Source organism: Lactuca serriola, chromosome 1 (genome assembly GCF_051521515.1).
Source record: "Lactuca serriola cultivar US96UC23 chromosome 1, Lser_US96UC23_V15, whole genome shotgun sequence".
NCBI lineage: Eukaryota > Viridiplantae > Streptophyta > Magnoliopsida > Asterales > Asteraceae > Lactuca > Lactuca serriola.
In genome coordinates, this window is record NC_136408.1 from 12,246,302 (window position 1) to 12,318,390 (window position 72,089).

Genomic DNA, 72,089 nt, shown 5'->3' on the forward strand with positions numbered 1-72,089 from the left:
GTGTCCGATTTATATCTTTGAAAAGAATATTGAAGGTCTTAAGATATCGTCCACATAAAATTGAGAGCCTCAACCACCTTACGATCCTCTATAGCAATATCCACTCTTAAATATCTTCTATATACACGAAAGCCTTCTACTTTTCATAAAAAAAACATATATTACCTCATCCACTAAATTATATCAAGACTTCCAATTTTTATAGAAAATAAATTCCCATTTGAACCATTGTTAGAAGCCTCAGAGCTGTATCCGAAGTACCACGCAAACACACAGCAGGAGAAGTGGAATGGCGATTATGGAGAAGTGTTTCCAAATGGGTACTCCCAGAGCCTGCGTTCTACAACACTCTCATCGTCGCTTTACTTCCATGGATAAACCCTCTTTCACCAACATCTTGAAGCCTCCGATGAAAGCTTCGGCTATAACATCTTCGTCTTCTGCTCATTCTTTCAACCTCAGATCCCGCATCATCTGCAAAGCTGCTGTAAATCAAGGTCTAGATCTCTCTTTGGAAATTTCTATTTTGTTTGTGGGTATAAAATATCGGGAAAATAGATATCATATATGTATGGTTTGGTATATTCCTTTTTGTATTAACAAGCATTCACTGAAAACACCATTTTTGATTTTGGATTTTGTAGTTCAAGTGGTGACAGACGGCACTTGGAATGAAATGGTGGAAGCAGCAGAGATGCCGGTGTTGGTGGAGTTTTGGGCACCGTGGTGTGGGCCATGCCGGATGATTGCTCCGGTGGTGGATGAACTTGCAAAGGAATACGCAGGCAAAGCTTTGTGCTATAAGATAAACACCGACGACTGCCCAAACATAGCATCAAAATATGGAATCAGAAGCATCCCAACTGTGCTCTTCTTCAAGAATGGAGAGAAGAAAGAGAGTGTCATTGGTGCTGTCCCTAAATCCACTCTTTGTGCCACTTTAGACAAGTATGTTGAGTAATAACGCTTGCCTTCAAGGCTTCATAAGGGGCTTAAATTTTATGCAATTTTTGTTACATTTCACAAAAATATTGTGTACAAGAAATTGTAAAAATATTTTTCATGTTAATACTATATCCTTCATTTTAAATTGTCGGGGACTTTCTAAAGAAAAGATTAGTGATAATCAATAACTTGAATATAGAATTACTTTGCTTAAGTAATATTTCTGGTAACTACTCAGGGATACCAAAGGGCCTCTACCCGAGTGGTAGGGTATCAGGTGTTGTTCTCCTTTTTGAGGTCGAAGGATCAAGTCTCTCGTCTCGTCTGAGACATAGGTAGATTTTAGGATTAGTTTAGGATTAAATTAGATTTGTTGTTCCAAAAAAAAAAAACTATTCGAGGATAATCTAATTTAACACAATTTCAAGTTTAGGTTCTTCGTAATTAAGTCACGGATCCAATTATCATGCAATTCAACAAGATTTTAAATATGAAGAACCTCAATACTTACTTTGAAATCCAATCTTTACCAGTATTTTTGTAGATGGTGATGTTGTCTTCTATTCTTGTTATATGATTCTTAATCGTGATGGAAAGATTACGATACAAAGTATCAGTGTTCTAAGGGAGAATAGAGAATTTATATCGATGATTTTAGTGTTAGCAGGAATTTAGTGTAATTGAATTAACACGAGTGTCAGGTGAGTATCTGAACTATTTTCTAATACAAGTTAGGAGGTGCAAAGATAAAGTGCACACTTATATATAAAGCAAATTTTATTCCAAACATGAAGAAATATGAGGGTTAATAGGCAACGCCCCTATGGGTCCAAGGGCAGAACCCCTAGCAATGATCTCTTGAATATAGTAAAAAAACATGCTAATTAAAATTGAAGTTCATATAGAACCGGGAATTAAATGGAAAATATATTGATATTCAAGAGAAGTTATAAAACAAACAAGTTTGAGTAAGTTCGAAGACAGATCAAGTTGCTTGCCAACTAAGTAGTTAACAGGCAGCTTGGAGCAAAATTTTCTATCTAGGTAGTTTTGGTAGACAACTTAGTTATTTGACAATTTTCTAGAAATCGGTTTCCAATAATTTATTCCACAATTCTTATTAATCGTATCCATGTTTTGAATACTTGAGTATATGTACTTATATTTCGCCATTTTTTGGACTCTCCTACAAAATCTAACAATCATTACTCTTTTAGAAATATAACAAATGTTGTATGCGTAAAACACAAAGTGTCTCCACAAATTATCCGTAACTGTATTTTCAAAAACACAAACTGTGACATCCCTGTTTTCATGGCCAGAAAAGACCGATTTGTTTATGCTTTATTTTTAAAATCAGAGTATACTTGTATAGAAATGTGTTGCGGAATTTTGTTCCCAAAAAACAGGATAAGTATGTTATCAAAACATTTTTTCGAAGAAATGTATTTTATTCATTTTAAAACTTTGGGATGTCAACGTCAATACAGAAACATAAACATAAACAGAACTTACATTCATTTATACTAGTGATCTGCATCTCTTTAATCTCTCAGTGTAGTATAGCTTTATATCGACACCTGTGATACAAATAAACAGAGTGGGTCAGGTTGAGAAACCTGGTGAGTACATGATCCTCACAACAGGACGATCCATACCCTAAAATTCACCTCTTCACCTAATCCACACTCCTGGATCTAAAAGTTACCTCTTTACCTAATCCATATTCCCGAATCGGATATGTCCGATTCATACTCCCGGATCGCAAATTTACCTTCTTACCTAATCCATACTCCTGGATCGGGTATATATGATCCTTACTCCCGGATCTAAAATTTATCTCTTTACCTAATCCATACTCCTGGATCAGTTTGTCTGATCCATGCTCCCGGATCTAAAACAAGTAACTATGTCCTAACCATACTCTCGAACTAAGGACAACTGACTAAGTCTAATCCGTACTGTCAGATAGACGACAAGTTTTTTTTAAGTTATTCCCTCCGTGTATATCTTATTGGTACTCACAAGGAGATACTACCCAATATCCCTCTTAATTTATTTAGGTCTACTATGTATCCTAAATCATCATATGTTTATCAAATATGCTCTTAACACGTATTTCAAGCAGTATCAAAACCAACTATTTCATCTACCCATGTTCTACCCAACATATTTGTAGATATAAAATACATATACAGTTCAGATCTGAAAAGTTTAGATCTGAAAATAAATTACATATACGGTTCAGATCTGAAGGAAAAGGTCTAGATCTGATGTAACAACGTAAATTTTCAAAATAATTTTTTTCATTTTCAAAACATTCATTTACTCACAAAATAACATCAAACATATTGTATCAAATGTATTTATCACAAAAACATCTCCCTAGAATCCAAAACATAAACTCCCCAAGTGTGTACGAATCATGTCGGCGCCTTCCCGCGCTCATCACTTGTACCTAAAACACATCACACAAGAACTGTAAGCATAAATGCTTAGTGAGTTCCTCAAAATACCACATACAACACATACGCCACTCGAGGCTATAATACGACCCTCTGGTCGATGTATCTCAGCGGGACCCCCCAGTCCTGTAGATCGTTGGACCCTCTGGTCCGGTCATAGCTCGTTGGGCCCTTCGGCCCGGTCTGTATCATCGGACCCTTCGGTCCGGTCTATAACATCATACAACATACACATAACACATAGCACATAATCTCATACATAGCACATAAGACCCTCTGGTCTACATAAATATACCACTCTAGGTAACGTATGGTGAGAAGACTCACTTCGCGGTTTTGATAAGTATCTGTCTTGGAAGAAATGTGATTTAGCCTCTGCCTAATCACACAATGTAAATACTCTCATAAATACAACTGTACTCAACCCTAAGAGTCAACAAGGTCAACGGTCAAACTTTGACCCGACTCGTCGAGTGCACTAGGGCAACTCGGTGAGTCCACACGTGTCCACTGACTCTCTTAATCCCTCTCTTGGCACGTCGAGTTCTTCCCCTGACTCGACGAGTTCCACCTGGCATGAATCGAGGGGCCACCCCGACTCAACTCGCCGAGTCTCAAGAACAACTCGGCAAGTTCCACTTGAACTCAGTTCCCCCCTGACTCTCCCTGAATCACTGAGTTATACCCCAACTCAGCAAGTCCACTCACTGAGTGATTAACGGGCAATATTCATACTACTCGTCGAGTCTGTTCTTCGAACTCGGCGAGTTCATGCCATGCACAAACTCTATACAGCTCCCGAGGTCAGATATGTTCCATACAATCATAGATCTGGCCTCCCCAAGCATGATAATCACGTAAAGTTCAGACCTTGACACACATATAACATAGAAATGGTCCAAAATGGTGATTTAGCCCCAAAAATGACATTCTAAGCTCATGACTTCCAAAATGGATCATAAAGCTACAAGGGTTAAGGTCTCTGGACCTCTTTGAGTCCAGATCCAAAGCACAAACTCGCAAAGGGGACTAAATACTCTACATACTCTTCTTCTAAAGGGTTTAAAAACCCTAACTCTATGAATCAACACCCAACACTGGAGAAGGTCCGAAGGAATACCTTAATATGAAGCCTTTGATCTCTGAAGACACTAGATTTGCACTTCCTTCAGCCTACTTTTACCTTGGACACCTTCTCCTTCAAATTTCACCAACAAATGATCAACAATGGACTTTCTTCTCCTCACAAGCGATCTAGGACTCTCTCTAGGGTGTGGTAGCCGCAATGGACAGACATAATGGCCTTTAAATAGGTCCCAAACCCTGGAAATTAGGGTTTCATATTTCATGCTCCGGCTCCCAAGTCAACTCTGACCCTTTCCGATGCTGCCACTGGACCTGCACCAGTGGCACCTCTTTATTCCTCAGAACCTTTATCTTCCGATCCCTGATCGCCACTGGTATCTCAACATAATTCAGGCTCACATCCATCTGAATATCTTCTAATGGCACAACTGCCGACTTGTCGGCTATACACTTTCGCAGCTGCGACACGTGGAAAGTGTCATGAATCTAACCCAACTGTGCTGGCAACTCCAAACGATAGGCTACCCTGCCTACCCTTGCGATCACCCTAATAGGAACAATATATCGGGGCCCCAACTTGCCCCTCTTCCTGAATCAGATCACTCCTTTCCAAGGAGAGACCTTCAGGAGCACGAAGTCGCCGACCTGAAACTCAAGCTCGGACCGGCATCTGTCCGCATAGCTCTTCTGATGACTCTGAGCGGTCAACAACCTCTGTCTGACCTGTTGGATCTGCTTTGTCGTCTGAAGCACAATCTCGGTACTACCCATCACATGCTGCCCTACCTCTCCCCAACAAATAGGGGTCTGACACCTCCTCCCATACAACAGCTCAAAGGGCGGCATGCCAATGCTTGAATGATGGTTGTTGTTATAAGAAAACTCCGCCAAGGGAAAATACGTGTCCCAACTCCCTCCGAAATCCAATACACATGCCCGAAGCATATCCTCGAGCGTCTGAATCGTCCGCTCACTCTGCTCGTCCGTCTGTGGGTGGTATGCAATACTGAAATGCAACCTCGTACCCAACTCCTCGTGAAACTTCTTCCAGAATCTGGAAGTGAAACGTACATCTCGATCTGAGACAATCGATATCAGCACTCCATGCCGCGATACCACCTCTCTCACGTACATCTCCGCCAACTTCTCCGCGGAAGAGCTCTCAATGATGGCCAGGAAGTGAGCACTCTTCGTCAACCTATCCACAATCTCCCAAATTGTATCAACGCCCCTCGCAGTCCTCGGCAATTTGGTGATGAAGTCCATGGTAATATGTTCCCATTTCCACTCGGGAATCTCTAATGGCTGCAGCTTACCATGTGGACGCTGATGCTCCGCCTTAACCCTGCGACAGGTCAAGCATCTCTCTACAAACCATGTGACATCCCTCTTCATACAGGTCCACCAATAATCCTTTTTCAGGTGCAAATACATCTTAGTGGCCCCGAGATGGATCGAGAATCTCGATCGATGGGCCTCCTCCATCAAAATGGTACGCGTTCCGCTCACGGACGGTACCCAAATCCGACCCTGAAATGTCATAAGCCCCCGGCTATCGGTAACGAACTCCGATACCAGCCCAACAACTCGCTCTCTCTTCTGGCTCTCGGTCTGCACAGCCTCAGCCTGGGCCCCACGAATAGCATCCAATACCAGGGTCATCACCGTTAATCTCAAACAAACATCTCGCATTGGGGCGCTCTCCGCCCTACGGCTTAGTGCATCGGCTACAACATTAGCCTTGTCCGGGTGGTACAGGATCTCACAATCATAATCCTTGACCACGTCCAACCACCTCCTCTGGCGCATATTCAGGTTGGGCTGATCCATCAGATACTTCAAGCTCTTATGGTCCGTGTATATCGTACACCGAACCCCGTACAGATAATGTCGCTAGATCTTGAGAGCGAACACTACCGCTCCCAGCTCCAAATCATTAGTGGGATATCTTGACTCATGAGGCTTAAGCTGCCTCGATGCATATGCTATCACATGCCCCCTCTGCATAAGCACCGCTCCCAATCCGGATATCGATGCATCATAATATACCACAAAATCCTCCATCCCTTCCGGAAGGGCTAACACTGGGGCTTCGCATAACTTCTTGCGAAGTGTCTCAAACGAGGTCTGCTGCTCCGGACCCCAAGAAAATGCAACACCCTTCCGGTTCAACTTGGTGAGTGGCACGACAATCTTGGAGAAATCCTTAATAAATCTCCGATAATAGCCGGCCAAACCCAGAAAACTCCTGATCTCGGTGGGTGACCTCGGCACCTCCCACCTCATAACCGCCTCAATCTTGGCCAGATCGACCAATATTCCCTTCTAGTTAACAAGATGCCCCAAAAACTGAACCTCTCACAGCCAGAACTCACATTTGGAGAACTTGGCATACAACCTCTCCGATCTCAGAACTCCGAGGATCTCCCTCAAATGCTCCTCATGCTACTCTCTGGATTTCAAATACACCAATATGTCGTCGATGAACACGATCACCGAGCGATCCAACATCGGTCTGCACACCCTATTCATGAGATCCATGAACATCGTCGGTGCGTTGATGAGTCCGAAAGGCATCACCATGAACTCGTAATGCCCATAACGAGTCTGGAATGTTGTCTTCGGGACGTCCTCCTCCCGCACCCTCACCTGATGATATCCAGACCTCAAATCGATCTTGGAGAACCAAGATGCTCCCTGCAACTGATCGAACAGATCATCGATCCTCGGCAATGGGTAACGATTCTTGACTGTTAGCTTATTCAACTCACGATAATCAATGCACATCCGGTGCGAACCGTCCTTCTTCTTGACAAAAATAATGGGTGCCCCCCATGGCGAACTGCTCGGCCTGATAAACCCATTCCCCAGCAGCTCCTGAAGCTGTGAGGATAACTCCTGCATCTCCAAAGGCGCAAGGCGATAAGGCGCCCTGGCGATAGGCGCAGCTCCCGGAACCAAATCAATACCGAACTCTACCTGCCTCTCCGGAGGCACACCCGGCAACTCCCCTGGAAACACATCCAGAAACTCACACACTATCGGGACCTCATTCACTGACTCCGGTCCCCTCTGAACCAACCCTCGCATCCATCACATATGCCACAAATCCTCTACAGCCCTGCTGTAGACTCTGCCTCGCTCTGGCGGCCGAACAAAATGTTGACCCCGTACGTGTACCCTCACCGTACACCGTAAGAACTCCCCCACTAGGGTCTCGAATCGTCACCAATTGGTGCTCGCAGTCTATTACAGCTCCATATCGACTCAATCAATTCATACACGTCCCCCATCACGATCGGGACTAAATCTATCGGATACTCCACACCGAAGATCTCAAGGACACATCCTCGAATCACATCCGAAGCATACAGTGCTCGCTCATCAGCTATGGAAACTCATAGAGGTCGGTCCAACGCCTCTTGACGGGTACTAATATGTTGACTAAATGCTATGGAAACAATCGACCGACTCGCACCCGAGTCCAATAATACCAAAGCAGGCACAGAACTCACAAGAAAAGTACCTACGCATATCATCATATAAGCATAAAACTCAACTCAAATAAAAGATGAAAAGAGAATACATACTAGCCACAACATCAGGCGTCGCGCGGACCTCCTCCGCGGTCAACTGAAATGCTCTCCCACGAGCCTTCAGGGACTCGGCCTTCACTGGCTGAACCTCGGTAGTCCTAGCAGCAGGCGCAGATCCCTGCGCTGATCCCTGAAGAAGCTGCGGGCACTCGGTATTCCGATGGCCGGTCTGGTTGCAATGAAAGCAAACCAAAAATCCCTTGGGGCAATCCCTCGCGATATGCCCCTCCTTCCCACACTTGTTGCATACGCCTGCCCTGCACGACCCCTCGTGGCTCTTACTGCACTTCCCACAAGTTCGGCCCTTCGCGCCTACAGATCTCGAATCAGCGGGTCTAGCCCGCTTGGCTGTCGGCTGAGACTGAGTCGGTCGCCGATCCACCCTCTGTGACTCGGCCTCCTCCCTGGCCTGAGTCTCCAACTCAATCTCCCTCTTCCGGGCATTTGCCTGAAGCTCAGCAAATGTCCGGTATGTTGAGTTCGCCACAAACTCCTGAATATCTCTCCTCAGAACACCCAGATAACGGCTCATGCGAGCCTGCTCAGAAGACACCTGCTCAGGGCAAAACATCGCCCTCTCATGAAACTTCCTGGTGATCATTGTCACAGAATCAGTACCCTGCTTGAGGGTCAAGAGATCATGGATCAACCGTTCCCTCTCCACCGGGGGAACATACTCATCTCTGAACATAGTGGTGAACCTCTCCCAGGTCACCTCGGAAATCTCGGCCAAAGTGAAGTTCGCAGTCACGAACTTCGACCAATCCTTCGCTCCCAGGCGGAGCTGGTTTAAGGCGAACCGAACCCTCAAGTGCTCTGGACAAGAACGCGTATAGAAATATCCCTCGATGTCGGAGATCCACCTCATAGCGGCAATCGGGTCCTACGTCCCGTCGAACTCTGGTGGCTTCGTGTTGCTGAACTCCAGGAACAACAACGAGTCACCCCCTGAGGTCTGGCAGCAGCAACAGCAGCAGTAGCTGCAGCTGCAGCAGCCTCAACCAGTGCCGCATACCGCTCATCAAAAGTCTCAATCAACGTGGTCTTGATGTCCCCAAACATCTCAGGAATTTCAGCCTGGATGGCAGCGGCCACCTCCTCATGAATCAACCGACGAATCTCCTCGTCGCTGACACCACTGCTCTCAAGTGTGTGTCGTGTCCCAACCATGATGTCTCTGAAATACAACAAAATTTATCAGAGACTCGATCGAGCATACACATACTCAATGACGCAACCCTACTTGTCCTCCGTTGTCCAAAAGATTCTTACTTGGAATGCTCACTGATCCGGTGTCTTCAGTAGTATGGGCCCAATACTACTGACCACACCGCATCAGCATTCACTCCAAGTCCTCCTCCTTGGATCTTGGATTACAATTACTCTATTCTCATGAGCTCCTAACTGCTATCTACTCGCTCTCAAAGCATCTCAGCAGCAGAAATCTCCTAGGCTAAGGCATCAAAAATCAGGCCACTCTAGTCCTAATATGTATACCTAGCCTACTCTAGCATGCATAATGTAACATAACAAATCTCATAACACATAATGTAAGGGTACTTTTGGGGATTCACAGTTCGGGTGCTGGCTGATCGTACACACGGCTCTGCTCTGTTTGTCTCAAAACTCTTTTTACTCTTTTCAAAAAATTTAATTCATTATAAAAATTTCCTCAAATCCTCAGTTTGAGTTCAGATACGCCTGAAGATGCATCCAAATCCCTCAAACCAAGGCTCTGATACCAACTTGTAACAACGTAAAATATTAAAATAATTTTTTTCATTTTCAAAACATTGATTTACTCACTAAATAACATCAAACATATTGTATCAAATGTATTTATCACAAAAACATCTCCCCATAATCCAAAACATAAACTCCCCAAGTGTGTACGAATCATGTCGGCGCCTTCCCGCGCTCATCACTGGTACCTGAAACACATCACACAGCAACTATAAGCATAAATGCTTAGTGAGTTCCCCAAAATACCACATACAACACATACGCCACTCGAGCCTATAATACGACCCTCTGGTCGATGTGTCTCAGCGGGACCCCTCAGTACCGTAGATCGTTGGACCCTCTGGTCTGGTCATAGCTCGTTGGGCCCTTCGGCCCGGTCTGTATCGTCGAACCCTTCGGTCTGGTCTATAACATCATACAACATACACATAACACATAGAACATAATCTCATACATAGCACATAAGACCCTCTGGTCTACACAAATATACCACTCTAGGTAACGTATAGTGAGAAGACTCACCTCGCGGTCTCGATAAGTATCTGTCTCGGAAGAAATGTGATCTAGCCTCCGCCTAACCACACAAAGTAAATACTCTCATAAATACAACTGTACTCAGCCCTAAGAGTCAACAAGGTCAACGGTCAAACTTTGACCCGACTCGTCGAATGCACTAGGGCAACTCGGCGAGTCCACACGTGTCCACTGACTCTCTTAATCCCTATCTTGGCACGTCGAGTTCTTCCCCTGACTCGACGAGTTCCACCTGGCATGAATCGAGGGGCCACCTCGACTCAACTCGCCGAGTCTCAAGAACAACTCAGCGAGTTCCACTTGAACTCAGTTCCCCCTGACTCTCCCTGACTCACTGAGTTATACCCCAACTCAGCAAGTCCACTCACTGAGTGATTAACGGGCAATCTTCATACTACTCGTCGAGTCTGTTCTTCGGACTCGGCGAGTTCATGCCATACACAAACTCTATACAACTCCTGAGGTCAGATCTGTTCCATACAATCATAGATCTGGCCTCCCCAAACATGATAATCACGTAAAGTTCGGACCTTGACACACATATAACATAGAAATGGTCCAAAATGGTGATTTAGCCCCAAAAATGACATTCTAAGCTCATGACTTCCAAAATGGCTCATAAAGCTCCAAGGGTTAAGGTCTCTGGACCTCTTTGAGTCCAGATCCAAAGCACAAACTCGCAAAGGGGACTAAATACTCTACATACTCTTCTTCTAAAGGGTTTAAAAACCCTAACTCTATGAATCAACAGCCAACACTGGAGAAGGTCCGAAGGAATACCTTAATATGAAGCCTTTGATCTCTGGAGACACTAGATTTGCACTTCCTTCAGCCTTCTTTTGCCTTGGACACCTTCTCCTTCAAATTTCACCAACAAATGATTAACAAAGGACTCTTTTCTCCTCACAAGCGATCTAGGACTCTCTCTGGGGTGTGGTAGCCGCAATGGACGGCCATAATGGCCTTTAAATAGGTCCCAAACCCTGGAAATTAGGGTTTTATTAAACAGCGTGGACTCGCCGAGTCCACCCTTGGACTCGCCGAGTCCAGACGCGAACCCACGTGCACAACCGCGATCCTACTCGGCGAGTTTAGATGCCAACTCGCCGAGTCTCCTCACAACACCCAAAAATAAAAAGAATAAAATAATAACTGGGAATCCGGATGTTATATCTAAAAAACAAAATACATCTACAGCCTAGATCTGAAGAAAAAGGTTCAGATCTGAAAACAAAATACATCTATGGTTTAGATTTGAAAAACAAAATACACCTACAGCCTAGATCTCAAGAAAAAGTTTGGATCTGAAAACAAAATACATCTATGGTTTAGATCTGAAAATCAAAGAAATTTAAATCTTTCATCTAACACAGATCTCAAGTAAACATATAATATGCACACATAAACTCTTTAACAAGTAAACATATTAATTCTTTAACAGATAAGGTGATGATTCATCCGAGACTTCGTTTCTCAAAATAATCTTCTTTGACAAAACCAGGAGGTTTTCTTGTAAACCGTGCTCTGCACGGGCATAATTTCGAACCGAAAAACTCTTTTTCTCGGAGACTCCGGGCTCTCCGAGGCTTCCTTCGGGGGCTAGGGGGTTTTCCTAGGCTTTTGTGGGGTTTAGGGGGCTAGAGAGAGAAAGTGGTGAGAGAAAGATATGAGGAAATGAGCAAAAATCTCGGCAGCCCTCGCATGCCTTTTATAGGCGGAGCCTAGCAGGTACGTTGGGCGTACCGAAGCTCTACACGGGGGATACTGCTCGGTTCGTACAACACGTGTTGGTCTTTGGATGGATCATCATGGTAGGCTCCGGACCGCATAAGAAGTCAAACCGTTGAGCGTACCTTCGGTTTACGCGGGGCGTACTTGGTACGCGAGACGTCTGAAGTCTACGCGGGGTGTAGCCTCGCATCCAGCTTCACAATTTGCAACTCCAACTTCTAAAATTCATAACTATCGCATACGAGCTCCGTTTTCGACGTTCTTTATATCCACGCGTAGGTGAGACCGTAATCTACAAATTTCGTTTAGATCGCTAGGGCTAAAAAGTCCTATATCATAAATTCACTATTTACGTCACGCAGTGTCGTGTCGGTTCTGTCTCGAAACTTCGACAGACCATAAATTCTTCGTTACAACTCGGATTTTGACGTTCTTTATATGTACGGAACTATTGTGACATATAATACAACTTAGTTAAGATTATTTTTTCTAAATATCCTTCTATCAAAAATTTGTTTTCGCCGCTTATTGTGTCTTAACTGACTAGCCCGGATCTGCGGGCGTTACACAGACATATGGAAGAAATATCAATATGAAAAATGAACTTAAATGATGTGGGAGATATCCAACTCTTTGTTACCAAACCCTTATATTTCTCGCACACATAAAACCAGGGGGAGCTAGTAAGGGGGCTTGTGGGTGTTCTGCCTCCCTAACTCCATTGGGAGTACTGTATTTACCTATTAAAACCACCATCACATATATGTTTTATTTCTTTCACTTGGTAATATTTGTAATAAATGTATTGGATATTAATGTTTTGTTATACATCTGCACCAATTATTTAATGTTTTTTTTACAACTATTTTTCTTTTAATTATAATTTGTTCTTCTTATTTATTATATATTATTAAATTATCAAATTAAAAGGCTTGCGTTTACCATAAATACCAAAAACATAGTCAAATAGTTTATAACGAAATAATATTATATAAGTCTCTTTAAAACTACCTACAGAAAATAAATTACCATATAAAAATATATATTTCGAATTATATATATATATATATATATATATATATATATATATATATATATATATATATATAGGCTTAGGTTATTCTATTTAAACTAAGTATTGTGTTATTGTATGCATAATTGTGGGCCAGTCATTTTACTTAATTTTGGATAGTGAATAATACATATTATTAAATTAAATATAATTAAAAAATACCAACTAATTTCATTCTAAGGGTATTTTAGTCAATTAACATAAATTTAAAAAGGAAAAGTACATATTTTAAGGAAAATAGATTCTATTAATTTTAAAAATCTAATTGTATGGATGATAATTCTCCTAATTCGAAAATTCTGACGGAATATGTTTATCAATATATTGAAAAATAACAAATATGATTGAACCATACAAGAATTACACATTCTGACATAATATATATTTTGATTTAATGAACTTCTTGAAGGATAAGAAAATTTTGGATACTAGTTAAAAAAAATTTCATTACATTCTTAGAAAAGAAAAAAAAAATTACATACTATTCTATGCGAATGTTACTCTTATTAATTACACAAAAAACACAATATATGAATCATCCTACCAGAATATACTATTACGTATATTTTTTTCATTATATTGTGTATTACTCTGGTAGAATAATACATTCTTTTTGGAAGATTGGTGGTCATTGTTCATCTTCATCCCTTACAATGTTCATCTTCAAGATTCTATTCTCACAGAATGTTGTAAGTTTCATATGTATCATGTTTTGCTTTGACATCTCTCGTTTCGTACCTACAAAAATAATGGTATTCAACACTTGATCATTATAAACCAACAATATAAGATAAAATTCAAGCATAAAGAAGCAAACCAAAATAAAGTCACGCAAAACCCATTAAAGAGAAATGGATTCGTGATTCCATTCCAACAGAAAACCATTGTACCTTACATTCGTTTCTATCAGATTATCGTTAATCTATGCCTTGGAGCTTGTAAATGTAAGCAATTTTGCACAGGTTTCGTTCAATGTTATCATTTAATACTGTATTTTTGAATCATCCAACAGAAGATTGTATGATCATCCTACCGTTTTAGAGTGGAGTCATCATTTTGTTATAACCACATACATGGGAAACAGATAAATTATCAGGACAAAATAGATCACCAACTTATAAAATATATATACAAAATTAGGGATTTAAAAATCCTAATGTAATGAAGAAGAAGAAGAAGGAAGGAAGAGGATACCACATCTCGGATAGAACTTTAACCCTCCATTTATGCTTGTGCATGATGGGTTGGACCTGTTTGGCGATTTTCTTAAGGAATCTCCTCCAACCTTCCAAAGATTTGTCAATTTGTAAACCCAAAAAGTCCATATAACTTCAAAACTAATTAAAATTTAGATTTTTAGAGGAAAATTTGATCTAGGGTTTCCTGTGAAACCAAAATCGACATACCTACTATTGTGGACAAAGGGACTCATGGTGATATCTACGTTGCCACATCAATCGACGGGAGAAAGGCCAGGTCTTCAACTGAAATTGTGATTTGGGGCTGTCCGAAGCAAGAACGGGTGAAAATCAAAGAAAAATGAAGCGAAAATGAAGATCAGGATCAGGAGGTTGCGCGACCTGCGTGCTGTTGCGCGGGTGGGTTGCGCGGCCAGGTGTGATGAAGCGACATTGGCCCAAGACTTAACTGCAAGGTCTGCGCGACCCGCGTGCTACACTGCGCGACCCGTGCACTGTGCTGGGCAATTTGGGCTATTTTTGGCTATTATTGGACCAAGTGTTGACCAAAGGTTTTAATGAGTTGACCTTTTGACTTTTATTGACCAACATTGACCGAAATTGACCCTTTTTGACCCATAGATTAAAATGTTCAGCTTCCCTTCTTCCTCATTTAATTATCTTGATCTCCCACTCCATTCCTCTCATATAACCTTCCAGCAACCACCTCGCTAGAAAATTCAAGATTGTCGAAATTCTACCGGTCGTAATTTCACGAAATCACCACCACAGACATCTCCCGTCATCCAATCCTCCGATTTAGGTCATTTTTGCCTTTACCTTAAGCATTGAGGACAATGCTTGTTCTTAAGCTTGGGGTGGGGCATTTCATTTTCCTTTTATTTTTTCATGCATTTTTAATTAGGTTGCATAACATTTTAGTTTTAAGCTAATTTTCATTCATTTTTTAATTTTTTTTTAAATCCAAAAAGATTTTATTTTTTTTTCTTTTTCACCTTTTATATTTTTGCATAACATTTAGCTTAGGCATTAGCATTCATGCATTTTTGTTGTCTGTTTATTCCCACCTCTCTTGGATGTCATGGAACAGGTTCATAGTTATTGTATCATTATTGGTCCAGGATCTTGTTGCTATCTCACCCATCGAACCGGGACCACTAGCTGCAGTTTGGGATTTCATACTTGGGATCAGATGCTGGTAGCTTAAAGGGGTAAGTGATTATGGACAGGTAGTTTTCATGAAGAATTATGCATACAATACTAACAACTGTAGGATATACTATAGCAATGGGTGTTCTTAGCCTTGCGGTCACTACCGCGGAGAGGATCACACTTGATCATGTTTGAACTGTTAGGATGAAGCATTGGTGCTTGTCCCCGAGTAGAATCCATATCCGGTCTCTTTACATCACCATATCTTTTTGCGATTTTCTTAGAATTTAGAGAGTCTTTTAGTCCACATTTGGACATTTTCATTATCTTTGAAAAACCACAAGTTTGAAAAGGAGCTTACATTACATCTTTATGCTCCACACATGGTCATTTTCACACTTAGGCCATTCGGATTATATCATTACCCTTTCGGTTCCACCTACACACCTTTGGGAACCAAATTTTGAGTCAAAGGGTTTTATTAACAAAAAAAAAAAAACAAACAAACAAACAAAAACAAATGAAGCATGCAAATTTTCAGTCGCAACTATCTTAGATAGGTGGCCGGTTCAATTATTGAACAAATTTCCCAACATCTTGGTCACCCGACGTTTGATATTCATTTATTTAGGTATGTTTTATTGTATATAGATCGAGTTGTTTTTCGCAAATTGGTGATGTTAGGGAGACTATCGAGTCAGATACTACGGGAGGTTTGGGCCAACACCAAGTGAGCTGATTCCTACAACGGTGCCCGAGCGATTAAACCTAGTTACACATGAGAGAAACTGGCAGACGTGAGATCAGAGTGTACATTTAAAGAAGAGCTCCACCCGAGCCCATCCAGTTGCTTTCTCCCTACTACAGATATTCTTCATTGTATGCATGTTCCATTGAGGCTGCGACTGCTCATCCCTCCTTACTCACCTAAAGGAGTTGTCCTGGCTATGGTTTATGGTACCATTGTCATCGGATGAAAAATTCGTGAGGTAATAGCAAGATCAATTTTGACCATGTTGACTAACGGTGATCAGGTTCTGCGGCTCTATCCATTCTTTTTATTTTCTCTAGGATAGTTCATCCCAAGTTCATTTTAGTCTTGTCTTACTTGAGGACAAGTAAAGTTTAAGCTTGGGGTGATTTGATAGTTAGTTTTGTTTACTTCTTTTTATAGTTTATTTTAGCATATTTCATTCTTAATTTAGATAATTTCCATGCATATTTTCCCTTTTGTTATTTCATGACTACTTCGGGTACTTTCGAATCTTGTGAGCATAATTGCAGGTTTTTGGGTCTAGCGGAGCGGGAGTGTTCGGGACGTATGGGAAGCGATGAGATTTGGTAGACAAAAAGGATGTTAGGCTTGGTGATTGTGGAGATGATGCATGGAGCATGCTTGATGATTATTAGAAGGCTTGGAGAGAAATAAACATTTAAATTTGCAAGATGCGGGAGTGTATTCAAGCATGCATAGATTATTAATCGGGCGAGTTTACGAGCTATGAATCATTGGGAGAAGCCAAATTGGGCTTAAATTGAAGAAAACTTGAAGAAAAATGGGCTAGGAGCTGATTGGGCTCGCACTGGGCCAAGTGGGCTAAGCTATGGAGGCCCAAAACCTCAAAGATGCTACATTCAGGGACCACCCGCGCAACCCACCCGCGCAGCAGCACGCGGGTCGCGCAACCTCCTGCAGGGGCAGTTTCGGAAATTCTTCTTTTGAGCTATTTGAGGAAGGTTGGTGCCCATCTTTTGGAGACTCTTGGACATCCGATTTTTGAAGATTCTCTCTGGAGTTTTGGAGACTTTTGAAGGCCAAGAACCCTTGAAGAACATCATATTTTTACCTCTTGATTCTTGCTTAATGTTTGGTACAAATTTCTCTAACTTTGTTTCTTTGGGTTTAGCCATGCTTGGCTAAACTAATCTTGGTTGACTTTTGGTTAATCCTTTGAACTTTTGTTGAATGTTGAAGAATCCATGAACATGTTCTTAAATCTTTATGGGAATGTTTTGTGTTTTAACATCTTATCACTACTTGTATGTTTTAGTTCATGAGTTTAAATGTGTTTGTGGTGATTAGTTGGCTAATTTCTTGATTAAGTAAAGGATCCTCAAATTAGCAAGCAACAAATGATTTTTGTGTTGTTTTTGCTTCACACAATCATAAAAACATTTCCTCCAACATGGTGGTGAAAGCATTTGACCCCTCTTGGATTTGGTGACTTTTTGGTTCTTAATGCTAGTTGACTTTCACTAATTACATGCTATTTGGAATTAGTGACTTTGACTAAGGAAATTGTTATGAGCTTCTCTAGCCATTTCAACAATTAAGAAAAGTCTAGGTAATCTCAAACTCCTTGGATTACTATAGCCAAATTAAGGATTTAAATCAAAGTATTGCACCATTGGATTCTAATGATATGTTCATCAAAAGTCAAAGTGAGGAAACTTTAAGTCAACCATCTCTCCCTTATTGATTTTACATCAAACTCTTATTTTTGTTGCATTTGTCTATTTAAATCATAGTTAATTCTAGTTTGTTTCAAGTATTTCAAAACACCAAAACCCCCCATTTTATTTTTATTGTCATTTTACAAGTATTTTTACAAAGAGATTTTTCATAGAGTTATAAATTGAACCAATCTCCGTGGATTCGATCCCTTTACCACTATACACTATTTTAGTGTGTAATATTTAGGGTTATTATTTGTGTTGGCCTCGACAACCACCAAATTTTTGGCGCCGTTGCCGGGGATTGGTTTTGATTTAATCAGTTTGTTTCTCTATGCCTACATCTCATTGTGCAGGTACTCTAATTTAAAACCCCGAAATTAAAAAAAAAGTATGATTTGGAAATGAACACTCCTTGCACCGAAGAGCAACTTTCTGAGCTAGCTCAGTTAGTTATGATGATTGAAAGTGACCAGAGTGTGCAGTTCACACCTCTTCTTTGTGATTTTTGTGCCCAAAATGGACAACATTCCGACACGTGTTCATATTTACAAGGAGAATGGGAAGAAGTGCAAGATAAGGGAAGCTACTACTGGTTAAACCAATGGAGTTATGATCAGCCTCAACATGATCAATGGTGGGACAACAACCAAGTTTGGGGAAATAACCATTACCAAAACCCATACCAAACATGGGGAAATAGCCAATACCAACCAACTCCACTGTTCCAAGAACCCTATCCTTACCCTCCTCAACAAACTGAAACACCAAGCATGTCCTTAGAGGACATTGTGAAAAGCATTGCCAATTCTACCCAAATTTTCCAGGAAACAACTCAAGTTAGCCTCAAAAGCTTAGAGCAACAAATAACACAAATTTCTCAATCATTGAGTATGGTGGAATCTCAACATAAATTACCATCTGAAGAGAGCCCATGTCATAACGCATGTTGCATTCCTTTGAAAGATGAGAAAACTTTTGATGGCCCAAGAGTGTTATATGAAGAAGAGGAAGAAGAAGTAGAAGTGGAAGAGGTTGTTAAAGAAGAAGAAGAAATTGAAAAAGCTGACAATGAAACTATAGAGGAAGTGATATGGGTTAATGAAAGAGAGTTTGAGCCACCCACTACCATTGAGAAACTAACTCCATTGGTAGACCAACCACAAGAGCCAGAAGCGATAAATTTGTCGGACTCTTCAAATGATACGTATCACAAGAAAGAAGACGCCCAACCGGTCACCTACTCAAAAACCATGTCCAAGAGTTTAGAAAAGAAGGAAGAGTTGGTCACCTTAATGAACAAGTACAAGAAAGAATATGATTGGATGATTGCTATTATCAAAGGTCTGAGTCCGGTATGGTTCTCCCGTAAAAAGAAAGTCAAATACAAGAAAAGAGTCTCAATGGAGGTGTGGAAATTAAAAAATGTAGACATGGGGAAAATTTGCAAGGTTAATGGACATCGATTGAAGCCATTCAATGAAGGTTTTGATTCAAATGTCCAAGATGTCATCCATTTGGACGCCCCAAAGTGTTAAAGTGAAGTTTGGAGGCGTCTCGCCAAAGACGTTAAAGAATGGCATTTTTGGAACGCATTGTGTTTTCGTGTTTTTAATTTCAATAAATGAGTTTTGAAGATGCTTTTGGGATTCAAAAGAGTTGTTTTTTGAATAAATCAAGAGTTTCTAGGTGTTTGGGGCTGTCCGAAGCAAGAACGGGTGAAAATCAAAGAAAAATGAAGCGAAAATGAAGATCAGGATCAGGAGGTTGCGCGACCCGCGTGCTGTTGCGCGGGTGGGTTGCGCGGCCAGGTGTGATGAAGCGACATTGGCCCAAGACTTAACTGCAAGGTCTGCGCGACCCGCGTGCTACACTGCGCGACCCGCGCACTGTGCTGGGCAATTTGGGCTATTTTTGGCTATTATTGGACCAAGTGTTGACCAAAGGTTTTAATGAGTTGACCTTTTGACTTTTATTGACCAACATTGACCGAAATTGACCCTTTTTGACCCATAGATTAAAATGTTCAGCTTCCCTTCTTCCTCATTTAATTATCTTGATCTCCCACTCCATTCCTCTCATATAACCTTCCAGCAACCACCTCGCTAGAAAATTCAAGATTGTCGAAATTCTACCGGTCGTAATTTCACGAAATCACCACCACAGACATCTCCCGTCATCCAATCCTCCGATTTAGGTCATTTTTGCCTTTACCTTAAGCATTGAGGACAATGCTTGTTCTTAAGCTTGGGGTGGGGCATTTCATTTTCCTTTTATTTTTTCATGCATTTTTAATTAGGTTGCATAACATTTTAGTTTTAAGCTAATTTTCATTCATTTTTTAATTTTTTTTTAAATCCAAAAAGATTTTATTTTTTTTTCTTTTTCACCTTTTATATTTTTGCATAACATTTAGCTTAGGCATTAGCATTCATGCATTTTTGTTGTCTGTTTATTCCCACCTCTCTTGGATGTCATGGAACAGGTTCATAGTTATTGTATCATTATTGGTCCAGGATCTTGTTGCTATCTCACCCATCGAACCGGGACCACTAGCTGCAGTTTGGGATTTCATACTTGGGATCAGATGCTGGTAGCTTAAAGGGGTAAGTGATTATGGACAGGTAGTTTTCATGAAGAATTATGCATACAATACTAACAACTGTAGGATATACTATAGCAATGGGTGTTCTTAGCCTTGCGGTCACTACCGCGGAGAGGATCACACTTGATCATGTTTGAACTGTTAGGATGAAGCATTGGTGCTTGTCCCCGAGTAGAATCCATATCCGGTCTCTTTACATCACCATATCTTTTTGCGATTTTCTTAGAATTTAGAGAGTCTTTTAGTCCACATTTGGACATTTTCATTATCTTTGAAAAACCACAAGTTTGAAAAGGAGCTTACATTACATCTTTATGCTCCACACATGGTCATTTTCACACTTAGGCCATTCGGATTATATCATTACCCTTTCGGTTCCACCTACACACCTTTGGGAACCAAATTTTGAGTCAAAGGGTTTTATTAACAAAAAAAAAAAACAAACAAACAAACAAAAACAAATGAAGCATGCAAATTTTCAGTCGCAACTATCTTAGATAGGTGGCCGGTTCAATTATTGAACAAATTTCCCAACATCTTGGTCACCCGACGTTTGATATTCATTTATTTAGGTATGTTTTATTGTATATAGATCGAGTTGTTTTTCGCAAATTGGTGATGTTAGGGAGACTATCGAGTCAGATACTACGGGAGGTTTGGGCCAACACCAAGTGAGCTGATTCCTACAACGGTGCCCGAGCGATTAAACCTAGTTACACATGAGAGAAACTGGCAGACGTGAGATCAGAGTGTACATTTAAAGAAGAGCTCCACCCGAGCCCATCCAGTTGCTTTCTCCCTACTACAGATATTCTTCATTGTATGCATGTTCCATTGAGGCTGCGACTGCTCATCCCTCCTTACTCACCTAAAGGAGTTGTCCTGGCTATGGTTTATGGTACCATTGTCATCGGATGAAAAATTCGTGAGGTAATAGCAAGATCAATTTTGACCATGTTGACTAACGGTGATCAGGTTCTGCGGCTCTATCCATTCTTTTTATTTTCTCTAGGATAGTTCATCCCAAGTTCATTTTAGTCTTGTCTTACTTGAGGACAAGTAAAGTTTAAGCTTGGGGTGATTTGATAGTTAGTTTTGTTTACTTCTTTTTATAGTTTATTTTAGCATATTTCATTCTTAATTTAGATAATTTCCATGCATATTTTCCCTTTTGTTATTTCATGACTACTTCGGGTACTTTCGAATCTTGTGAGCATAATTGCAGGTTTTTGGGTCTAGCGGAGCGGGAGTGTTCGGGACGTATGGGAAGCGATGAGATTTGGTAGACAAAAAGGATGTTAGGCTTGGTGATTGTGGAGATGATGCATGGAGCATGCTTGATGATTATTAGAAGGCTTGGAGAGAAATAAACATTTAAATTTGCAAGATGCGGGAGTGTATTCAAGCATGCATAGATTATTAATCGGGCGAGTTTACGAGCTATGAATCATTGGGAGAAGCCAAATTGGGCTTAAATTGAAGAAAACTTGAAGAAAAATGGGCTAGGAGCTGATTGGGCTCGCACTGGGCCAAGTGGGCTAAGCTATGGAGGCCCAAAACCTCAAAGATGCTACATTCAGGGACCACCCGCGCAACCCACCCGCGCAGCAGCACGCGGGTCGCGCAACCTCCTGCAGGGGCAGTTTCGGAAATTCTTCTTTTGAGCTATTTGAGGAAGGTTGGTGCCCATCTTTTGGAGACTCTTGGACATCCGATTTTTGAAGATTCTCTCTGGAGTTTTGGAGACTTTTGAAGGCCAAGAACCCTTGAAGAACATCATATTTTTACCTCTTGATTCTTGCTTAATGTTTGGTACAAATTTCTCTAACTTTGTTTCTTTGGGTTTAGCCATGCTTGGCTAAACTAATCTTGGTTGACTTTTGGTTAATCCTTTGAACTTTTGTTGAATGTTGAAGAATCCATGAACATGTTCTTAAATCTTTATGGGAATGTTTTGTGTTTTAACATCTTATCACTACTTGTATGTTTTAGTTCATGAGTTTAAATGTGTTTGTGGTGATTAGTTGGCTAATTTCTTGATTAAGTAAAGGATCCTCAAATTAGCAAGCAACAAATGATTTTTGTGTTGTTTTTGCTTCACACAATCATAAAAACATTTCCTCCAACATGGTGGTGAAAGCATTTGACCCCTCTTGGATTTGGTGACTTTTTGGTTCTTAATGCTAGTTGACTTTCACTAATTACATGCTATTTGGAATTAGTGACTTTGACTAAGGAAATTGTTATGAGCTTCTCTAGCCATTTCAACAATTAAGAAAAGTCTAGGTAATCTCAAACTCCTTGGATTACTATAGCCAAATTAAGGATTTAAATCAAAGTATTGCACCATTGGATTCTAATGATATGTTCATCAAAAGTCAAAGTGAGGAAACTTTAAGTCAACCATCTCTCCCTTATTGATTTTACATCAAACTCTTATTTTTGTTGCATTTGTCTATTTAAATCATAGTTAATTCTAGTTTGTTTCAAGTATTTCAAAACACCAAAACCCCCCATTTTATTTTTATTGTCATTTTACAAGTATTTTTACAAAGAGATTTTTCATAGAGTTATAAATTGAACCAATCTCCGTGGATTCGATCCCTTTACCACTATACACTATTTTAGTGTGTAATATTTAGGGTTATTATTTGTGTTGGCCTCGACAACCACCAAATATATATATATATATATATATATATATATATATATATATATATATATATATATATATATATGTATGTATGTATAAGCCCCTCTATTCTATAATTTTGGCTCCATCCCATAGGTTATTAGGGTTTCGTGATTGGGGAGGTGAAGGCGAATGGCCTTCTCGCAACACATAATATCAGCATGGTGGGGCTTAACCAATCCATGCCGATTATCACATCAAAACTCCTAATATTTATTGGCATCAAATCTATTTGAAATGAGTGGTTGTTTAGTGTTAATGTGCACCCTACATAAACATATTTGGTTGCTTTGGTTTTCCCATTAGCCATAGGAGGATTTCGTCTGATATTAGGCGGATGAAGCGAGGAGGACGATTAAATTGGTTAGGGATGTGGATTCTAATAGGGTTAATAAGAAATGGATCCCTAAAATAAAGGGATTATATATAGAATTGATTTACTAAATTACTAAATTACCCTCATAATTTATTTATTTATTTAATTTTGATTGGCTCATATTTATGCATACAATAACACAATACTTACTTTAAACACCTGAACCTAGCTCTCTCTCTCTCTCTCTCTCTATATATATATATATATATATATATATATATATATATATATATATATATATATATATATATGTATGTATGTATAAGCCCCTCTATTCTATAATTTTGGCTCCATCCCATAGGTTATTAGGGTTTCGTGATTGGGGAGGTGAAGGCGAATGGCCTTCTCGCAACACATAATATCAGCATGGTGGGGCTTAACCAATCCATGCCGATTATCACATCAAAACTCCTAATATTTATTGGCATCAAATCTATTTGAAATGAGTGGTTGTTTAGTGTTAATGTGCACCCTACATAAACATATTTGGTTGCTTTGGTTTTCCCATTAGCCATCTCCACCATGAAGGCTTCGTTGAGCTTATGGGGTTGTTGATCTAGTAAGTGTTTGAATTTGTTACTAACAAAGTTTCGCTCGGCTTCGTTATCGAATAAAATGCATGCGTAAGTTTTGTTAAGTGGGAACGTACCAGTAACAACTGTCGGGTCTTGAACTACTTCACCTTGACCCAACGTCAATACCCTTCCTGATCCTCCTACCCCTTGGTTCTTCACTTTGGGAAAATCGCGTTTGAAATGACCAGTTCCTCCACACCCATAACAAGTGTAACTGGCCCCAACATTATTGTTGTTGTTATTATTGTTGCGATTGTTGTTGTTGTTATTTGGTCATTGGTTCTGTTGAGGCTGAGATCTGCAGTAACATACGGTATGACCCTTTCGGTTGCAACTCATGTAATGCATTTCCCTGCATTCTCCATGGTGGTGAAAACTGCATTTGTTACACTTGGGTAGGTTCCCTGAGTATTGTATGGTAGTAGTTGGTGTAGATGAGGCTAGAGCATGTGGTGCTGAGGTAACCGGGGTAGTAGCAGCGTGGACTGCTACTGTTTGTTGCTTCTTTGATGACTCTTGGGTTTTTCTCCCTTTTCGTTTGTTATTCTTTCCTTTCTTGTTATCACCTTCCTTTTTTACTTCTGTTTCTCCTGCTTTGGCACCTTTCTTGTTTCCATGGTCATATAGCTTCTTGTCTAGTCTCTTAGCATTGTCATATGTTTCCAGGTTCCTGTGATTACGTTACCTTGAATTGGAGAGGTCAGTCCCCATATGAATCTTTCAATATTCTTTCCTTCAGACGTGATCATCCCTGGACACAAGTGACAACTCACTAAACCTCGAGATGTAAGCATCGATGTTAGAGTTTTGGACTGTGAGATTCCACAGCTCTTGCTCCATATTCTGGATTTCTCCCTTTGGACAGTACTCGGCCATCAGCATCTCCTTAAGCTGCTCCCATGGTATAGCATTTGACACAGGGAGTGTCATGGCCTCCATGTGACCATTCCACTAAGAGAGAGCTTGATCGACGAATGTGCAAGCCGCAAACTTCACCTTGCACTCTTCAGGACATTCTCAAATCTTGAATATTGATTCCACTTTTTCTATCCATCTTTTCAAAGCTATCACGCCTCCCGTCCCGTTGAAGGTTCAAGGCTTGGCGTTCGTGAAGTCTTTGTAGGTACATGTTCTTGTGGGTTCTTGGTTCATCCCCTCGTTTGAACTTCCAGCCCCTTGCCCATTACGTCCACCATTGTTCTCATGGTAAATATGAGCAAGTGTTGTTGTAACTGCAACTGAAACTGTTGCTTGAAATGCAGCTGAGTCCATTTCTGGTGGAGGCGGTGGTGGTGGTGTTGTGTTGCGGTTTCTGCGTATCGGTCTTCGAGGCATCTTTATGTCATGGAACGGAAAGATGTTAAGTATCCAGTGTATTCTAGTTTCACAATCCTTTAATTATAGAACAGTGTCGGTGATTCAGTTATGTGTAAGTAAGTGAGTGCATACAATTAATATGTAGTAAAAGTAATAGAACACATAATAGATAACAACATCATAAGAATATATATATATATATATATATATATATATATATATACATATATATAGCCATTTTCATTAATGATAATCTTTTGAGTACATGAAAATTTGCCTACATAAGGCATATAATACATGAAATGAAATAAAATCTGACAGAGTAACGACTCCATGAGCAGTGTAATCACTTAATCATGTAGTCGATAGTACATAGAGTAGTACATTAAAGAAAAATCATAACGGTAGTGGTAGTAGATGAACGGGTACTAATCGCGACGAGAAGGGTCTGGTGGTGAAATCACATGCCAAAATGTCGCGCCACGAGGTCAGCCATCTCGCTCATCTCCCTGGTGACCTCATCCCTCTCGTGCTTTGCTTTTACGGCTCGGGCTTCTGCTGCTAATAGTTGTTGCCGAAGGGTGGCAACTTCCTCCTCTAAGGAAAGAGTTTGATCAATGGGATCCCTTGGTGCTGCGGAGTGGTCCTGCATCGCCTCTAAAGTGGGAGGCTCACTGGGAACTTGATTAGTGTCCTCATCTTCCTCCATAACCTCGTCAGGTTCTCCGAACTCGTAGTCTATCTCCACGTATTCCTCTGGCCCAACACCGGGATCTACCTCCTGACCCATCACAGGGTCTCCTTCAATTAGCCCATTGGCCACCAGGGTCTAATAGTAAAGGATTCCTTGTTGTACCTCTTCCATGACGAATGCGTGAGAAACTAGAGGGGTGAGAAGTGTGTAGAGAGGGTATGTAGATAGCATTCCAAAATACTTCTATAGTCTTTTAATTGTTTAAGTTTGAGTTCCTTAGAGCGTTTTGGATACGAGGTAAGTTTCTAGATTCATTTCCCAACATGATCACTCCCAAACACATGTTGGTCGTATTTTGAATAAATATAGTTGATCATGCTATATTTATCCCCAATATGACTACATAACTGTCCGGGTTTAACCACGGTGTTCAATTTCCTCAAGAGACTTTTGGGGTTATAGTATTAATGCACATGTAGGTATTATTTTATTCAAAGTGTTTTAGTCCCATTGTATTTATAGTTGCATATCTTGTATGATTAGATATACCAGTTCACTATAAACAATGCTCTGATAACAATCTGTCACACCCCGAACCAGACGACGGAAACATCTGGGTGCTTGGTGTGACTTCATTTTTGTAACATCATCACAGAGTATATAATTGAAACATAACATCATCATCATCACACATGTAATATAACAACATTCATTGTTTACATCGAGTATTGTGTTTTGAATATTACATGCCAAAATAGTTAAAGTGTGATGAAACAAAATATAACAAAATATCCATGATTTCGTTCTGCCCAACCTGCTCAACGGTTTCCTGAGAATACAAACTAATTTAAAAAGGTCAACATAAAAATGTTGGTGAGTTCATAAACATGTTTGAGAAAATAATTTGTATAACTTTGTAACCACCAGAAAATCCTATATTTTCTGAAAACAGTTTAGTATATTTGTGTCTGATCTTGTATTAATGCATGTGTGTTATTGTTAGTAAAGAAAGTATGGAGATAGTATCAAAGAGAATATAAAGAGAATATAAAGAGAATGTAAAGAGAATGACCCCAGACAATCCGATATTGTCTGTGAAAGAGAATGTTGGTATCTCAACCCCCGAGGTTGAGTACCAGCGCGAGTATGTTACCGAGTAATCCGAAGAGAAAAGAGAGCGGTTTCCCGTAAATTTTATAACGTTAATTCCTCTAAGTGAGTCGTTATAACCATACTAGATAATGACAATTTCACCTATCTTGGCGTTTATGGACGTCGACGGAATAAGGTAAGGTTTTTGTCACCATAGACTGGTCTAGTCTAACTGTAGCGAACAACTCAGGTGTGGGGTGTCATCCCCATATAGATCTATACACAAACCCCCACTCTCCCTCCAAGAGACTCTAGTTATAACTACAAGCTACGATCTTACACTCAATAGGTGTCAATCAACATGTCTCACTAGATCCTTAATCGAATTTACGCGAAAAGAAACATATAAGATACATTCCAGGCCCAATGAACATGTAAGTGGACAACTGAGGCCCACTAAGAATGTATATCATTTCTAGGCTCAAAAGGAATAAGAATATATATGTCGGGCTCAATATATATGTAAGAAGGACAACCAAGACCCATTTAACATATATATTATTACAGGCCCAATAAGCATGTAAGGAGCATCCAAGGTCCATCAATCATGTAAATGGGTCAACAAAACCCAATAAACATGTAAAGAGTATACAGGATCTATCAAGCATATAAATGGGTCACTAAGGCTCAATAAACATATAAAGAGTATCCATGGTTCGTCGATCATGTAAATGGGTCAAAAAAAGCCCAATAAACATGTAAAGAGTATCCATGACCTATCAAGCATATAAATGGGTCACTAAGGTCCAATAAACATGACAATGACGTAATTAGCCCGTTTGTTATTATATTGCTTGTTTTAGCTCAATTATTTACCAAAATGACATAAAAGGCTCACTTTTTGTAAAAATTACATTCTTGGTCCATTAAGGCGAAAATTATCAATTAAGGAACATTTTTGGTAAAAATGACACTTTAGGCCCATTGAGACCAAAAGTTTACTTTTAAGGGCTCATTTTGTATAAAATGACATTTTCAACCGACTTTTGATAGGAATAACATTTTTGGCCCACGTTTGTTTAGAATGACAATTTAATCCATAAAAAGTCAATAAATTCCTTTTTAGGCCCTTGAAAACCATGAGTTTCTAAATAAGACTTATTTTTGTGAAAAATGACAAATTTAGCCCATTAAAACCGTGAAGACCCATATAGAAGCCCACTTGTGAAAATTTTCACTTTTGGACCCTTTAAAACCATGAATATCATAAAGATACATTTTGATTAAAAAATGACTCTTTTGGTCCTCTCAAAACCATGAGTTAACATAAGAACCTCACTTTTTGTTTATTTTGTCAAAAATGGCCCTTTACACGATTTTAGTTAGTTTTCAAACATTTTTAGCATGTTTAATCCTTTCTACCTCATAGTAAGTCACATAAGATGGTTTAGTTTACAAACATCACCAAGTATGGTAGATATTTCGAGTTTAGTAGAGATCTAGCATGTTTTCATAACATAATCACAAGATATAACATGAAAACACACACATACATGCATAAACACATAGATCTACACAAAACAACTTGTATTCTCCCCCAAAACATAATAAAAACCGAAAATAGGGGGTATGAACTCACTTCGGGTTGTTGTTTTCGGTCTTGGATGAAGTTTGAGAAGGATATCGGCCCTAGAAGTCTTCTTGAGATGAGATCTTCGAATTCTAAGAAGTTTTAAGAGCATGAGAACGAAAACATGTGATCATGAGGATGGATCTATCATAAAATGAAATAAATCACTTGAGTTTACATGATCTTACCTAAGTATGAAGCTTGAAGATATTTTCCTTGAGACACACACAAAGTCACGATTTTTAAGGAGGTAAAAGTGAGAAACTTCTTGAGAGTTTTAGAGAGGTTTTCTTAGAGAGTTTTGAAGTGGAAATGAAGAGGGTGGTGGGTTGTTTAGGCCGAGAATAAGAAGAAACGGGGAGGGGAGTGGAGTGAAATGAGATGTGATGTTTGCACGGATAAATGAGATTACATGGTTACTTGTGAGATAATTTGCATGGAAATCCACAAGGTAATTATGAGGTGGCACCTCAAATTATCTGTGACATCCCCAAAATCACGGCCAGAAAAGACCGGTTTGTTTATGCTTTGTTTAAAAATCAGAGTTACATTTTAAATGAAAGTGTTGCGGAATTTGTCCCAAAACAAATATATGATAAAGATTTATCAAAAGCATTTCCATAGAAATGTATTTCATTAAAAGACTTGGGATGTCATGTTCGTACAGATCAAATGCATAAACAGTACAATATAAGCCTTACTACATTATTTCATATCTACAGGCCTATATCCGTAATCCCTCGTCCAAAACATCACACCTATGCTCATGCGCCACTACCTGTAATACATAAAACTGAGTGGGTCAGGCTTGGGAGCCTGGTGAGCACATAGGGTTTTCAACCCACAATAAATAAGTTTATTAATTTCATCAATCAATAATAACCCGATTACCCGTTCCCGTTATCCTCACTTTACGTCCCTAAACACCTATCATAAGGGACCTAGCCTAAGGATCATCATCGGGACGGACACTACTGCTAAGGGGATTCCTCAGCAATAAATGTCCTAAAGGCAACCATGTGGGGGATGGAGTACACCGGCGAACACATCGTTCACAAACACCTACAGGTTGCGAGCCTGCTAGTGTTCCACTGGACTGTCTAGAAGAGTCCGTGGTCGTCATCCATACTCCGCTAGATGACAGAATCAACAACATCAACATCGAGGCCTCTCATCATTTTATCACACATCAGCTATTACATCTACCCATGTTTTACCCCAACATTTTCGTAGATATAAAATACATATACAGTTTAAATCATTGAAAACATGTATAACAATGTTCATCCAGCATAGATAGCAAGTATTCAGATAATATGCACACATAGCACGTAATTTATATAAAATACTTCATATCTATGTGTAAGCTGAAAGTAACTATGCACTCACCTGATTAGATGGTGACTCAGCACTCGGACAGCGCTTCGATACTCTCAAAACGATATTCCTTCGATAAAACCTAGTATCGATACCACTAGGGTTTAGTTTAACGATAACCGCGACAAATTAATTAATCAGAGTATTATTAAGCGTTAATAATACTCGATATAACTCATAATAATAGCCCAAATAATTATTTTAAGGACCTAATAACATTCCTATAATTATTTGAAAGCTATATTAAAAATTGCGTAAGCGTAGCACACTTACAGCGAATTTTATCGAGAACCGGGACTTGATTGGAGCAACGTTTCGAAACCGAAAAACTCCTTTTTCTCGGGATTCCGGGAGCCTCGGGGCTTTCCTAGGGTGCTAAGGGTTTTACCTAGGGCTTAGGGGGAGTTTGGAACTCTAGAGAGAGAAAGAAACTAGAGAGAGAAGTTATTTTTGGTGTGAAAATGTGGGCAGCCTCGGTCCCCTTTTATAGTCTGGTCCTCGGACGTACGCTGGGCGTACAGATCCTCGGACGCGGGGCGTAGCTTCGGATCAGACCTCCAGGTGGCGAAGGCTCGGTGGTGCGACGTGGCTTCTTCTGGACCGAGAACGGCTAAGCGAACGCGGCGCGTACGAGACCGAACGTTGGGCGTAGCGAGGGGCGACGCGTCACTCATCCGAGGCGACTTCAGCGATCATCATCGGACGGCTGGGAAAGCGCCACGTCAGCGAATTCGTATCAGACCTCGCAAAAACGAGTATAAACTTTAAAAATTCGTAACTTTCGCGTACGACCTCCGTTTTCGACGTTCTTTATATCCACGCGAAGGTGGGAACGTACTCTACAACTTTTGTTTAGACTTCGTCGGCTAATTTTGGCTCGATTTTAAATTTTATATTATTAACGGGCCGGGACATGATTGGTCCGTTAAATCCTCATAACTTCTTCATCCGACATCCGTTTTCACCCATCTTTTTCTCGTTACGCTACTCTTAACGAGATCTTCGATTCTCGTTCAGGTCGTGTCGGCTAAAAACCGCTCGATCTAATATTCGAATTTCGGGCTGTACACTGCTATTCCGAAACTTCGAAAAATCATAACTTCTTCATACGAAGTCAGATTTGGGCGTTCTTTTTATCGATGTTCTTATTTTAACATATTCTACGACTTTCGTTTAGATCGCTAAGGCTAAATCTTGCTCTATCGTAAATTCACTATTTACGCTTCCCGGTGTCGTGCCGGTTTTACCGTAAAACTTCGACGGGTCATAACTTCTTCGTTATAACTCGGATTTCGGTATTCTTTATATGTACGGAAACCTTGAGACATATTCTACAACTTTATGTAGAGATATCGGGATTATCTTATACTTTAATTTTGACGCTTATTTTTATTATTTATTAATTATACATTTATAATTAAATTATAAGCACATAAATACACATAATTCACATAATACTCAAATATTTCATCTTTATTACTTCAAAAAGAGTTACAAGAGTTGACCTAGACTATTACATTGACAAAAATGCTTAGCCCTGAAACCCGGGCGTTACATTATCCCCTTGTTTTCTCTTTTTTTTTAAAGTGGGCCGAGAATGAGAGGGGAAGATAAGAGAAGAGGAGTTTGGGCCTTTTTCTTGATTAGGTTCGAAATTGTGAGTTTCATAATGAAGGTTCTCGGCCCATTGGGCCCTTCTTGGGGTTCACGGCCCAAAGGCGGTAAAGGGATGGGGTTTACGACCCAACCACCATGAGAAGATGGGTTTACGGCCCATCATAGTTCAATAGGGTGGTTCACGGCCCATAAAGGCCCATACGAATAAGTGATTTATTTTAGGCCCAACATGGCCCAATTGCTATGGTTTGACGAATGTGGGTCCAACTAGAGCCCAAATGGGTTTCATTGGCCCAAAATCATCAAATGGAAGGTTTACTAGCCCAATTAGGCCCAATAAGAGGATCCTAGTCAATAGTGCATTTGAACTGGGATATTTAGGGTTTCATACCTATAGTTAAGTATATAAGATGCATTATGTTAGGTTTTGAACTTCACTCAGGAGTGTTGATTCAAATGGATGATTTTGATTGAGCATATAGTATGATATCCACTTAGATTACAAGTCTTACAATAGTTGATATTTACATGAAGACAGAATTTCCTAGCTAAAAATGCTAGTTGTGACATGAACTCTGATAAGTGTTTTATTTCGAAATGCTATTAAATGTTTGAATAAAAGTTACATGAGTATTTTGATTATAATAAAAATGAAACTTTTACCCTATGATTTTCGGGATGTTGCACTATAAGTGCCAGTAACTTCGATTATATGTATACCTCTAAATTTATATATTTAACTTGAAAATACCTCTTAATGAACACTCGAAGAAAGAGCATTTAGCTTCCAATGATCGCACTAAAAGAGGTAACATCCCACTGATGGCATTAAACTTAGCAATATAAGGGTCACAACCTTTAAAATGTTGTGGTTGTGCCCTCTCAGGACCTAAGAAATTGTTTTGATCAAGGTTTTACATCGCATGAGGCATTGCGTGGCGGTAAGGCCAAGCCTCAAGCTTTACAAGTCATGGTGAGTTATAACGTTTTTCAAGGCATGATGTAAGACGGCGATTTTATATTAATTTATAATTATATTGCAACATACATATAAATTTATATTTAATATAATTTTTAGAGGTGTTATATCAATAACTAATTAAAAAATTAACAAAAAACACAATAGTTGTATCCCAATTAGAAAAGACATAACAAAGAGCAAAAAAACGTGTCTCAAACGAAAAAACATGTGACATAACACGACATAACGCGCAATGGCACGCCATATAACGTCTTGTAAAGTGTCACACCTAGTAGCAACGTTATGAGGCTTTTCGTAGCGGCGAAGTCACGCCTCATGTCTTGGCATGCCTTGGTGCGCACCATGTCGCACATTTTAGAACACTAGTTTTGATTGTGTGTTTATGCATGTTTTAGTATTTTTTTATGATTTCAAGCCTAGAGATGAGTACTTTCATGGAGATTAAAAGGTGAGATCCAAGATCACTTGAGAAATGTCAAGTGGAATCAAAGACAAAGTTGCTCAAATTCTAGAGAAAAAAAAAACATTTGATGTAGCCATGTTAAACTGAGGCATAGTCATGTTGTATAGATGATTACAACATGACCATAAGTGTAGATAATATGAATTATTATGACCTCAATTTCACACTCAACAATGTCTTATTCATATGGATTATTTGGTGATTATATGAAGTTATCATAACCAAAAGTGTAGATAATACTTGTGTTAGTATTTTCTATAGGGAAATTGATTTATTAAGATAATTAACTTTTCGGTTTGTTCATATCTAGATAACTATTTTTTGTACATATCTAGGTAACGAACTTTTTGAAAGTGTTCATATATGCCCATTATGACCGGTTGTAGCAGGTTATATCCGGTCATAATGGTCATATGTAAACACTTCCAAAAAGTTCATTACCTGCATGTGTACAAAAAAAAAAATAGTTACCCATATAAACAAATCGAAAAGTTAATTAACTTAATAAGTCAATTTCTCTTTTCTATAATTTCAAGTTGGGTTCATGAGTTCATCTCTTACACCCCGTTCTCGAGTTCAACTTAACGAGAGAAAGGAAAGGAAATTGGTGGAAATGAGAAAAAATAAAAGAAATTTGTGTTCCCGAGTTTCATTAAAGGAGAAAAGTGGAAGGAAATGAAAGGTTCACTTTCCCTTCTAACTTTCTTTCCGATTCGGGAGGAAATAACAAAATGATTCATTTTCATCCGTACTATTATTGGTAAATTTCAATGTGTGGGTTCATATTGATGTGGATCATCAAAGAAGGCAACAGTAATGTCACGAATCACAAATGGTTGATTCAACTTTTAGTGTATATGTTGTCGACTGGAATTCATAAAGTTTCTAGAATGTTAATGTCTTAATGAGTTTTGAATCGACAATACGTCATCAATTTTTAGTGTATATGTTTTCGACTGGAATTCATAAAGTTTGTATGGACAAAACCCAACAAAGTAATATCACGAATCACAAATGGTTGATTCAAGAAGGAACGAGATTTGCTAAAAGATGTTATGCGATGCGTAAATACGTATCTAACCATTAAAAAAAATATTGGGTTTTTTTGTTAAAGGAATAAAACGCCAAAATAAAAAAAATGATAACAAATAATTAATGGCAAATCATTATATGAAAGGGGAACCACAAAAGCTCCAGAATACGATAACAGAACGGCGATGTCAGCGGAGAAGTGTTTCCAGATGGTTGCGCTTGCGCCTAGAGCCACCGTGTCCCTTCAACGACACAACCATCGTCGTTTCATTTCCATGGATAACCCCTATGGCTGTTTCACCCAAATATTGAAACCTCCGATGAAAGCTTCGATTATAACGTCTTCATCTTCTGCCCCCACTTTCAACCACAGATCCCGTTCACCCGTCGTCTGCAAATCTGCTGTAAATCAAGGTCCAATTTTCTATCTTTGGATTTGAAGTTTGTACCAACGAGAAACATGGGGGGATTAAGTGATTTGTGTGTGTTTATGGATTTGTAGTTGAAGTAGTAACAGGGTGCACGTGGACTGAATTGGTGGTAGCAGCTGATATGGCAGTGATGGTGGAGTTCTGGGCACCAGAGCGTGAGATGATATCGCCGGTGGTTGATGAAGTGGCAAGAGAATACGCCGGCAAGGCTTTGTGTTACAGGATCAACACCGACGACTACCCAAACGTAGCAACACAATATGGAATTAAAACCATCCCAACTCTCCTCTTCTTCAAAAATGGAGAGGAACAAGAAACTCTTATTGGTGTTGTCCCTAAATCCACCATTTCTGCCACTTTACACAGCTATACCTAATAGAATGATCACCTGTCATTTACCTATTGCCTTCAAACAATGCTTTCACGTTTCGTTTATCCCTTCATCCCTTCTGTACGTTAGGTGAAAATATATTGTGTAGGAGTTGTGTATAATTGTACATTGATACATATTTAATATTTTTATCCAACTTTTGTCGAAAAAAATATGATTTCTCTCCTTACACCGACACAAAGAACAGTTATTCCAAATTTTTATTAAAACTATTTTTGTTTAAGAAGTAAACAAACAATTTATTTATTTTTAAAACTTTTTTTTATTATATATAAGAATAATAACCAACATTTTAGTTTTTAATATGTAGATGATAAAAGATGTGTTTGGCCCGAAACATTTGGGAGCTTGTAGCTTCTACGTTTTACAAAACATTTTGTTTTGAACAAAAAATCTCATTTGATATTACAAGCTTTTAACGTTTAGTTTAAACAAAATGTTCCAGATCTAAAAGTTATCACTTAGCAAAATGCTAACAGTTATCTGATACTCACTATCCGCTACAATTAGTTTTGTCAAATACGTCCAAAATAAATTTTACAATTTAGATAATCGTTTAAAAAGTAACAAAAGGAATAATCAATGATTGTTTGACAAAAGACATCCTTTTTGATGAACCAAATTGGACACAACCATTTGGTTGGTGAGTGGTTGCAAGAAATGTTTTTCTTCATTTATTAATTAAAAAAACTCATTTGCCTTAGCCATTTGATTCGTTAGAGATTGCAAGGTTAAAAAAATGTTTTTTTTTTCTTTTTTCTATTAAATCTTCTTTGTCTAATATGTTACCTGGTGGTGTGATTTCATGAAGAGACTTAGTGGTTTAACTAGTTTTATTTACTTATTATTTAATTATTTACGTACCTATCCTATCATATTTACAATATTGTGGTATTCAACACCTTTCTGCGTTATGACCCAATGTCAATTAAAGTTCTTAATTGGATTACCAATAAAATAATAGCATTTGAGGTGGCAACATGTAGGCCACGGCCCCACATAATAAATAATATTACTTTTTGTTCGACAGCATATTAAACATATTCAATACACTTAAATGTGCCGTGATTTGTTGTAGCTTACTTTTTTCAGACCAACGAGTCCCAAACACTCTATGATAGATATGAGTGAATTATTTAGCCCCCTCCACCTCCTTTACCATTGTGTTGAGATCTAGTCATACACAAACCTAATAAACTATTCATGTAAGATGACACTGGTTTAGTGCTTGTCTCCATAAACGACACCCCAAAGCAAACAAAAAACCATCTTTGTTTGTTACACAGGACACAGACAATAGTACAGTCTGATCGCTTTTTTGATGATTAGGATGAGTGGATTAAATGCATTCATAACTTTGGTATAGACAGACAGAGATTGAAAACAAGCCTTTGGATGGAACAAAGAAAAATCCAATCTAAAATCTCAATTCAATTCATGTCAAATGTGGTATATAAATCAATCATGTTGGGTCCTGTGGTAACAAACATAATAAGAGAATCCTTGGCTACAAAGGGAGTAGTATGACTATGAATCAAGTAAAATGGAGTATGAAGCAAGAAAAGAAGAAAAATACTAAATTCTAGATTAAACTGCTCCAACATTCCATAGAATATATACACTCACTTCTAGTGGAGAAAGAGATATAACACTCAGACATCATACTACTACAAAGAGTGTATCGGGCAGAACATCCCCCACCTGCTGATACTTCCCTTTTTCCTTGTCAACAACATTACTTTAGGGGCGCCATACCCCACTTCCAATCATTAAAAGGTATCCCAAGTCCCAACAAAATCAACCAACATTTTAAGAAAAAAAAAAAAAAAACCATTCCCATGCAAAGAAGAAAAAAAAAAACAAAAATCATAAACCAGAAACAAAAAAAGCAAAATGAAAAATAGAACCGACTCCCATCATGCTATATCTTTCCTTTCATCTCTGGAATTAGTAGTACAATGCAGGACACCAACTTACTTTACTTTCTTTCCTTTCATTTCTTTTTGTCCAGTCCCTAAATATATATAATATATATTGTATCCCACCCCCATGACCATCCTCCACCACCATCATCATCATCATGCATGCCACTATGCCAGTGTACCTTTTTTCATTTAAAAATCTCCCACTGCATTTTATAGAATAGTTTGAACAATGTTGCCTTTTTATGGAGATGGTTTCCAGTCAAAAGGTAAATTATTGAACCCATTCACAGCTCCAAGACCGTTAAGCAATTGGCTCCCCAGATCCTGTTGCTGCTGATGCTGTTGATGTTGATGCTGATGCTGATGCTGATGCTGATGCTGATGCTGCTGATGTTGATGGTTCATCATCTGGTCTCTAGCTGCCATTGACATTGCTACCCTTCCGTTCATACTCAAAGAATTATGACCTCCCATGGCAGCTCGCATTCCGTTCATCATACCCGCTTGATGACCACCCATCCCCCCAATTCCACCACTCGTAATGATGCTGTTCACATTCCCATTCCCATTCCCGACAAGACCGGAATCATTACCACCACCCAGTTGTGATGACATCATCATTTCCTGTATTATTTTCTGGACCGAGCTTTGCGAGTCATTGGCATCGGCATCAGGGACCGACACCGCCATTGCGCTGTTAGAAAGGGATGCTGTTGGAGACTGGAAAGGGGAAGGAGAAGGGTTAGGGTTAGGGTTAGGTGGCGGTGGTACTGTACTGGAGGATCCAGGGGAGGGAATCTGGATTCCACCGGCGGCGGCGTATGGATTTTGGTGGCGGGAATTCATGGAGTTCTGATGGAGGAGGCCGGCAATGGTGCTGTTGGAAGGAGTTGGGGGTGCCGAGTTAGAGTTATTTACACTTGGCATGCCATTAGTGGATGTGATATGCATAGCAGATGTTTCGTTGTTTGATGTTGTTTGAAGCTGCTGCTGTTGATGCATTTGTTGCTTTTGTTGTTCTTCCGGTTGTTGGGATTGATTGTGAAACGAACTTGTTGAAGATGTCCTTCTAGGAAATTTCGCTAAGCTCTCTGTCAAGGAAAATAACAAATAAATAAATAAATATATATATATATATATATATATATATATATATATATATATATATATATATATATATATATATATATATGTGAAATTTATTAATATAATTCAAAGGGAGTACCTGGTAATTACTAATTTATGCAACTACAAGGTTAAAAACATAAATTTAAAAGGATAAGCAGTGGTATATGTTCATACATATTATCATAAGTGTTCAGATACACAAAATCCAGAAAAAATAAACGAGAAAAATTATCATTAATCCTATATATGTTTTATTCATAAACAATGATTCTAATGTTTTCCACTTTGTTGCATAGAGATCATTTTGCTCCATCAAATTGTATTATGTGATCAATTGCATAACATAAACCTCTACAAGTATGTATGAAAGAAAAATACATTTCAAATTACTCGTCTATATGTCCATTTAATTGCATAAAAGCCACTATATTTTGGACACTTTCGGTTGCACCGCTTGCAAAATCTATTTCTTCCAATAAAACCACCCAATTTGGACACTTTTTTCAAATCGATTATGTGACCTTCTATATCAGGTTTCCAGGCTAATTTGCTTACGTCACTTTTAAAAAGAATGGCAAAATACATAAAAGCCGCTACATTTTGGTTTTCATTAAAAGTGACATAAGCAAAAAAATATAAATAATAAATAAAATAAAAAAAATCTGGAACCCGCTATAAAAGGTGTAATTAGTGGTCACAAAAGCATCAAAATTGGATGGCTTTATTAGAATAAACTGATTCACAGTGATTAAACCAGATAAGTGCCCAACATATAATGACTTTTATGTAATTTGCCCTTTACTGTATAGCAGATTTCAACAGAAAATTTCAGAAGTTTGTTGCAGAAAATGACAATGGTATGTTCTTCATGCACTTAATGTTTTACTCTGCATGAACTGAATGTGAGGCCTAAATTTTTTAAATTATGAAAACATGAAACAATGAGAAAGCAAAAACATATTGCAATGTAGAATTTTTTTGTAAAATTGTATTTTTATTTAATGTTTCATAACAGAAAGAGTTACACCTAACAATATTAATTATGCAGCTGAAAGACATTATAATGAATTATGCAGCTGAAAGAAGTTTCATACATTTGTTAAAGAAGAATGCAGTTAGAATAAAGAAAGTAAACAAAGTCAAGTCCATGTAAAGCATCACATGAGAAAAAAAAAAAAAAAAAAAAAGGTAATTTTTCTATAACTTGATTATCATAGTAAATCATTCATGTTTATATGCAAGTAATTTGGCTACATTTTTACATCTTAATAAGTTATACGGTATACAAGATTAACTCTTTTTGAATTACTTTCTACTATTTCATAAGGGAAGAGATGATATTGCTCAAAACAATAGTTAAGGGTCTTAGGATGAAGAGAAGTTGATAAAAATATATTTTTGGTTGATATTATGTATGTTTTTTATTACTATAAACTATGATATTTGTTTTATAAAATCGTATTACTATTATGTCTGGCTAGACCAAATAGAAAACTATGATTTTTTGTTGTTGTAACGTGTACTGCATTTATAAATGAAGCCAAGCAGAGTTAATCATCTTATGTTGACAAAAAGATATGATCAACTTTGATGAGTAACGAAGAGAAAGAAAAACATCGCGTGAGTGGTTTTGTGTTCACATATGTTTATTTGGTCATATAAATCTATATGTTAACAACCCGGTTTCGTAAACAAATAAAATATTTTTTAAAACGCTTCCTTTTCTGATATATTATTAATTTTATGTTTGGTTTAATGATATATTTTAATATTGATTTTAGTTTTTAGAGAATATTATTAAATATTTTTGTTGTACAATAGTAAGAGTATTTTGTCCGTCGTATTCTTTGTTTTTTATAGCTTAAATGCATTATAGTTTGCGTAAGAAGGCCATGTAATCTACTAAACTCATTATATAAGTTTTAAGATAATTCAGGAATAAAAAAACTGATGTTAGTTATCTCTAGGTAAGATATTTATTAAATTCATTGTGTTTGGTATTTTAATTTGTTTACATCTATATTCCAAATAATGTGATTGTGTTTATTAAGTCGGTCGTAAATGTTTCACAAACTTTATTTGTTATTACATTATATTTCAACGTTTTTGCTATTTATTCGTTACATTTTCTATTACTATGCATAGCAAAACATACGATTAACCTTCAACAATGCTGTTTAAGCTTTAGCATCCCAAGATGAATTATGTAATACTGGATTTCATGTATAAAGATATAGACTGCAAACTAGATTGTTGATGATGAAAAAAGAGGATGAGAACATTAATATAAATAAAACTAAAAAAATGAGTCGTTTAACGAGAGCCAATGTGTATATGTATACACACAGATACACACACACACACACACATATATATATATATATATATATATATATATATATATATCTATATGTGTGTGTGTGTGTGTGTGTGTGAGTGTGTGTGTGTACATATATATACATATATACAAACACACAACAAGATAACGGAAAATTTTATTTATTTGATAAATTATGAACTACTATATGCACCAAATTATCAATATTTACTATTGGTTCTTAACTTATATAATATAGTATAAAAATATACAAAAATCTGTAAAAAGAAATTGCAATTGTAGGTATTTAATAGTGCCGAAGTTACAAAATTTAACATGCTAGAGTAAAGTTTGATGTATCTTATTGGATTGAAATAGATAACAAAGTAGATTTTGATTATGTTAATATAGCATAACTGTGTAATGTTTTTGGAAATTTCTTTACAATAAATTACTTTAAAAGTAAATAAACCCAAAAACCACAAGGGTAAAAAGCTAGCCATCAATTGTGCAATACGAGTGTCCTGAGAAAATATAGGTTTTATCCAAATAATTGAGTTGCTCTAGAGATTTGTATGATACAAAATTACTTAGTGTCTTTATTGATGTTTTGTGTTTAAATGGATCTAATCTAGATGGTTTTAATCGATCCAATCGTAAATAACTCGATTTATTGGATCAGTTAATATATTTTTAACAATATCTAGACAGTTACTAAATACGATACAAGTAGCAAATTAAAACATTATTGACCTTTGAGTAAAACAAATTTAACAAGCTTACCCATAGGCCCAGTCCTAGTTTCTCGGCTGTAATCAATCAAATCCTTCATGCTATTCACCACTTCTGATATCTGCAGAAAAAGCCAGCATTATGTAGCAAGTACAAGAAGGAACAAAGTAAAAGGTAGAAACCAATTGTAAAAAAAGATTACCTGAAGGCATCGGACGTATCTCTTTGTATACCCTAAATCATTAACTAATGGAACTTCCAATGCTTTCGCCAATTGACGAGCCGAAGCAACAAACCTGCAAGATTATAAATTTTAAAAATCTTGATTCTAACAAACTAATTCAAAGGTAAGTATGTATTTAGAGGTAAAAATCTAAATGCATGCCAGCTACTTTTAAAGTAAAAATCTTACAAAGTTGCAACAATAATTACCAACAATGATTAATATACTACTTTTTGTTTAAAGATATAACTTTATTATTGTAAACCGGTAGTCTTCCAAATGATTGTGTTGTCAAATAGAACTTATAAAACTGTAAATAGAAAGCAAAAAGATGTGTGTTCGTGTGTGATATGTGGAGGGACAATAAAGAACATAATAGGAACATATTACAGTGAAATATATGATATGGAAACCAGCAAAACATTAAAGGTAAAAACCTAGTTTGAGACTTACATATTACAATTGTTCTGCAATTCTGGTACAGATAAACTTGATGAAGCACTTTGAGTTGAAGCCTGGTATTTCTGAGCTGCATTACCAAGTTGACTAACCTGTAAAAGAAAGTCAATAGCTTAGTATGACTATCAAGAGATTAACTTATTTGTGTGTATTATCAAACGTTAACAAATATATACTCAAATATATCAACAAAACAGCAATACATATTTTATGTTTACTATAGCATTGTACTTCCAACTTTACTGTTAAATTATTTCTTATTAGGGCATCGTAATTTGACAAATCTACCCATTATAGCAATATGATAACTAAAAGAAACTATATTTTTTGAATTACAGTGCTGCAATAAGAAGATATGAAAGTACAATGCTATAATAATAAATCTGTAGTAGAGTTCATTGTTGTTTCTTGCATTTTTTTTCCAAAAAAAATTATTATCAGTACCTGTGGTATCAGCAATCTCCTAGGAATAAGCTCTTCATGGCGCCGAGCACAGAATTCCCAAGAACATATCTGCATGTTGCAGAAAATGAGTTAGCAAACATGTACTCAAGCAAAATCCACCTATTTATGACACAAATATCAAACATAAATGATAACCTTCAAATCTGCAGAGAAGACAATCCGTAGTTGACCATCACGGACAACCCGCAGTTGCTCAAAAACACTTTCTTGTATGGCTTTTGCATAGTCCAGGACAATTTGACCCGAAGAATTCTGATACTCTCGAGGCATATCAACATAAAGAAGCTCCTCCAGTGTCCCACTTTCATACTTTATTTTGAAAAGCCTGGGAAGAACTTCCACAGTAGCCTCTGAAAATACATTCACACATATTAATTAGCTAAAGACACAAAGCAACTGTAAAACTAATAGGCAAAAATACTTGGGGATGGAAAACAAAAAACACATACCAAAGCCACGCCCTGGTTTCTTATTGCATATCTCACAGTGCCATACATCCTGCATGATCATAAAGCTATCTTAAAAACCAAATATTGCTGATATTTATCGAGTCTCTGACATAGCTGATATACAGCCAAAAGTTTTTCTCTAGCAAGTAGCAACTCACCTGAGGAAAAACTCCAGTAGTATGACGTCCATTTCCGTACAAAGAAACACACCATTTCTTCCTAGCATTAGGTGCAAAGTATTCAGCAACAAATTTTCTCCAAAACTCAATGTTGTTGTCCTGCAAAAGAATAAAGAATAAACACCACATTAAAACAGTCCAAACTTTAGCTTAGTCTACTAATGTGTTTTTTAATTATGCAAGTCTTACTTCAGGCCTATGTTGTTGCTGATACATGTAGTGAGTCAGCCGCCTTGCACACATTCCTGGTTCATACACAGGTTTTGCAGCTGACCTCATTGCTAAATTTTGTTGTTGAAACTGTGGTTGAATTGAGGAGCGTTGCTGAGGAATACTCTTTAAAAGCTGCTGTTGTTGTTGATGTTGTAGCTGCAAGTATCTTTGTTGCTGCAACATATTCATTTGTGCAGCAGAAGCCTGAGGAGATTGCCTGGACATGTGAAGCAGCTGTTGCTGTTGTTGCTGCTGTTGTTGTTGCTGCTGCTGTTGTTGCTGCTGCTGTTGCTGTTGATGCAGAAACAATGACTGGTCAGAGTGTTGGGGCTCCATTTTTACAGGTGGTAAGTTTCTCATGGTCTGAACCTGTGATTCCATTTTAACCGGACCAAGGTTTCTCAAGGCTTGCATCTGTTGAGGGTTTTGCCCGTGTTGGTCATTTGCCACCTGTGGCTCCATTTTCACCTGTCCAACACCACCTAAACCGCCTTGGCTTGTTTGATACTGCTGCTGTTGATGGTTATTGTTGGGGACACCATACTGCTGCAAAGACTGCTGAGTCTGTCGCATGTTTGAAGGATCACGCTGTTGGCCCTGTTGCTGATCTGGCAAGATCTGGTTCCCGGATGAATTTGGAAAATGTTGACCAGGGACTTGACCTTGACTTGGTGCATTTGAGTGTATCATATTTGATGGACCAAGAGATGAAGAAGGGGCGTTGAAAGCCATCCCGTTTCCTATGTTGGACAAAATATCATTGTCGGCTCCATTGTCAATTATACCCCTGAGGGTATTCCCGGAGCTGGACATCCCTGAACTTGGCCCTCCATTACCATAAGATTGATGAAGGAGGGAAGATACATTTGGCACATTTCCAAGCATGTTCATGTTATTAAACTGAGTGCGTGGTGAAACAAGGGAAGGAAAGCCAGATTGAGAAGGCATAGAGCCCCCTTGACCACCCAATAAACCCGAATTTGACCGCAACAAGGAAGATGGAACAGATTGCGCACCAGCAAGTGGAGTGGGTGGCCCTGGAGGTACCATCTTCCAAAAGAAAAAACTGTCAAAACTTTTCTAAATAACAGGTACAACCTAAAACGACATCAACTCACAAAATTTTTTGAGCCTAAGGATCTAACACACTGAGAGAGCTATCAGACAAGTAAGCATGTAAGGTATCATTCAAACCATCAAGCAATTGGCAGTTTGTTCGCACTCCTCAGTCCTTTTTGTGCACCAAAAGGAGTGGAAAATCTTGACAACTGGCTTATATTGTTGAATGTTAACAAACAGGAGTCTATTACTGAAAATTCCAAGATAAGGTTTAGCCTTGAACATCCTAGTGTTGTCTTAGCAGTTAGAAAGTACCAATCTTCAGTGAGCTCTCTCATTGATCTCTGCATAATTGTAAATCTGTTAACATACACATATTCTTCTAAAAGTAAAGTACGCATTTAACAGTATCCAGCCTTTGAACACACAAAATACGTGCTAACTCTTTTAACGCCATTCTCCCCACACAACTAAATTAGAAACAACTTGATATGCGTAACGTTCAAATCGGAAAACGTGAGAAGCTAAAACTAAATATTGACGATGAATAGAACGATAAGATAACTAAAATAAGCTTTCATTCGAGAACCTAAACAGTTAAACAACGAAAATCTAACAGAAATAGCAACACGATTTAAGCTAATATTAAAAAATAAATAAACACAGTTAACAATAAGCTTCACATATCAAATGCAACTCAGAACATGACTCGAAGAAAATAAAAAGAAAGTTCGATTCAGAACTGAATTGAGTGTGATTATCTAGGGTTACAATCAAAAACAGCTTACCTTTTCAATAAAATAATCTAAGAAAGCAACAATAATAAAAAGACATTCAGGAAACTACATAATCAGAATACGCACCAGAGTAACGAATTCAGTGGCGATGTAAATTTTGCTCCAGGACACACTTGTCTACTGTTCACTTTTCTTCTATTCTCCTTATTTCATAGACAAACATAATAGGTAGTCTTCCGTGTGCAGACTTCTAGGGCTTTTTTTGATAGAGCTTCAACCTTCTTCAGTGACAGGTTGTCTTCAATCTTTCTCTTTCTGGAGATATGAGAGGAAATTCCTGTTCTTCGCTGTAAGTTTAGAGAGAGAAAGTAGAGAGAGAGTGTGTTGTTCTCCTAGCGGACGTCAAAGTAGAATTGTATCCGATTGAATTTTCCTCATTCCATTCTTTACCTTTCTATTCTCTCTCTCATCAAAGGAAGTCAAATCCACTTCTTCTCTCAATCGCATGATGTATGGAATTTTAATGTGTTATCATGATCCATCCATCAACCATGATGCATCATCATCATCATTCCATAATGCATCATCGCGTTTTTTATGTGAACTATTACTTTTTTGTCCCTGCCAGTTCATCCCCAAATCTCACACTTTACCAATTGCTACGCAAATATATGTTACTTACAGATAATTTTCTATTAAGAAAAGTATACGTTACATTTATTTAACATGTTAAATTCAAAATAACTATTTCAAATAAATAATAAAGAAATAGTGTATTATATATTTACTTTTTCACTTTTCTATAATTTATATTATTATCTTTTTATGTTTGTTGATATAGTTACGTTGAAATGTAATGTTTATAATTTTCTAATGACTTTCTACTATTGTTTATTTAAATTCATACAAATATTTAATTATTATGTTCAAGCTTGTTAACGTAAAAAAGCAAGATTATACTACCAATCACACATAGAAAATAACATTCACTTTCAAAGTAGGATATCTTTGATTCACATTAACATTAAAAAGGATGTTATGTAGTGGCTATTGGTTTGCATAGGGCTCGCAAAAATGTATCACGGAAAATCAATCAAAGTGTTATCAACCGAACCAAGAATGTTGGCAACTAATATATTTGGTTGATAATATCATGTCAATCGAGTAACCAGTGTACGGTAATGATACAAAGTTTTCAATATATATATATATATATATATATATATATATATATATATATATATATATATATATATAGTTTTAGTATGTTTGGTGTTTAAGATTTAAGAGATTAAATATTAGCATTTACCGTATTTATAAAGTTTAAAGTTTTAAACTCATGTTGGTGTGTCCAATTTTTATCCGCTACTTTAACTTATAAACTAATGGTAGAAGTTAATAAAATCATTACGGAGCAAATTTTCAATCTCAACCATTACACAGGTCTCATTTACAAAACTTTGTTTATGTTTCACAATGCTCAAGAACACGGAAATCGTGATTCACAAAACCCATTCATACATGTTGATATATACCATTACAAATATGTACCAACCAAACTTATTTGTAGCCAAATAGGTTGGTACCAACTGTACACAGCACAGTAATGGTAGAATTTTTTTTTATACCGGCTATAATTGGTACAGTACATGGTTTAATGAAAAAATGATTGATATCGTACCAATTACACCCCTAGGTTTGCATATGATGGAAGAAATAAGCAACTACAGTAAGGCTATTGGTTTGCATATGTACTGGCTAAGGCATTTATATCAAGTATTGTATACTTTTATGGTAACGTTCGGCTTGATGTAGTTATAATGGATATATATTGTATTTGTATATATGTGAGTCTGACAGTCATATAGTATCAGTATCTTAATGATTTTGTAACGACTATCTTAGGTAGAATATATGATAGTGAGACTAATTTAAAGGCCCAACGTTGATTTATGGAGTAAGCAAACACGAACTTTACTTATTTAAAATGAACATACAATAGTTACAATGTCCCAACTACAATTAATAATTACAAAAATAATGTAAATGATGAAAAATAAAACGAATGGATAGATGAATTTACGACTTCATTCTTCTAGTTATTAACACACATACGTACATTATCACCTTTGTGTTGTGAATTATTGTGATCTTCTTTATGCAAAGAAGTTTGTCATGATTAGCTCCAATACAATCTATCATGAACATTGTGTTGTACATGATGATACCATTTGTCAACTGAATCATTATAAATGTTATGTAATTATATTCTCCCCTTAGGGTTTTTAAACAAATTTATAAAATTTACAACATAAAATATATTAGAACATGTGTATATTGATAGTGGGTTGACGTTACTACTAACGGCACATGAATATATATCATAATCAAAGTCATGCAATCAAGGTTTGTAAGGTATGTTATGAAATACCGATTGCAATTATGGAAACTTATAAGAGTTATAGGAAGTAGTGTTCATAAACCAAAAGGTTGATCAAACAAGAATGGGCACTCTATAAGAGTTATGAGGAAGTAGTGTTCATAAACCAAAAGGTTTACAAAACAAGTATTTTTCATTCTAAGGATCTTGGTGGTCTGATAACATGAATAAGGCAGCAACATCACACCCAAAAACCATTTAGAGGCCCCAACACTAAGCAACCATACGGATGTACATAGACGCATCAATCAAAGTAATCAAAAATATGCTGACAAGGCAAATCAGAGGCATAAGTTGGTTGTGTTTAAAGAAGGTGATCTCGTCTAGATTCTTTTGAGGAAAGAACATTTTTCGGGGGGGGGGGGGTGCTTTGCTAAATTACGTTCCGGAGCTGATAGGCCATTCAAAATTATTAAGAAGATAAATGATAGTGCATGTAAAGTTGATTTACTAGGCCAATACAACGTCTCTGCCACCTTTAATGTGGATGATTAGGCACCGTATGAAAGATCTGGCAATAAGGCTGATGATGTAGATGATGGAGCTTTTTCAGACGGGGTGGATGATGCAGGAGCATCGGTACCAGAACCGACTCAATACCCGACCCCAACTATTCAACCCAACCCAAAACCAGTTATTATCCGGACTTACCAAAGGCATGAGAAGATCCAATAGGATCAGGATATTATTTTGAATTATTTTAAAATTATAAGTTATCTCTTTTTTGGATAGATTCTAGTTTCCTTTTTTGGGTTTTGAATTTGTTTTATTGGTTGAACCAAAGCGGGGAAGGGGATTATGTTCGTTTTTCTTATTATTGAATTGAAATAAAACTTTATATGTATTATAGAAGTTCTAGCTTATTTTTCATCAGCCATTTGATTTATTTGTACCTCCAGTTACATCAGATTGACTTGGTTCCAGGTGTCGCTCCGATAGCCAAAACACCTTATCGGTTAGCCCCACCCCCCCCCCCCCCCTCTGAGTTGCAGGAGTTGTCTACATAGCTTCAGGAGATGTTAGACAAGGGATTCATTCCACCGAGTAGTTCACCATGGGGAGCATTGTTCTTTGTTATAAAGAAGAAGGATTGTTCGCATTGGATGTGTATCGACTATCAGGAGTTGAATAAGCTAACAGCGAAGAACTATTATCCACTCATGTGGAGTGGCGATTTATTTAACCAGCTCCAGGTTGCATCTTGGTTTTCCAATATTGATCTGTATTCGGGTTATCATTATATGAGGGTTAGGGAGGAGGATACGCAGAAGACGGCCTTCCGAACTCGTTATGGTCATTATGAGTTCGTGATGATGCCCTTTGGGCTCACCAATGCTCCAGCTATATTCATGGGTCTCATGAATCACGTATGAAGGCCCATGTTGGATTGGTCGGTAATTGTGTTTAATGATGACATCTTGGTCTATTCCAAGACCCAGGAGCAGCATGAGGAGCATCTGACAGAGGTATTGGAGACTTTGAGGAGGGAGAGGTTGTATGCGAAGTTTTCCAAGTATGAGTTATGGTTGCACGAGGTGAAGCTTCTGGGGCACCTTGTTAACCAGAACGGTATTCAGGTTAATCCGTCCAAGGTCGAGGCGGTTATGAGATGGGAAGTTCCGAGGTCTCCATCTAAGATTCGAAGTTTCGTTGGATTGGCGGGTTACTATCAGAGATTCATTCATGATTTTTCCAAGATAGTGGTTCCTTTGACCCGGTTAACAAAGAAGATTGTCATGTTTCGTTGGGGGACTGAGAAACAACAAATTTTGAGACTCTGAGGCGAAGATTGTGTGAGGCGCCGATTCTGACCCTGCCGGAGGGTGTTGAGGATTTTGTCATGTACTGCGATGCATCAATCACGGATTTGGGTGCAGTTCTGATGCAACAAGGCCATGTGATTGCTTACGTTTCAAGATAGTTGAAGCCTCACGATACGAATTATCCTACGCATGATTTGGAGTCGGGGGCTATGGTGTTCACCCTCAAGATTTGGCGAAATTACCTCTATGGGGTCCGTTGTACTATCTACACGAATCACAAGAGTCTGAGGTATTTGATGGATCAACCAAATGTGAATATGAGGCAGCATAGATGGTTTGATGTGGTGAAGGATTATGATTATGAGATCCTTTATCGCCCAAGAAAGGCCAATGTAGTGGACGATGCTCTCAGTCGTAAGGCGGTTGCTACCTCGATCAGAGATGTGTGTTTGAGGATCACCGTGATTACCCCACTCTTGGAGCAGATTCGAGAGGCTCAGGTTGAGGCTACGAAGGAAGAGCACCAGAAGAGCAAGCACATAGTGGGTATGGTGGCTTCCTTCGATTATGATTGTCGAGGATTATTGATCCTTCATCAGGGGTTCGGGTTCCATATTAGGATGGTACATGTCAGGTTTTGATGGAGGAGGCGCACAAGTCGAGATTCTCTATTCACCCTGGAGCGACAAATATGTATATGTAACGACCCGTTCCCGGTATGTTAATTCATTGGTAATTGTTGTAAGTTTTGCAAGAGGAACTCGACGAGTTCATAGCCTGACTCGCCGAGTAGGGTCGCGGCTGCGAGCACGCGTGAGCCGGGGACTCGGCGAGTCCATATCCTGGACTCGGCGAGTCCATCCGTCTGGGTGAAACCCTAAATCCCCGGGTTGCCCACTATTTAAACCACCTTATAACCCCATTCTCGCCTCCCTCACCCTGTGAACGCAGTGAGAAAACCCTAATCCTCCCTTGAGAGCTTATAAGTGTTTTTGGTGCCATTTTGTGAAGGTGTGAAGAAGGAGAAGAAGAAAGAAGCAAGGAGAAGAGTTGGAGTGCAAAAATCCAAGGGCAAATCTGAGTTATTTGAGGTATTTTCGGAGTTCCCTCTTGTTATATGCTTTAAACTTCCATTAGGGCTCTCCTAAGAGCTAGTTGATGCTTGTTCCAAGCCTTATGTGTGCATGAATGCCTTAATAAGTCGAGATATCTTTAGATCTGAATGATGGGGTGTTGTAGAGCCCAGATCTACTGTCTTTTTGGAGTTACTTTGCATATTAATCATAGATCTACCCATTTTGTGCATCTTTTAGCCTTATTTCCCTTACTCATGAGGTTGTACACGTAAAGTTGGAAACTTTACGTGGTAAATCAGCTTATTGGACTCAGATCTATCAATTGTATGTGTTGGATTCAAGCAAAATCGAGTAAAAATCAGTGGCATGGCGGCAACTCGGCGAGTCGGGAAGAACGACTCGGCGAGTTGGGTCGCGAGTCCCCGATTCCTTCATTTTTATCAGTGTTGAGTGGATCCAGTGAGTTAGAGAGTGGACTCAGCGAGTTGAGAGTAGACTCAGTGATGGAGGGACTCGGCGAGTTATTCATACAACTCGGCGAGTCCAAGGCAATCTTCTTAAGCTCAAGAACAACTCGTCGAGTTGTTCATAGGACTCGGCGAGTCGGATGAAGATTGTCTGAGTTCTTGGATCGGGAGAGTACTCGTCGAGTCGATGCCATACTCGACGAGTAGCAGCGAGTTAAGTCGAGGAGTGAGAATAGGGACTCGGCAAGTTGGCGGCCCAACTCGGCGAGTCAGGTCAACTATGGGTTGACTTTGACCGAGAGTTGACTTTGTCTGAGAGTTGACTTTGACCTGGGGTAAAAGAGTCATTTTACCCAGTGCAGTGTTTAGTATTTGATTGAGTATGTTTATGGTCTTGTAGCCGGGGAGATACCGGAGCAGCAGCAGTTAGCCCTCAGAGCTATTCACTCAGCAGCCAGTTCACGAGGTGAGTCTCCCTTCAGTAGGATCGGGTCTACGGCCACAATGTCGGCCCGTGTAATTATCAGTAGTCCGGTCTTTAGTTTGATGTAGTAGCTAGCTGGCTTGACGTCTTTGTGATTCAAGCATATTTGTGTTATGTGTTCCGGACTTCGGTCCGATGCAGTTAGTTCCGGACTTCGGTCCGATGTAGTCAGTTCCGGACTTCGGTCCGATGCAGTTAGTTCCGGACTTCGGTCCGATGCAGTCAGTTCCGGACTTCGGTCCGATGCAGTTAGTTCCGGACTCCGGTCCGATGCAGTCAGTTCCGGACTCTGGTCCGATGCAGGGGACAAGGTCCCGGTCAGTTCCGGACTTCGGTCCGATGCAGCTAGTTCCAGACCTCGGTCTGATGCAGTGGGCAAGGCCCAGTATGTGATTTATATGTATTGTATGGTATGTGGTAGTTTGGGGGAGCTCACTAAGCTTCGTGCTTACAGTTTCAGTTTTGTTTCAGGTACTTCCGCTTGAAGAGAGAGGAGCTCGGGATGATGGCATCGCACACACCACAACTTCAGCTTTTATCCTGGGAGTTGATTGGTTCTTGATTTTTATATAACCTGGATATGATACAGTTTTTCGCATAGTGTTTTATTATTAATTTGAGATACATCATGTATGGTTTATGATATGACACTCAGATTATGGTTTTTGGTTATGTTGAAAAACGAAATTTTTGGGTCGTATTTTTGGGTCGTTTCAAGTTGGTATCAGAGCCCTGGTTTGAGGGATTCGGATACACTTCCGGGTGTATCTGAACTCAAACTAAGGGGGAAATAAAAAGATTTTTTTTAAAAGGAAAATGTTTTCTAAAAGAATTTTGAAAGCACTTAGGAAGAAAGAGATTTTTAAACAAGATAAGGGTGTGGTGCATGCGATCAGCCGAGCTCAAGTAAGTACTCCCAAATTACCCATACAAGTTATTTGTTCAGTTTCAGCTTCAGTAGAACAGCATGCTAGTATAAGACTAAGGATCTAGGAGGATGCCTTATGTGCCTGCTTTATGTGTTACATCTTTATGAGTATTGCATGCTAGTATTGAGTAGACAGCAGTAGGATAGCCTGTTTAGGTTATGCCTGATAGTATGAGCTTAGCACTACATGCTAGATCAGTTTCTCGTTTTGAGAATAGTTTTGCCTGAGTATGTTCCCTTATTCCGAATGCTGCTTGCTTCGTGCTTTGTGGGAGTTCTGAGTGATGGAAGTTAGCCATTAGGTGAACACGTTACACCACATGTGATCAGGGTTAAATAATCCCAGAGTGCTGGAACTGGCCCTATTGCGCAGCTCTTGTTTGAGTCCAACCGTTATAGGGACGGGTCTTTTACTTGAAGGATTATCTGATCTTCGTCACATGTGATGGTGTTCAGGTGATGGTTAATTAGCATTATAAGGAGACCTGCAGCAGCTGAGGACTAGTTGAGTTGAGTCTGAGGTTTCCCTGGGGCAAGCCTAGGATGAGAGTAGCAGCGATCAGTAGTAGTAGAAGTGACTTGGTGGAGTCAGGGCAGTTCTTGAAGAAAGTACAGATAGATGTGGAAGGTAGTATGGGCCCGTACTACTGGAAGCAAAGGATCTGTACTCGAATCAAGAAAGGCTGAAACAAGACCAGGAAGCTAGTTGTAGTATCAATGATCCCTCAAGAGATTCCATGAAGAGTTGGGTACTCTCCTACGGTCATGTGTACTGGATTTTGGCGATAGTTGGGATACATATCTTTATTTAGTAGAATTTTCGTATAACAGTTATCACACCGACATTGATCGACCTCCTTTTGAGATGCATTATGGGCGAAAGTGTAAGACCCCAATATGTTGAGGTGAGGTCCATCAACGAGTCAGTGGGAGTACGGAGGTGGTACTTAAAACGATTAAATTGATTCAGTAGGTTTTAGGCATACTTCAGACAACACAAAGTCAACAAAGAGCTACGTAGATAGACGCCGGCCATACTTAGAGTTTCAGGTTGAGGATATGGTACTCCTGAAGGCATCACCTTGGAAAGGTGTTATCCGATTCAGGAAGCGAGCAAGTTGGGCTCCGGGTATATTGGTCCTTTCAGGGTGATAACCCCGGTGGGCATGGTTGCGTATCGTTTGGAGCTTCCATAGGATCTCAGTCAGATTCATGGCACTTTTCATGTCTCTTGGTTTCGAAAATTTTTGGTCGATGATTCCACAATGGTTCCATTAGAGGACATTCAGGTGGTTGATCGCCTAAATTATATAGATAGACCAGTGGTGATCCTTGACAAGAGGACAAAGACTCTACGAAACAGGGCGGTGGATCTCGCGAAGGTGCAGTTGCAGCATCGAAAGGGTTCTGAATGGACATGGGAGTTAAAGGCCGATATGAGGGAGCATTACCCAGAGTTATTTGCGGCAGCGGACTTTAGGGACAAAGTCTAATTCAAGTGGGGGAGAATTATAACACCCGATTCAAGGTATTTTTCATTTTGACCCTTAGTGTGTAATTAGTTTTCAAATTTGGTCACTAGGGGCATTATTGGAATTTTTGGGGAGGACGTGCGAATGTTGGGCATATGTGGTCACCGGAAAAACCCTAATTTTAGGGTTTGGACCTTTTTTAAACAACCTTATGTCTCAAGGTTCTCTCATTTCCTAGCCTTCGTTGCCCTTTTGAGCCTTATTTCGAAACCCAAACTCATCTAGAGAGATTTGACCCTTTGTGTGTGCTTTAGTCGGTGTTTGGTGAACCTTGAAGAATAAGAAACTTGGAGAAGGAGCATTGATCAAGTAGGAGATTGTAGATCCAAAATCTACTCTCATTTCTCAGTTTCGTTAAGGTATAAATCTTCTATCTTGATGACTCTATTGTTAGATCTAGTATAGGGCTTGTTTTGAGCACATTTTGGTCCCATGTATGAATTATGATGGGGATTTTTCGCTCCAGAAGTTATGAGTTGCTCCTCTTGATGTTTATGAGATCCTTAGTTCATAAAGTTGGCATCTTGATGGCTGATGATCAACCATGCATGAATATATGTCTATTTGGTAAAAGTAGGATGCAAAATCTAAGGTTTGAGTCCATCTGAGCCATGCAAAGGCGCCTAGTTAGTGACTTTATGGATTAATACATTCCACAAGGTTTGGATCTAGAATATGGACGTTTGGTCTTAAGCATTAAGTGTTTAATGGGAAATTAGCTTAATGGGTGTGTACGTCGGGCGTACACGTCTGGATCCCTGACTCTGTGTAGCAACCTAGTACGTCGGGCATATTAGGGGGTACACTTAGTGTACTCGACCAAGATGGGATTTTGACTTTTGGGCCGCCATTGAATTTTAGGGTTATGGGCCCTTGTTGTAGCAAACAAATCAATTAAAACTCCTTATGGAAATACTCGGAAAGCAAGCACCAGAAACTTGATGCCTTTAATAGCTCACACCCAAAACCTAGAAACCCTAAAACGAAGATGAGAGAGAGGAAAGAGGTATAATTTTCGTTTATATGCTTCTTAGAAGGAGTCATACAAAAATTCTAGCCCAAGGGGTCTTTATATAACTGTTAGATATCCCTAAGAAACCCTAGATAACGACAAACCATAAATAGGTAATTATCTAGTTCCTAATTATCCATTTGGAGCATTCTAGATAACCCTGATAGGGTATAAAAACCATCCAAGCATGGAGGTTTCTAGAATCTCTCTCTTGATCAACTAATGAACAATTACAAAGCAGCCTTTATACAATCAATTAATTCCAATTGATCCCAATTTAATTTTAATCAATTATTAATTAAGTATTGTTGATTTCTTAATAATTTATTAATCATATAAATTAACAAATCAATTATACTATAAATGATCTCATGTTAATTTATTAATTACATAATAAATTAACATATAAATTATCTATTTCCAATTAGTATATTAATCACATAACATATTAATAGATTATTTATCTCTTTCTCCTAATATCGTTTCTAGCTATTTTTGGTTATGAGGGTAACCCAAAAAGGAACTTTGCTAATAATTCAAGATTATACTAATTTAGTTATTGACTTAGACACCTAATCCAACAGTCTCCCACTTTGAATAGAATTATTGTCCTTTGTGGTGGACATGATTAGTCCATATCAATATGTATATATCCATTAGTCCTTCACTTAAATCACATAAACATGTAAGCAATGAATTAGTTATAAATTTCCAATGAAAGAGATCCTCATACACTATGCAATACGAATTGTACAACACCAAGTATCTGTCCAGTTGGTGATGAGATTTCGTTTCACTTGGTCAATTATCACTATAACACAAGTGATATCATAAGAATAGAATCCACAATTAACATTACAATTATTAGAAATTTAATCAACCCTTTCATAAATGTCATTTGCAAGGAAGTATAAAATAAGGCAACCATATGAACAGATATTTCACTTTTATTAGAAATAAACAAAAAGTTGGAACTTGTACTTACATCGCATAAAATGCAAAAACTATGTTTCCAGACATCTCCTAAGAATGATATCAATCTATTAAATTATCCTAACTCCTAAGTAGTAGCTCAAAATTCTAATCATCGGACCATGTGACGGAAGTCCATTTCTCATTATCAGATTTAGTTCACCTTCTTCAAGCTTCCTTTTTCTCTAAGATTTTTTAATACCACCAAAATATGATCATCACATCATGTATTAAGAGTCTATGAATAGGAAAAATAATGGAGTTAGATAATGAATGTACCTGAAGTAGAGTCGTTCAATTTGAATTTACCATCTCTGAGATCTTTTAGGTACTTTGGGCAGCTTTGCAACCAATGCCCCTTCAGTTAGCAGTAGAAACAAATAGACTCTTTGGGGTTAACACATGGAATGATCCCATAAGTAGTTTTTATCTTTACCATACGATCAAAGGGTTTGATCTTGGATGACCCATTTCCATTGGGAAGAGAAATCTTTTTGGACTATCATTTTCAATGTCCATGGAAAGCTTGGAATTAGACCCAATAAGCATCTCTGCTTTAGGTGTGCTCTTAAGCATTTTTGCTTCAGCAACAATCAACATTTGGGTCAAATCAATAAGAGTCACGTCGATATTTAAAATTTGTAAATAAACTAGTCATATAACTTTGGAAGCGGAAGAATAACCAAATCAATGGCTTACTTCCTTGGGAAACGACACTCATTCTATCCAATCTGTCAATGTACGATTTCCTTTTTCAGAACATACCCACATATAAAATTTCCATCTTCATGTTTAAAAGCCAATAAGGTTCGAGCATTTTACATCTATTGTCTTGAGGAAAACGTGACGTTGGGAGATTCACTAGAGGAGGAGATGGAAGAGTTGAAGAGAGATGATATTCACTTCCATCATTTTCTAAGGAAGAAAAAACAATTTCACCTGGACTTGAATTTGGAAGGCTATCTCTTGAAGATGAGGAAAACCATTTCCATAAGAACGAGAAAGACCATTTTTTTTAATCTTCATAAGACATCTAAAAAAGGGAATGGAGAGAATTCAATTTAGTTGATTTTAATCCTTAATTATTAACCCAAAAATTGAATTAAGGCTAGGATCCATATTTTCGATTCGAACTTTGAAGAGGGATGTCGTAGTCAAATTTGAATCTATTTTAGGTAGGTAAAGCTTTTACCAATTTCAATATTATGAAACTCCTAGATCTTTTGAGATTCATTGATTTTTATCAATGCCATGCTTAATCTCGTATTATGCTCTCACTTTTGTGACTGTGATGCAGATGATCACAAATGAGATGTGAATAACCATGCAGACCCGCTTGACAACCTTTATGTCATTTATCATCTCACATTGATGTGTCGGTTAACCACACAAGCTACATCAACAATGATATTTTTTCAAGATGCCCATCATATATCTTTATAGTCCTTATTAGTGTGTCGGTTAATCACACATGTTCCACTAACGATATATAAAGCATGATGTGCATTTTTCATTTATTAACATACATTTCATATTTTCCTAAAGTAACTAGAGTGGGATTTTAAAAAGTTTAGTTACTTTATATCATTATACTTATTAATGTTACGTCCTATCATATCCGTTCATCTAACGACCCTCCACCACACAAGAGCAGTAGGTAAAAATGGATACCCAATGACGACAATTTCCTTAAACTCCCCTTATAATATGGCTTCGTGAACGAGGCGTACTAGCGATTTGACTGACTTGTGTTATATATATATAATATATTAAACTTTTAATTATATATAATATAAGGTGTATTTGAAAACATTTTAAAAATACAAGGTTTAGTCTTTTAATTAAATTAAACTTTTTTAATTTAATTAAATTTAAACCAATTTATGAATTTATTAATTATCTTTTAATTAATCATTTAATTACATGAATAACAAGTCTCTTTCAAAAAAAAGATCCATAAGGATAATGTTAATTAATCTTATAATCAATCATTATCTAGTCTAAGATTATCTCCTAACATTTATGGTTTTATTTAATTGTCTAATATAAGCAAAATTCGGTTTTGGCAGATATTATAATAGATAATTACTCAATAACAACCATATAAATCAAATAGGCAAGAAAATCCGAAAATTATGAATTTACTGTGCTCACGCCGTGTGCATTAAATCTCATGTTGTGAGATCAGTCTGACAGAAAACAAAATTTTGAATTTTACTGTGCTCACATAGTGAGCATTAAATCTCAAGTCGTGAGATCAGTCTGACAGAAAAAAAAATTGTTTTGTTCAAGTTCATCGTATGTACAAAGAATGGTGGACATACCAAGGCTCTGATACCACTGATGAGTTTTATAGATTACAATAACTATGCGTTTGCGGAATTTCACTTAACATTTAAGAGAACAAGCAACCTAAATGATCTATGATTTTAACACTTTGAATGTAACATGCTATGAACAACAAAATAATTTGAACCCTAATGAACACCTAGAAATCCTTGGAAAGCAAACACCAGAAACCTCGTGCCTCTAATGGCTCACACCCAAAACTTAGAAACCCTAGAATGAAGAGGAGATAGATAGAGAAGAGAGATATAATTTTTGTTCATATACTTCTTAGAAGGAGACATACAAAAATTATAGCCCAATGGGTCTTTATATAACTGTTAGATATCCCTAAGAAACCCTAGATAATGACAACCTATAAATAGATAATTATCTAGTTTCCTAATTATCCACTTGTAGCATTCTAGATAACCCTAATATGGTATCAAAATCGTCCAAGCATGGAGGTTTCTAGAATTTCTCTCTTGTTAAACTAACGAACAATTACAAAGCAACGTTTGTACAAATAATTAGTTCCAATTGATCCCAAATTAATTCTAATCAATTATTAATTAAGTCTAATTGATTTCTTATTAATTTATTAATCATATAAATTAACAAATCAATTATCTAACAGTTGATCTTATGTTAAATTATCAATTACATAATAAATTAACATATCGATTATTTATTTCCAATTAATATATTAATCACATAATATATTTGTAACAACCATAAATTTCATAAAAATTTTAAATTTTTTCAACATCAAAAAATCATTAATTATTACAAAATGTTTTCAAAATAGTTTCATATCAAAGTATTTCATAAATCAAAATCATAAAATGTGAGGAGGTGCACGATCATGATCATCCGAAGTACCTGAAACAAAATCAAAAATTGTTAGCCCGAAGCTTAGTTAGTTCCCCCAAAATACCCGCACAACAAATAACACACATATAATAACAACATACTATGGGCCCAATCAACCATCGGGCTAGAATGCCAACATACTATGGGTCCAATCATCCTCAGGGTGGTATACCCTCGGCCCACAACCATCGTGTTGGAATGGCCACATACTATGAGCCCAATCACCCTCAGGATGGAATACTCTCGGCCCACAACCATCAGTTTGGAATGAATTGGTCTGTTGGCTCTCGCACAAAGCAAATAAGCCTCAACCACCAATCAATCATGTGCACATATATCAGATAATCACATAACAGTCTACAGACAGGCAAACCGATCTACAGATCACTAAGCATAGCAACATCCTATCTACTAGGATACTGATCTAACCGATCATACCCATATAGAAACATCGTATCTACCAGGATACCGATCTAACAGATCACACTAGTAATAAAGAGGGATAACAATCCAAAGGGTCGGTCTTGGTGCCTTCGACCCTCGAGTATAGTGAGGAAAACTCACCTCACAATGTCGAATGGAACTGAAAAGATCAAACTCCCGAAGCACGACTCCAAACACCAACACCTACAACCACCATTGATCAAATTCCATAAATTACCAAGATACCCTCAGAAGTCAAACCTGATCAAAGTCAAAGTCAGCGGTCAAGTTCAACAGTCTATGCTGACCTAACTCGTTGAGTTCCTTCGGAACTCAGAAGATCGCGAAAACCCCAGTCAACTTGCCGAGTTACCAGACAACTCGTCGACTCCATGCAGTGTCTAGAAGATCGAGGAAACCCTAACGAACTCGTCGCGTTATCTCACCAACCTGCCGAGTTCACTTAGAATCCAGAAAATGGGAAACCCTCATCCAACTCATCAAGTTGACTATGCAACTCATCGAGTTCCTTCAGCTCTTTTCTCATTCGTACGCTCTTAAGCTAAACGAAGGCTCTAAACTATAGATCTAGCCTCCTAGGGTGTAGTTACCACGTAAAGTTGCCAACTTTATGTGCATGAAAGGCTTCAAGAAGCTAAAACACTCAAAACTAGCCTTAGGAAGAGGTTTAGTGCATGGAGAAGGGCCAAAGCTTCATAAATCTTGAGGCTTTATGTCCATGAGGGGATAGACGAGTACAGATATGAATTTACAACTTCAAATCATGCTCAAAACCAGAAATTATTCAAGAATAAGATAGAAACGACCCTAAACTCTTGAGTTAAGAGATCTAACAAGAAAATGATCAAGGTAATGACTTTTTACCTTCAAATGAATGCCAAACGATGTAGATGCTGGATCTACAAGCCCATTCTCATTCCAAGCTTCTAAATCTTCAAGTCTCTTCAAGAAATGCACCAAACACACACTTTTAGCCTCTCACACACACACACACTCAAAATAAGTGTTAGCTCGATTAGGGTTTGCTTCTGGACGTGAAAAGGTGGTAAGGAGGGTGGAAGGAGGACTTAAGGTCCTTTAAATAGGGTGTAAACCCTAAAAATTATGGTTTTTCATGAACAACCTCTACTCGTCGAGTTGGGGTCCTCCAACTCGTCGAGTAGGTTCCATAAACCATGCGGCCTGATCAGTCTCTACACGACGAGTTGGGGGAGCCAACTTGTCGAGTAGGTTTATAATTATGAATATAAAAAGCTTTAAAATTTATACCTGAGAGTCGAGATGTTACAATATTAACAAATTATTTATCTATGTTCCTCCTAATATCATTTCTAGCTATTTCTTGTTATGAGGCACTACAAGAAAAATACCCTTTAAGGACGTGCAAACAATGACACTCGCAGATTTACAATACGCATTTTTGTGTCTTTAAAAATAATGTCAGGTTTCCAAAAACTGAAGGATAGAGGTCACGCATGTATGCGTGCCCTTAAATTAGTGTCTTAATAAAAAAAATTAAAAACACGGAGGGCACCTAATGAAAAAAGCGTGTCCTCTAAGGGTGTTGTTTTATATTTTTTTTAATAGCCTAGGGGGGAAATGAAATCCCAAAAAATTAAACACCCCGCCGCCATGTATCTCCTTTTCCTTCTACAATCCTCTAGCAATGAACCCTAATAGAATTGTAAGGGTGTCAATCCTTTTGAAGCAGCTGTCTTCCTCTACCACTGCACTCTCTATCCCTTCCCTTTGGAAGCCCTAACCGCCACCACCAGTATTGAATCTGTAATTTCCCTTATTATCTCTCTATTCTTCACTTCTTTGTGGGATATAAAATAAAGGTCTTATTCAGTTCGGAGTTTTCAAAAAAAAAATTGCGTATTTCTCGATAAAAATCAACTAAAGGAGTAGCGATCTATCAACACAAGAACATCATATCTTCAATAAGAGATGGTGAGATTCTTCTTCTTTTCAAAAATTATAAATCCTAAAATCATTTTTAGGGTTTCAAAATTTGATTTTAAATTTTGTTTTTTATGAAAATAGGCGGAACAAACGGAAGAAATCGAACCTTTATTTGATTGCAGTCGTGTTCAGCCTTTGGATGTTGTTTGCCTCGATGACGGTTCATTCTCTTTCTACATCTGTATAATGTCGGCTGAAATATGTTTTATGAGTTTGATCTTTAATTGGATCTTACTAATGATTATGCAGATGATTCATTAGATAGTTCTACAATGCACTCAAAGCTAGAGCCGACAAAGAAGATGAAAAAATGATGCCCTAACTTCCGGTGGCAGAGCTATCTTGGAGCCAGCGGTACCATTTGCTACCCCTCAAATAATGCCCTAACTTTTAGACATCTGAGTAGAAGTTTTAACACAACAACAAGCACAAGGGGGATAACGGTCACACGGATTGGAAGGTCAACCTGAGGAGATGGATATTGTATCAATAATCGCTACTTTCCCTTCAGAAATACGTGAAGAGGTACGTTTTTTTCTTACAATTTTATTTTGAGTAATCTTCTTATATTTTAACCTAATTTTTATATCTTCGGGCTCTTTAAACATCATTAGAAGCTGTTCTTTCTAATCTTACACTTGTTCTTGTGGCGAAGGCAAACATTTTGAGAGAGAGGTTTGTGGGTCGCTTCAACCGGACACTTTTCAGTATGTACCCTAGAAGTGGGAGAGGCAAGTCATCTAGAAGGTGAAGTAACTGGATCCAGTGGGGTTGTGACACGTAGGTCAACATGACGTAAGCCTATTGAAACTGATGGAGCTCCTTTAGTTGACATAGGTGATCTCAAAGCAATGATTCAGTTGCTTCGAGTAGTTCAGGTAGTAATCCGGAGTGACTCTGCTCATTATATTTCATATTCTCTCACACTTTCTCATCCTTATGTTCTTTTTCTTTTTTTATTCAGCCAATATACAAACCTCAGATTCAAAGACTGCTCTTGAATTTATGTGCTCATGCGGACACTAGATCTGATGTGGTAAAAATATTAATAGACTTTTTGGTCCTTGATACAATAAAGCCCAATAGTGGTTCAAATGCTTCTCTGCTCGTTGCTTGCATGTGAAAGGTATGGATTTTTTTTCTTCAACTATGCATTATTACTATTCTAACCTCCAAAATGATAAGCATAGACACGATTCCGATACCACATATTATTTTGGCATGATTAAGAAATTCATTAATTTCTTTTTTCTGTTTATCTTTTTCTCCAAATTTTTTTCAAAACAAGATCTTTAAATAAGGATGTGCAACCATGAAAAAAGGCTGCCTTTGATGATGATATTCTTTACTATTTAGTGGGAATTTACTGTAGTGACGAAAATGCCCCTGGTCAATAGTGGCACATAAATTTTGACTATTTTACCATTGCAGCCAGTGGTGAAATCACTATATTGGAATACTTTTATCCACTATGCTAATTGTTTTATATAAAAGAGTGTCTTGAAAAACAATATATTACTTTTTCCCAACTTTATCTTGATTTTTTTATCAACAACATATGATGCTCCTTTAAGTTCTAATTGATAGTCATGTTATGTGTGACTTTAGACCTGTTTCTTTTTGTTCTTTTTTTTTGTTAAAGTGATGTTTGGATACTAAGGATGATGTTTGAATTTGCTCCTTCAATAAGAGTAAGCCTTCAGTGGCGTCTTCCGACAGTGTTGTTGATGATGTGCTTGCTGAATTTGCACCGAGAAAAGGAGACGAGGAAACAAAAGATCATCCCATAATGGTACAGTTTTAGCACCAACTGCTTTGATTACTCGATTAAGACACCTGCAAGTGTGGTGGCCGGCTATGAATACTCCATCGTCAAAGAGTTTGCTAATTCAGTTACATCTAGGTTGACCCTGTTCATTTGTATTCTAATGCTTGAGTAATTATATAAGACTCACTGTTTTATCATTCTTACAAGATAAAGATTGATTTTGATCTTTAATAACTTTCATTTGATTCAAGGTGAAAGTTGGAAGTACTTATCACAGCTGTTGCGTGGTTGTGAAGAATATGCAAAGATGCATGTATGCTATCCCAAATGGACCTGTGTTTGAAGACTCTGTTATTATGAATCTTAAGAAAGATGTTGAAGAGTCAAAGATATCACCTCTTGCCTTTTCTCCCCTTTTATTCTTTAAATTTACCAACATCATATTGCTTATATTATTATTTAATGTCTATTTATGCTTTTTATTTTATTTAATCAAGAGATGGCACATGGACTGAAGGCCAACATAGAAAAACAGTTGCTTGACCGAAATGTCTCTAACTTTAGCATGACACCTGTCAAGGTATGTTACTTAATCAAATTAGCTTCACAAACCTGTTTCTTACTCATGTCTCACATTTTTTATTCAACTTCATCTGAATGATTATCTTTTGTTTTCAGAGGAATTATGCATTTGAAAGATCCAACATAGAGCGCAAAGAGAACTATGTACTCAAAATCAGCCATCCATTCAAGGTATTTTACACCTTTAACAAAGAAGGTTAATTATGCTACATTTCACAAAGATGATTCATTAAGTGTTTACTGATGTTGTATATATTGTAATTGCAGGACCCACCACTTCCTTCAGATCTGAAAGGAGAAACCTTCCATGCTTTGCTTGGAACACATAGCATGTATAAAAGTTGCTGAACTTATAACACTACAAGTAAGAAAGAATACCATTAATCCTTTAATAGAAAATATATACATGGAAAAGTATTACAACTTATTTATTTATTTATTTATTTATAGGGGAGAGAGATTTTACAAAGCACTGTTGATCTTGTTTGCAACAACCTAGCTAAACGTTGATGTGATTTATGGTGACACTAATCATGATATATACTGGACTTGATGATATTAATAAATCCAAATCAATTGCAGGAAATATCATCAAGGAGGTAGTTTTTAGTTTTTACAGTTTACAAAACTAGATTTTTTGAGTTTTGAGATTATAATAGTGAAATGTTTTGACTTAATGGTAGATGAACAAGAGATAAAAGAGATTAGAGTTGTTAAGTCCAAGTTTAACATTTTTGTTTTTAGTATAATAATATGAAAATTGTTTTTGATTATGTTGTGTTTAGTCTTGAGAAGGATTAATGTGATTGATTAGTTGACAATTATATATATATATATATATATATATATATATATATATATATATATATATATATATATATCTTTTCTTGTATTAGGTACAAAGTACGATTTGGATTATAAATCTCCTAATAGATCAGGACAAAACTTCAAGTCAAGAGAAGATATGGTTGAGATGTTGAGGAAGGTTCGCACCATGTTCTGAAAAATAAGTCATAAAATTGTCTTGAGGTTTATTTAATGGTGGTTGATGGTTTTGTTTTCTTGATGTAGTTTAGCAATGGAAAGATAGTTATGACATTAGGGGAGGATACAATCTCAACTCAATAGCAAATTCAGTACTTTCTTGTGTATAAGTTCTATTAGAAGACAAACATATTTTTGAACCCTTTGAGATTCATCCATTTGTCTACTATTGGAATGATTATTTGTATCACATTAACTTTTGTGCAATGTATTGTATTTTTTGTATATGGTATTTTATTTTCTATTATGAGACATTAAATGCAAATTTAATTTGAAAATTAGTAAATATATAAATAATCTTTTTTTTTTTTAAATTTACATTTACGGCAAAAATGTGTCATCTTCATTTATGACATGACCTTTCTTGACAGCGGCTTTAATGATACGCATTGCGTGTCATAAATGCGCGTCGTCTATCGACGACGCGCAAAAGCGTGTCGTCTCTCGTTATGACAGGGCCTTCCTTGACACACATTTGCGCGTCGTCTGAGCGATTTACGACACGCATTGCGCGTCGTAAAAGGCTGTTTTTCTAGTAGTGAGGGCAACTCAAAAGGAACTTTGCTAATAATTCAAGATTATATTAATTTAGTTATTGACTTAGACACCTAATCTAACAGACCCGCCTTAGGACACATCACTTAACATCGTCGTCATGAAGGTTTTAGAGACGACATAGCAACATCTTGCGACATGACATGCCTTGGCGTACCTTTTGGAACCAGGATAATTACTTAATATTAAAACATTTAAATGAGTTATAATGATTCAATCAGTAGATGAAACCATAAAAACAAGCCTTAAGAACTCATTTAAATCACAGGTCAACTTGAAATGCTTAATTAGATTAAATAACATAGCTACTAACAAATGGTGGATTCATAACTTAGACATAGTTTAGAGACATTGAGGCAAGATTATAACATAACATTATTTTCTATGAAAACAATCTTAAATTTGAATTTCATCGTTATAAGGGTTTTGAAGTTTAAAAAACTCATCAATGTTTAAAATTAAGTTAGAAACGCTAAGAATAAAAGTATATTAGCTATTTGGTGATCAAATGTAGCTTAAAATCTCAATCAAGCATGTGTAATGGTGTGATATTCGGATGTAGGGAATTTAATAGAGGGAATTTAATAAAAGTTGTTGAATTTTCGAGGGTTTCAATGTAAATTCGTGTACTTATCCAACCCTTAACTGTCTTATCCAAAGGCAGTTTATTTTCGAATTCTGCGAGATATCGTAACTCTCTGATGTCTTTTGAAACATACAAAATTTACACACCATATTCTCTCTAATTCTTGATCGATATTTTGTGCCTAGAACATCGATTGTTACTTTGAGGATTATCCTTGGTTGGATTTCTCGTGACCCAGACATAGAGGAGAAATATTGATTCGGAAATTAAAACAACACGATCCTTGAAGAATCCAATGATTATCTATTATGTTTTCTACCCTATTTCTAACAGGTTCCACCCTGCCCTCTATAAATCTTGTTTTGAATCAAATGGAGTTCAAAGAAGATGACTAGCTTCATATTCTCATTTTAACCATAAGCACCAATAACCAATCATTCCTATATTTATACCTTTACCCCATACCCGGCAATGTTGTTTACCATCCAGTCTAATAAAAGTTATCGAGTAATAAAAGTTACTTATGTTAAATCTTGGTTAAACAATAGGTTTTCGGAATTCATTAAATTAATCTTATTTTTATAGTTTTAACCAAATTAATTATTTAATCTTATTAAATTATGGATTTTCCCATCAAAAAATAAATTAAATATTATATTAGTTTATATATATATATATATATATATATATATATATATATATATATATATATATATATATATATATATAATTTTCAACTTAATTGTTTTAAAAGTTTTTTTAAATTGTACTAAAAAACCAAAAATCATAAGCCACTGAGGATGTTAGAAAGTAAATTTCAACCACAAGGTGTAAGAAAAACTTATAAATAAAATACCTTCAACTAAACAACCTTGTTAATTACTAATATACATTTATTTTTAAACTCGTATTTATCATCTTCAATCCCTTCCTAATACTTTTTTTTATATGGAAACGTACAACTATTTCTTATTCTCCTTCAGTTCATAAACATTATGTTAAGTTTTTAAGATAACTAATTAATGCAAAATAAAACAGAAATGAAACAAAAATCGCCCCCAACTTTATGAAACAATCTCAAATCATATTCTTTTGCTGGTTTAAAATGAATATGTTAAATGCCGAGACGTCATGTTGGATCCACATTCTTCTTGTGTTGCTTCTCAAATTAGGATTTAGTAATAACTTTTTTTTGGTAATTAGGTCTTTCGGGTGAATTAAAGAAAGACTTACAATTTTTGTTCTTCGTTAATTATATGGTTTTGGTTATATTTGTTATTTTTCATTGAGGGCAATCTAATCATTTTAACTTTGTGTATGTTCCGTCCTAGGTTTACCAAATGTTGCACATATAATTAGTTATGCCCAGTTCAACCATACCTTGTTATGTTACACCTATTAATGCATTAAACACTGCCTTTGAACTCGAATACATTATCGTGGCACTCCGGTTGTGTATGTTTGTGAAACTATAAGGGGGCTAGTTTCGTCCTTTGTTTGTTACGGATATCATAATTATAACAAAAGGATTTCAACCCATGTAAGCTTGCTAATTGAACTTCTACAATGTTGATTTTAGAGATAGTTAAGTCAAATGATTATTTTATCAACGACTATCAGTTTTCGAGCTGGTTATCTCTTTTTTATGCATGGTCATTATTGTTATGAACGGTCTGAAAAAAAAAACAGTTCGAAACTATACAATGATATCATATCCTCATATTGCCATTATATTAGCGTATTCAAATTTATAGGTTTTGTAGCAAAATTAGTTTTAAGATTCAGTTCGCTTATAAAGTGGTCAATAAGATGTCTAAAGGGTGACTTATTGGCAACATATTTTTTTCTTACTCAGGCATAGAGTGTGTTTGTGCAACTATTTTTTAGAGTTGCTTGAGTTTTGTGCATTTTGCTCAAATGTGTTAATGTTATGATCACCATGATAATATCTAACGTTTGTAATGCATGTTAGTGGCCATTAGATCTTATTGTTGTGAATATATTCATTTTAGATACCACAAATATTGTCGTTTTCAAATGTAATTATAATTTTCACGCGTTTATAGATCGTTTCTTATTGTTTATGTAGATAGTAATACAACAATTCGTTTTTTCTTTTTTGCTTTACACTTGAGAACGTTCCAAATGAAGATGAAGATTAAAAACAAGTCATGAAGATTGTGTATATTTTAAAAACAAGTCATGAAGATTGTGTATATTTTAAAAACAAGTCATTATTGTAATATAGACCGGTCATAAAATTTGATCAAATTAACTTTACAAGGCTCGTGGAGTTAATATATAGTATGGCCGTTATTATTACATCTTCGGTCGTTTTACAAGTTTATTATTTTTATTTTTTATGATATTGATGACTTGTTTCATTATTTGATAAAAAAACTAAAATTTTGCAATTTGAAATTTTTTGTTTTTCTAGTATTATGGAGAAATACTGTTTTTTAAAGGGAATTGTTAAAAGACTATTTTAAATTTTCAAGCAGACCAATCAATTGGAAAATATTTTAAATGACAATTAAAAATGAGGCATCATATCATATCATATCATACTATATTATAAATGAAATATTTTTTCTTTTTACTATATACATTCATTTAAAACTCCCATGTATTTTTCAATTCACCACATTCATTTGAAACTCTCATACTTTTCAATTTCTTTCTAATAATAATTATAAGTTTGTTAATAAGATTAAATAAATATCAAACCTAAAGTGTAATCATATGCAAACTAAATTTCAATATTAAAAGAATATATTTACTTCTTATAAAGTTATGTTTTTTTAACTTTTTACATATTATGCTTATTTTATTAGTTTTAATATATTGTTGGATGTAAATCATTATCATTTTAAAGCTACAACTTTTGAACAACTTGTATTAATATTTAAATTATAAACTTAAATATAGTATTACAGTACCAACATAAATATAAACTTTAATTTAATTTAAACAACCCAAATAATATTATGTAAATAGTTAAAAGTGATGAATTGTAATGTGTTTCTAATAATAATTATAATTTGGTTAATAAGGTTAAATAAATATCAAACCTAAAGTGTAATCATAAATAAACCAAATTTCAATATTAAAATAAAATATTTACTTCTACTTATAAATTTATTTCTTTAACTTTTAACATATTATACTTAATTTATTAGATTTAATATGTTGTTGTATGTAAACCATTATCAATTTAAAGCTACATCTTTGGAACAGTTTGGACAAAAATACTTAAACTGTTAATTTAAATATAACATTATAATGTCAACTTAAATATAAATTCCAGTTCCACTTAAAAACCCCAATGAATATTTTGTAAATAGTTAAAAGTGATAAATTATAGTGTTAAATGCAAAAACTAAATTATAATATCAATTTAACTATAATATTTCCTACAGATATTTGTATACTCGTTAAAAGTTTTCAAATAAGTAACTTAAAATAACTTAGAATAACAATAGTTAAAAATAACTATATATAAATGATTACATTCTTACTTTTAAAATCAAAAAACAATGTCTGATTTTTTAAATAATTATAATGATAGATATTAAAACGTTAAGAAAATAAATTAAAAAAAATAATTAACAATAACAAAAACTATAAATAACATTAAGTCATATGTTATATTTAATTTTATTCATGAGTAACTCGCGGATAAAAGTCATTTAAACGGTTGAGATTATACAGTTATAATAGATGTATATATTATCAAATAATTCAAAATAATCAATATATTATATCAATTTAGTATACGAATTATTATATCAAATTTAACAACAATGTTATTGTTATATTTAAAAAAACATATGTTTGTAAAGATTTCAACTATCTAGGTGTTTCTGTGCAACGCACGGAAATTCGTGTAGTTACATTATAAAGGAAATTTTTTTCTTTTCATCACATTCATTTGAAACTCTCGTGTAGTTTTTTTTTTCTTTCACCACTTTCATTTGAAACTCCGATGACTTTTCAATTTCTTTCTAAGAATGATTATAAGTTGTTTAATATGGTTAAATAAATATCAAATTTAAAGTGTAATCATATATAAACTAAATTTTAATATTAAAAATATAGTTACTTCTACATATAAAGTTATGTTTTTTTAACTTTTAACATATTATACTTAATTTATCAATTTTAATATTGTTTGATGTAAACCATTATCATTTTAAAGCTGTAAATTTTGAACAATTTGTATAAAATACTTAAATTATTAATTTAAATATCATATAACATGGTCAACTTAAATATAAATTTTAGTTTAACTTAAATAACCCAAAAAATATTTTGTAAATAATTAAAAGTGATAAATTGTAATGTTTTTCTAATAATGATTATAATTTGGTTAATAAAGTTAAATAAATATCAAGCCTAAAGTGTAACCATAAATAAACTAAATTTCAACATTAAAGTAATATTTTTACTTCTACATATAAAGTTATGACTTTAACTTTTAACATATTATACTTAATTTATTAAATTTAATATGTTATTGTATCTAAACCATTATCAATTTAAAGCTACCACTTTTGAACAGTTTGGACAAACACTTAAATTGTTAATTTAATTAGAACATTATAGAGTCAACTTATATATAATTTTCAGTTCCACTTAAAGAACCCAATAGATATTTTATGAATAGTTAAAAGTCATAAATTGTAGTGTTAAATGCAAAAACTAAATTGTAATCTTAATTTAACTAAAATATTTCCTATAGATATTTTTATAATTCTTAAAAGTTTTCAAATAAGTAGCTTAAAATAACTTATAATAATAATAGTTAAAAGTAACTATATATAAATGATTATATTGTTACCTTTAAAATCAAAAACAATGTTTGATGTTTTAAATAAATATAATGATAGAAATTAAAACATTAAACAAATAAATTTTAAAAAATTAATTAACCATAACAATAATTGTAGATAACACTAAATCATATATTATATTTAATTTTATTCATAAGTAACTCGCGGATAGAAGTCATTCAAACGATTGAGATTATGCAGTTATAATACATGTATATATTATCATATAATTCAAAATAGTCAATATATTATATCAATTTAGTAAAAAATTATTATATCAAATTTAATAACAATGTTATTGTTATATTTTTATATTTAGAAAAACATATGTTTGTAAAGATTTCAACTATATAGGTGTTTATGTGCAACGCGCGAACATTCGCCTAATTTATAATAAAACTGAAACAATAATTTGAATTCTAGAATCAACTGATATATGGTTTAGACTTTTAGCCGAGAAATAAAGTTTTTTTTTATCATCAAGTAAAATAAAATAAAACAAGTATGTGTGTGTATGTGTGTATATATATATATATATATATATATATATATATATATATATATATATATATATATATATAGAGAGAGAGAGAGAGATATCAAATGAGAACCACTAAAGGTTGAGAACTCTTTTATTGGTATTTTTGTCAAGATACATTCCTAATATTACAACGATTAAACTAAAAATTAGATCATACATTCAAATTTCAAAAACATTTTCAAACTTTCTGAAACTTTTTCAATATCTCTCATTTCCTTCTAACTTTCTTATAAACCTTCAAGAACTATAAACCTAACACCACCTACTGCCACCACTTACCTCCGCCACCTACTGGTGCAACCTGCCGGAATCACCCACAACCATCACCTCCTTTCATCGTCGTCATTTTATCACATGCAACTTCATACTGCTTACCAAACTCACCACCACCACCTCCAGTCTCTCAGATCTGAAGCCAAACATCACATCCACTATCTACCACCATCGTCATCTCCTTTTAATGAGCTTCTACTAGCCACCGATGACTTCCGACTGAAACACTAGCGCCAGACAAAAACTTCTGACCACTACTTGACGAAAAAACTCTTTTGCGCATCCAGATCTACAACCACCTCTGATCGTCGCCTCCAGAAAACTATAACATCACATTTGCTTGTCGTCCAAAACCATTAGATCTATCATATCTGCGATCATATCTAAAGCTCTGGTTCAGATCTATGATTTCCACCACTAATGACCTCCAGATCTGCAAGCTCCGATATGGATCTATGATTTTCACCGCCATTGACGTAAAGATCTGCGA

The 72,089-nt window shown here is 36.7% G+C and overlaps 3 protein-coding genes across 5 annotated transcripts; 2 read left to right on the forward strand and 1 right to left on the reverse strand.

Moving 5' to 3' along the window:
• The first annotated feature begins 148 nt into the window (after nucleotides 1–148).
• Nucleotides 149–1,090, forward strand: LOC145101619 (thioredoxin-like). The gene is made up of 2 exons (XM_079038893.1): nucleotides 149–497; nucleotides 645–1,090. Exons 1-2 carry the CDS (start codon nucleotides 290–292, stop codon nucleotides 959–961), a joined length of 525 nt encoding a protein of 174 aa, XP_078895019.1. The 5' UTR covers nucleotides 149–289; the 3' UTR covers nucleotides 962–1,090.
• A 33,460-nt stretch (nucleotides 1,091–34,550) lies between these two features.
• LOC145101695 (thioredoxin-like) lies at nucleotides 34,551–35,352 on the forward strand. The gene is made up of 2 exons (XM_079038997.1): nucleotides 34,551–34,843; nucleotides 34,932–35,352. Exons 1-2 carry the CDS (start codon nucleotides 34,615–34,617, stop codon nucleotides 35,234–35,236), a joined length of 534 nt encoding a protein of 177 aa, XP_078895123.1. The 5' UTR covers nucleotides 34,551–34,614; the 3' UTR covers nucleotides 35,237–35,352.
• Nucleotides 35,353–36,815: 1,463 nt separating this feature from the next.
• SEU (SEUSS transcriptional co-regulator) lies at nucleotides 36,816–45,604 on the reverse strand. Of its 3 annotated transcripts, XM_079039143.1 has the most exons (11): nucleotides 45,264–45,604; nucleotides 44,460–44,744; nucleotides 43,318–44,391; nucleotides 43,108–43,227; nucleotides 42,950–42,998; nucleotides 42,636–42,850; nucleotides 42,480–42,548; nucleotides 42,030–42,127; nucleotides 41,556–41,649; nucleotides 41,405–41,474; nucleotides 36,816–38,267 (listed from the first exon to the last, which is right to left on the reverse strand). In XM_079039143.1, the coding sequence occupies exons 3-11, from the start codon at nucleotides 44,389–44,391 to the stop codon at nucleotides 37,417–37,419; spliced, it is 2,640 nt and encodes an 879-aa protein (XP_078895269.1). In that variant the 5' UTR covers nucleotides 44,460–44,744; nucleotides 45,264–45,604; the 3' UTR covers nucleotides 36,816–37,416. The 3 variants fall into 3 exon arrangements, with proteins under 3 accessions (XP_078895269.1, XP_078895342.1, XP_078895202.1); XM_079039216.1 differs by lacking the exon at nucleotides 44,460–44,744; XM_079039076.1 differs by having other exon boundaries at nucleotides 43,318–44,744.
• Between the last annotated feature and the right edge of the window lie 26,485 nt (nucleotides 45,605–72,089).

Coding starts and splice junctions, on each gene's coding strand:
- LOC145101695 (XM_079038997.1), top strand. CDS start 34,615: ATGTCAGCGGAGAAGTGTTTCCAGATGGTTGCGCTTGCGCCTAGAGCC. Junction 34,844..34,931: donor CAAATCTGCTGTAAATCAAG/GTCCAATTTTCT, acceptor ATGGATTTGTAG/TTGAAGTAGTAACAGGGTGC.
- LOC145101619 (XM_079038893.1), top strand. CDS start 290: ATGGCGATTATGGAGAAGTGTTTCCAAATGGGTACTCCCAGAGCCTGC. Junction 498..644: donor CAAAGCTGCTGTAAATCAAG/GTCTAGATCTCT, acceptor TGGATTTTGTAG/TTCAAGTGGTGACAGACGGC.
- SEU (XM_079039216.1), bottom strand. CDS start 44,391: ATGGTACCTCCAGGGCCACCCACTCCACTTGCTGGTGCGCAATCTGTT. Junction 42,851..42,949: donor GAAACCAGGGCGTGGCTTTG/GTATGTGTTTTT, acceptor ATGTATTTTCAG/AGGCTACTGTGGAAGTTCTT. Junction 41,650..42,029: donor TTGCAGAACAATTGTAATAT/GTAAGTCTCAAA, acceptor ATAATCTTGCAG/GTTTGTTGCTTCGGCTCGTC.